Source organism: Lissotriton helveticus, chromosome 4_1, assembly GCF_964261635.1.
Source record: "Lissotriton helveticus chromosome 4_1, aLisHel1.1, whole genome shotgun sequence".
Taxonomy (NCBI): Eukaryota; Metazoa; Chordata; class Amphibia; order Caudata; family Salamandridae; genus Lissotriton; species Lissotriton helveticus.
In genome coordinates this window covers 1,210,591,902-1,210,663,990 of record NC_136063.1, presented here as the reverse complement: position 1 = coordinate 1,210,663,990, position 72,089 = coordinate 1,210,591,902, and positions in this window count along the sequence as shown.

Below are 72,089 nucleotides of genomic sequence, written 5' to 3'. Positions count from 1 at the left end.
TATATTTTACAACTAAACAGGCAGTCACAAGTGCAGTTCTCCCCCAGGCACTAGGTTCATGATTTGAATGGTGCAGCGGGTGCAGCGGCACCAGGCCCAAAAATAGTTGAACTCTTTTTCTTACGTTAAGGCTGCTTACTGATACTTTTTTTTAATTAATTGTTTTATTGAATTTTACAAATCAAAAATACTATACAATCTGTGACCTCCCCCATACCTTCACGCACAGAGCAGAACGACATTGCTATATGTTTCTTGCACCGTTTTCTGTAATTACACACCCATTTAGCCAACAACCCGAAAAGTGGGCAAGCGGCGAGCAGGACAGTCTCTACTACTAAAAACTGATTAATTAAACCTCCCCCGAAGGCAACCAGCGGGCAGAATCTCAAGTGGTCGCCCGTTATTCAACTGTATCATCGTTTGGTACTTCCTCCCCGCCACACAGGACTCACCATCTTCCTCTCCACCCCTTCTCTGTTTACTGTTTACTTATCTTACCCTGGCTGCACGTATTTAAAACATGCTTGTTTAACTCTGCTTTAGTGGGTGGAACTTTTAACCAATATTGTCCCACTAATACCTTTTTTTCTGTCATGTGTTTGTCGCTAATAAAAAAAAAATCTGTGTCACGTGTTTGTTGTTGGCGCATTACGTAGCATAAAACCGAATTAAGAGATTGCAGTACTTTACATGAGCACTCTCCGTAGTGCTCTGTAGGGATGTTTTAACCTCCTTTGTCCATTGGGACAGTTTCTGTTTAAAATTACAGCTTCAGCCAACTACCTAGAGTCTTGGATTGTAAACACAATCATGTGTCTGTTCTAAAAGAATTCCTTGAGTTTTGTGATTGCAGCCTATTCCGTCGACTGGCCGGGAAGGGAGGCTTTGTAGTTTCTATACCAGTGAATTTGAAAATTCCAGCTGCTGGGCATTGTTTTCACATTGCGTCAAAGCTTGTCTTTGTTATCAAGCGTGTTTGGTAACTGTATGGAATTTGTATTGCTGTTCTATTTTCAGAAAATATCTATTATTTTGGAATAATAAAGAAAAAAGTTTTTTCTTCTTTGGTGTTGGTGCTCTACTTTTTTTAACGCTGAGCGTTTAGCTTAGTAAGCAAGTAAGGGGTAAGACTAGCTTTTTTCCGGACAGACCTTTACTGTGCAGATTGTATTGTCCTAGCACTAAAAACATGTTATATCGTTTGCTGGATTATCCGTTGGCCATATCAGTAAGCAACGTGGTAATTGAGCGATACTCTGTAAACGTAAGCAGGAGTTATTTCCTAATAGTTACAATTTTGCCATTTATTTTTCCGTGGAAGTAAATAGCATTCATAATATTTGCATACTTTCAAAGCTTGGTGTTTTGAAGCTTAATAGTTGCTAAAAACGGGTTTGAGTTCTTCAAAGTAATTTAAACAGCCTCCTGTATTGTCATTGTTATGTAATATAAAGAACATCAATTGCACGTTCGAAAAACAGGGAAACACTGTCTAATTTAGCTCACTTTATGCATGGTATTTTTGCTTAATAATTGCTAAAAAGGGTTTGAGTTTCAAGTTATTTAAACAGTCTCCTGTTTTTTCGTTGTTATATATTATAAGCAAAAGAAACAATTGATGGGCAGAATGCTGGACAATGCAAACATTCACCCCCAGTCACAAGTATCTGGGTTTAATCCATCATACTTATATATTATAAAGCACACCAGCTGCACATTCTTAAAACAGGCAAAGTGCAGTTATCTAGCAGCATTAGGGTTATGATTTCAATAGTGCAGCAGATGCAGTGGCACCGGGACTTATTATTACAAAAGCCTTGGAAAAAAATGGCACAACAATTGAAAATGTCACAGTGAAAAATTGTAAACCATAAGTATCATAAAGCCAATGACAATGCAAGTTTATGTTCATGTTTTAAGGTTTTTTGCAATAGTAAAAAATTGTGCAGTGCAAATTAAAAAAAACTTTATAAGAGAAATCTGTAATAAATAAAAAAAACTGGCTCATCTCAATAAAACAATATCACTTTCAGTTTGTTTCTTTCACACATTGAATAACTGCTCAAATGCTCCTTTGAAAAATGTAAAGTTCAATGTCATTTGTTTATCTTAACAATGGACAATAACCAAACAAAACCTTTCATCTAGTTTTCGTATTTTTGGATGTACAATAACTGCGCTTACTCTTTACTTTTATGTTTTTTTATCCACCCTTTACCTACTCTCCCCATAGCTGCACCACTTTCATCCCTACTTATCAGGTGCATGGTTATTTTTATCTTTGTCCTCCACCATTTACTTAATCTCTCGAATTTATGATACTCCTAGTAACAGAACAATATATTGCCTTCTTGTACTAAAACAAGTCTTAACACGTTAGAAGTCTTTTTGTAACTTATATTGTACAAACACTCAGCAAGCTATAATTTGCAACAAAAACAGCTTATTATTAATCACCTAGGCAAAACGTAATGCATTTACTACTGCTTGTTGTTCTTTCATATGGCTTTCTTGGGTGACTGAGAGTTTGCTGACCATTTGGAGGTAGTGTGGGTGGGGCAGCGATGCTTTGGGCATAGTTGTATTCACTAAACTGAACAAGCATTAGCAGATTGCGAAGCATGTCACATGATCGACATGGTATTACAACACTCGTACATGGTATCCATACTCACACGCCAAAGATTGTGCAGTGTAGGAAACAGTTGCTTACAACTCATATAAAGCTCCTCTCATGGAATGTAAAGAGACTTTTCTGGTAGAGACTTCTAGCTGTGTTATATTCCAGGGTTAGGCCCATGTAGCGAGGCAGCTTATTCCGTACATTGTCTTAGAAAATATAATTTCAGCAGTGAACTTTTGCACACAAGCATGCACGACAAGGTTAGACTAGTTTCACCGAAGCTATTTGTTTTACGCATCCAGCTTTGCACAACATTATCATGATGCCTTGAACATCATGTACTAGGCCTCTCTACGCACTAGGTACAAAAGTCATCCTATCATCGCTTTCAGTCGTCGAGTAACTTCACTGATGTCCTGCTCTGAGCCTAAGCCAAGCCCTGCACAGAGGTGACTGTGCAGAGGACAGTTGCCCCTCATCGCCCCACTCCTAGACACTCTACTTTCCCCACACGGCACCCAACCCCAGAAAGTTGGGTTGTCCAGTCCTCCATAACCAAGATCAACCCTGGTACGTTCCCTTCCAAACCTCCAGTTAGGGAATCCAAGAGGATGTTCTCTTCCACCAGCCTTGCACTGTGGTCGATGAACACTGAGTGCCTTTTGGGCTTTTATAACCACATGGTTTGGGATTCAGTTGCAATTGTGTTCCCCTTGGCTTGGAACGAGGCCCAGCCCACACAGGCTATTGCCAATGGCAGAAATGAAGCAAAGTTCACCATTTTGCTGTGAATTGTATACGACTGACTCGCTAGGCAGAGTGATTGTGTCATCATCATCATCATCAAAACGTTTGTTACAATCCCCAAGATCCAAAAGAGTACATAGCCCAGGTATAAAAACAAAGATGTAAAACAGACGAGAATAAATACTTTAAAATAACAATTTAATTTCATAAATGTTGAAAGTGCAAAGTACAGCAGTTCATGGGGGAATATGGTGCTTCATACAAGTAATTTCCCACGCTTGTTCCAAAGTGCAAACCAAAATCTTGAGAGGCCAAAGACCAATGATCTACGGGTATCTGTGCACGCACAATATTCTGATTACCTCAAGATAATGACCCAGATCAATAAGTCTACACAGTGGAAAATCAATTTTTTCTCAGCGTTAAATAATGAGGACATAAGAAAAGTAAATGGAACATTGATTCTGGACAGGTTTTGCATGCAGGGCACAAATCATCGAAAGGAGCATTGGAGCACCACTTGAGGCAAAATAATCTAGTGGGCAGTTTTATAACGGAACTGTAAAAAGAATTTACAAGCCATTATTGGAAAGATTTTATCAATAGTTGGCTCGAACAATGGGCTCATTTTAAAAAGTAAAAAGTCTTTGGTCAACTTAGTCGTTGGTTCTGATAAGTCCAATGCCATACTTTTTACCAAAACAGTTCCTGCAACGTTACTCTCAAGATTTGCACCTTACATTCAGGATCAGTCCAAAAGATCTCCATCCCCAACTTCCCTAGCAATTCTCTAAGGGAGATGAACCACCTAATCAACGTTACGTTTGGGAACTTCAGGAGGTTCTTCAAAGACTCACGACAGGTTTCCAACTCTTCGACTGACCTTAGCCTATCCCAGAACATTAGCAACATACAATTCAATGTATATTTCAGCTGCCTGTGGGCAAGGTCCAGGTACAAAGGTTTCAATGGGGAGCTAACAGGGAGATCGACCAACTATGTTAAAAAGCGATTCTCCACAGTTGTTAGGGAGGATTGGATGCCCATGCCCGATAGCTCAGCACTATAAAGTACACCTTCCAAAACCTTGGTGTTCTAACTTTCAAGTGCTGGGGCAATTTGACGGGACACCGACTTCTTGTGTATTTTACTAATGTGGGCACATTGATAAGTTAATTGTAGCTTTGCTTTTTCCATCTGTGCTCCCCAATCAATCGAAGGAGTCTGACGAATGCCCAAGTAGTCAAAGACTTCTACTTGCTCCAGCTTAACACTACCCTCCCACACAGATCTGGAAGTTTGGTTTATGTACTTTGTTTTTGCCTCATTTAAAATCAGGCCCCTGTCATCACAGAACCTTATAAAATCATTCAAGAGTTGTTGAAGACCCTGCTGTGATTTAGATATTAAGAGAGTGTTGTTTGCAAACAACAGTGCAGTCATTCTTCTTGCACCAATCTTGGGGGCATCACAGCTATCCCTATCTGTGGTCAGTGAACACGGAGTGCCTTTTGGGCTTCTATAACCACATGGTTTATGATTCAGTTGCAATTGTGTTCCCCTGGGATGTGGCCCAGCCCACACAGGCTATTGCCAATAGCAGAAATGAAGCAGCGTTCACCATTTTGCGGTGAACTGTAAATGACTGACGCGCTAGCCAGAGTGATTGTGTTATCAGTGGCACTCAGATACCACTCCCAGCTGAGGTCTACTGGCTTTTCGGTGGGCATACAGGTATCCCTTACAGACATGCCCTTCGATGGTGCCTGCATCTTCGTCAACAAGGTAGATTTAGCACTGGAGCTCATTAAGGACAGCTGGGCCACTGCAAGGTCCTTGGGCCGCTCCATGCCAACCCTATTCTGCCTTTCACCCCATTTGTGGCTATGTTAGGGGTTACCAGCCGCATCCATTCCTGCCCAGTCACCAAGGCCAAGTGGTGTCCCAGTCCTTTTGTGGTCTCCACAGACATACAGCTTGAGGTCCACCCAGTCTGCCACTCCTCTGACCACTCAGCAACCGCACACTCCAAACTACTTTAGTTTGCCCTCAAACTATCATGGGCACCCAGCTGGTGGCAGGAACCAACCTCTCATGCCCCGCTGGCAGTCTATATCATCGAACAAGTGGGTACTTCAGATTGTTCAGCTGGGTTACCACCTGTACTGGCTCCTTCAAGAAGTTCTGACTCTTTTGGGCAAAAGAGCCATCAAGAGGGTGCTGGCACCAGAAGTAGGTTGTGATTTCTATTTCTGCTACTTTCTGGTGCCCAAAAAGGACAGAAACCTCCACTCTATTGTGGACTTGTGCCCTCGCAATTTCTTACTGAGAAGGAATTCAGAATGCACACAATAGCTCAGGTTCCGTCTGCCCTAGACCATGGAGACTGGATGGTAATTCTGGGCTTGCAGGATGCCTACTTCCACATTCCCATCCTACCTGTCCAGGTGCTACCTGTGGTGCATGAGCATTATTATGTAGCTGTGCTCCCTTTTGGCTTTACGAGCACTCCTCGAGTGCTCACCACAGCTTTGGCCCATTCCAAGATAGGGACTTAAGGTTCCCGACCCTATATTGCCATATAGGCTCGGGAACTACCATGCCTCTGCACAGGGGCAGTTTCCATACTACTTGTGCAGCATAGGCCCTCCCCTTACAGGAAGTGGTTGTGGAGTCAGATATGGCCGATCTGACCCCAATACATGTGAGCCTGTGTCAGAAGGGTCCACGGTCCTGGCAGGAAATCAATCTCGTTGTGACACCAGCCAGAGGTGGCACTCCCTGTCAAGCTATTCCGGCTCCCCTCTATCTCCACACCTTCCTCTCATTGACAACCCCCTAATCCCCTTATGTCCCTCACCTATGAATCCAATGCTCAACAGCAATTACATGCAAAGGGTTACAAAACCACTGGGAAAATCTTTAAACAGAGCTTTCTGATCACTATAAGATTTTCTGGGGCTGGATAGGAGAACCTCGTTCAGTATGTTTCTATATAACAGATTAAAAGCTTCACTAAAATAGAAACCGCCCAACTTCTCTCTGGAACCTCTTAAAAAAACTCAACGTTCATAACTTATAGTGGCACCAGGGTCGAAACAAATTGTTTGAAAACTATATCAAATGTCCATGCTTGCCAAGCCAAAACGCCAGTTAAAGTTAAGTAGAGGTGGAACAGGTGTCTTGGTAAAGAGCTGGTAGATGAACAATGTAAGTACTGTTGTCATCAACCACACAACGTTTCAATGAATGGTCACCACAGTGTTTTTTCCCCCCGCATCTGGGATCTGGACGCTTTCTCATTTTTTATTCTTTTGTCTCCAGATTTTGGTTATGTGTTTTCTGGACTGAGAACCCTGGGGATTACTCCTAGATGTATTCCCTTACAGGTATCTTGTTTAATTATATTTTCTTCTTTGTTTATATAAAAAAATTGTGTCCATTTATTGTAGTTTGTTTACGTCTTTTCTCACCTTTCTCACATTCTGTTCTCAGTTTCGTTGGCCCCTAGACTTACTTTGGAAATAGTCCTTGTTCAGCTACATTTAAAGTCTTATTGCCGGAGTAACTTCTATTGGATTCTTCATTAGTGTGAGTATCGGCTCACGCCCTTCGCCATGTTTTTTTCTTTTTTCTTTAGTGTAATCTTACAGCAGGCTTTTCTTATGGTACTTGGTCTCGCTTTATTTTATGTACAGATATTTGTTCTTCCCTGGACTCATATTCCTTGGTCTCCTGCTTTTACAAATGGGTTTCCATCTCTAGCCCTGTTTGGACTTCCTTTAGACCGTAGGTGTTTATCTTTTCTCATGTCTCTTTGTTTCAGAATTTGCCAACCACTGCTGGCTGTGTGTCGTCTTTCATCTTATCTGTTTTATTTTTGTGTTTCTATATTTTTTATTTTTAGATAACTAAGCCATTGGTCACGATTGATTGTAGCTACATGTTGTATTCTTTATTCTTTACCTCATTTTGGATTTCGAGGTTTGTTTATTTATGCTATATTTTCTCTATTTGTATTTCCACTTTTGGGTCTATGCTTTCTATTACATCTTGGGGCTGAAAGGTTGACCTTTGTCCGCCATTATGTACGTTTAGGAGGTGCTTTGTTTCACAAATTGGTGATGGCTTATGTTTTTGATTCTAGCTGAATGTCTTGCTCAGGGGGACTATTTTACACTATATATTGTGTATTGTTTTGATTGAAGACTGCCTTCTGGCCACTAAAAATTAAAACTATTAAGTCTGCGCCCTGATGAAGGAAACTTAAAGCAGTGGCATTTCCGAAACACGCGTCGGCGCTTTTCACCCTCGTTGTCCTATTTGTGATGTGTGTACTGTTCATGTATTTCATTGTTTTCATTGTGCTATGTTGGTGCCTCGTTTTATATTGATGCATTATTGTCATTTGTGCCTGGTCTATTTGTTAGTTAGTTGGTTAGTTGGTCTTCTGTATAGTGTGGTTAAATTGTATTTCTCCTTTGGGCTTTCTCCTGTCTTGTGATTATTGTTTTTTTGCATAATTGACTGTTATTTATTATGTTTTCATTTTGATATATTTAACATATTCAGGTATAAAAAAAATTCTACCTAAAAAAGTAATGAAGATAAACAAATGGTGAATTGAACTGTTCTGTGGGTGATTACGTGCATATTTGGAGCTACTGCCCATTTCATTTAACTCAGTGGGGGTATCCGTTCATGTTCTCCTTTTGCATTTACCCTGGTTTGGATGTTCCCCTCGAACTAGTTTCTCAGGGTCCCTCTTATGTTTCTTTAGGACTATTGTCATCAACCACAAAAAGTTTCACTGAGCTATCCAGTATAAATTATAGCACATGGCGTGCTTTAACCCAGCCAGGGCATCTGAAACTGTGGGCGGAGGCAACTTGTAAGCGATGCGGTCACCCTGAGGAAGGCTTCTTCCACCTGGTATGGTACTGTCTGAATACATTGCAATGCTTAAGGAAAATCTTTTAAGATGTATCCATCATGATAGAGTTGAAGTTGGCACTGGAGCCTGTGTTGGCGCTTCTGGAATATTTTAAAGCTTTATCAAAACCTGTGCGTAAGTTCTCAACCTTAGCACTGCTGTGGTAAATAAATAATTAATTACCGGTTCTATTTTTGACTATAATCAATAAACGGGTAGCTCAATAAATAAGAGTCAGGATTCGAGGTATCTTGAGTTTTGCAGGTTTAATAAAGCATAAGGGACAGGAACAGGACAGCCTGCATGGGAATAGGATGGCAGGGCCCGGCAGCTGCCAGGGGCAGGATCTGGGAGCATAAGGGGTAACTTTTAATAACAGTGCACAATATTTATAGTTAAACAAATACATTGTATTCAGTACAGTAGGCGTAGCAGTAGGCGGAGTTTGTAGCAGTCGCGAAAGATAAGGCATAAAGTGGGTGTAACAAGAGGTGTGTACAGGGCGTATACATAGACATGTGATGCAAACGTAACAGAATATGTCATAAACGGGGCGGAAACATGGAGGGGGCTACCTGAGCAGCTGGGACCTCTAACCTAGTGGTGCGCGCAAACTGGCAATGACGTGTTACTAGAGAGAACTGGGGGCTATGGCTTCTGCGCTAGAAGAGGAGACTAAAGTCTGGAGTGTCAGAGCGACATGTACCTAAAGCCTATCTAGTATCTAGTGTTTAGAGAACATGTTGATAGAATCCAAGAGTTATCAGAGTAAAGGCTAACAGACACTAAGACTGGTGCATGCATTATTCTAAATGTATTGCATGTGCGAGGAATATTCTATGAATATGAATACAGTATTTCTCTTACATGGAGACATAAAGGCTAGACATAAAGGCTAGACCATGACGGAAACTATTGATGCGGTTCAGTAGCTTAGGAATGCAGAGAAGGAGGGCTGGACTGATAACTAGAAACATAACATACTCTTGGCAGACTGGGAGGCAGAGCCAGGCCTAGCCGGGCACTGCGAGGCATGAAAGTAAGCTAAGGGTCAGGGATACAGGTGGGGGCTGTATCGCTCCTCGGAGAGGGTTCAGGAAACAGGAGCTGAATCTGAGTCCGGGCCCTTTTGAGGCCTAGAAACGGGGACAATTCAATGAATTAACGTGCACACTGTAAAATGTGGCAACGTAGGATTACATAGGCCTGATATTCGTTGTATTCACGAGGACTGGAAACTGACATACTAGAGATGGACACATCTGTAATTGCGTCTTTAATCGATCAGAGGGGAATACATGCATATCGATCATGCACATATGGCATAACATGGGGAACACGTAGGCACATATAACATGGCAAAATTTACTTTTCCACATTCCCTCCTTGTGCCCTACGTTTCCATCAGGAAACATCTATATTCATGATACCATCTATCATTTCATACAGCATCATTTGCTCGTCTCGAATTGTCTTGGAGCGGGACTTAGGACTAGGAATACAAGAGGTAGCACAAATGCCGCAAATCGCAGGGCCACATTGTATACAGAGGCAGCAACTGAATAGGATCATTACTGCAATACCTAGAAATGACAATACTTTCCATCCCCAGGCAGATATGATACTCCAGAGCCAACCGGACCATGTCCAGGTGCCTGGATTCTGGTGTAACTGATGGGCAATTTTATGAAGTCTGGTTATAGCTGAATAAACAGACGGCGCGTTATGCTCCTCCTCTATCGGCCAGTATGACGTCAAGAACGAGACGATTTTGGAGCACGACAAATCTCATAGCAGATTGCTCTTCGGTTAAATTACCTAGAGCAGAAGTAGTCTCATTCACTACTGCTTCAAGGGTTCTGGTTAACCTACGTATTAACTTACTATTCTGGACAGGGCCTATAAAAAAGAAGAAACCTTTATTAAAATCTTGATACTGTTCTAGAGTAGTTTCAGTTTGATCGACAATTGGGGACTCAATCTCCCTTCTATGTCTGATGTGTACTAGATGTGTGTTTCTATGATAATCAGATGGGGCTAGAAAAACTGGTGGCAGTAGGAAGGCAATGTAACAGGTTCCATCCCAATCGAGGGGCAGACGAACATATGCGGTCTGACCACAAACAAAATAAGAATGACGTGATGCTTTGAAAATAGATTTCCCACTGTCACTATACTTGACAGTAGTAGTACAATCACTATGTCCTATATGTGCGGAACCATTCTTTCTGACACATAATTCGCCTTTGACTGGTAGTACTGAAATAGCAGGCAAATCTGGAGTAGTATCGGATTGAACATTCAGGACCATAAAATTCGAGGAATAATTACCTAAATCATATACTTCATTTTCTAGATCTAACCCTGTTCTATGGGTGAGACCTTGCTTGTCTGGGAAACATGTACTATTCAGAAGGGACATATCAGTTGAGGATGACGTTAACGTGGACCATGCTCCACATGAACCATTATGTGAAAACGGATAAGGAAAGAGTGGCAGAACTCCCTTCGGTGTCTGGAAAGGGGGGAGTCGACCACACACCCAACAATTTGTGGCATTGCTGGTCTGGTGTGAATAGTGTAACATTCTGATGAATGTGTTATTACGCATAGCAAGACGATAGGATAACTCGTGAGGAGGCAGATCACTAAATGTGTGCTCTACTGTAGCATTAGAAAACATATTTACATGAGAAATTGGAAAACATAAATGTAATGCATAACTTGTGCAGGTAACCATTAAACTCAAAAATAGAAGAAAACTTAGAACAATGATACATTTGATAGAGTTTTGACTAACTCTCTCACTATGGGGGTCTATCTCATACATGTCAGAAACCTGTCTAACCGTTTCACCCGAGAGGGACTTAGACAATTAAACTGGCTGACTTATTTTACTAGACCGGAGCTTTAATTTATACTCCTGCTGCGGAGTTTTCTCTAACAGAGGAACTTTCAGTTCGGGATTGAAATTAATGTCTGATTTAGAGTCTTGTTTCAGGCAGTCTTTAGTAATGGAACAGTCTTTGGAATTGTTCTTGGCAAAAGTTTTGTCACGGAGTCCATGGAATTTCTTGATATGCGACAGATGGACCCATCCCTTGCGGCCTTCCAACTTCACGGCCGTACGGGTGGTCAGAAGGACTAGTCTCGGCTCCTTCCAGCGAGGCTCCAGCGGACTTGAACGATCAAAGTTCCTGACCAGTACTAGGTCACCTGGGATGACCTCATGCGGTTCCACTTCAGTATTGTCTGGAAATGCAGCGGCAACCTGTGAACGACAAGAGCGTAGGGCAGACATCAAGGAAGCTAGGTAATCTGTCAACATATTACTGGAAACATCTGTAATACTGCGGGGTCTAGGTGTACCCCACATGTTTGGGGGGCGGCCGAATACGACCTCGTACGGGGACAGACCTGATCTGGAATGTGCGACCATGCGCATAAAGAATAAAGCAACTGGCAGGGCAACTAGCCAGTCTACACCTTTCTCTTTACAAACTTTCGCAATACGGACTTTCAGGGTCTGATTATGTCTCTCTACGAGACCGGCTGCTTCAGGATGGCGCACACAATGGAACTTCCACTGGTACCCTAACAGAAGGGAAACATGTTTCATCAACTCAGATGAGAATGGCTGGCCGTTATCAGAATACACGACCCTAGGGAGTCCATAACGGGGGAAAAATTCACGAACCAACTGCTTGGCAGTGGTCGCTGCTGTATAATCTGGAACTGGATATGCTTCTGTCCACCTGGACAAAGCGCATACAACTACGAGGACATACTTGAAACCTCGACATCGCTCCATCTGAATATAATCCATCTGGAGGACTTCAAAAGGGTGGTCAGGGGGTTGGAATCCACCTTGTTCCACCGGGACACTTTTACCTGGATTGAACTGGCAACATATCATACAGGTACGGACTTTCTGCTTGGCTGCAGCTCGTAAATGCTTGTTGAACCAAAGGTTCTGAATACTGTCTAACATGGCTTTTTCTCCTAGGTGTGCTGGACTATGTGCGGTATTAATAATGACTTGAACCATAGAGTCGGGGAGAAACCATGTGGCTTTTCCCTTCGTCACCCATCCCTGATCTGTCTGGACCCCTCCTTGTTCGGACCATTTCTTGATTTCTTCGGGAGTGGCATGTAACTGTATGTCTATGACATCTTGTGTAGGGTCCTTAACTGTCATACATGTAGTCTGTTCTGGAATGAATGTCTGTGTCTTGTTAACTGGAATGTCTGGTGTCTGAGCTGTAAGCTTGGCTGTTCGATCTGCTAGATCATTACCTTGGGAAATGATGTCAGTAACTTTCGTATGTGCCTTGCACTTCATGATAGCGATAGCTGTCGGTAAATGTATTGCATCTAACAGAGCTTGAATGAGGAGACCATGCTGAATCTTGGTTCCATGAGAAGTCATGAAACCTCTCTCCTGCCAGAGCACTCCGAAGTCGTGTACAACTCCGAATGCGTAACGTTAATCTGTATATATGTTTACTTTCAGGTTCTTGGCACGTATGCAGGCTTGGGTCAGAGCGACTAGCTCTGCTGCTTGAGCAGACAGGATGTCAATACGGTGTGTTTCTATAACTTCGGTTTCAGTAGTCACTGCATACGCGGCTACTAGTTCTCCTGTACTTGTTCTCATACATGAACCGTCCACATAAAGTGTAAGGTCGGGATTAGGTAATGCAATGTCTGTCAGGTCTTGTCTTGGCTTAGTCATAGTATTAATGACTTCCACACAGTTATGTGTGGCAGGATTTGAAGTAACTGACGGTAACAGTGTAGCTGGATTTAAAACGTTGCAGCGTCTGATTTCTATGTGTGGCTGGAACAGTGTCAGTTCATAACCTGTTAAACGTGCAATGGTCAAGTGCTGTGTCTGTGTTCGGTTTAAAAGAACTTCCACGGAATGTGGGACTTGTACTGTCAGGGAGTGTCCTAACACTATGGAATCACTTTGTCTGATAGCTAGAGCTGTGGCTGCAACTGACTTGAGGCACGCAGGCAGAGCCTGGGCTACTGGATCTAATGTGCTCGAAAAATAAGCACAGGGTTTGTACTGTCCTGCTTGATCTTGTGTGAGAACAGATAATGCTGTACCTTCACGTTCTGTGACAAAAAGTGTAAAAGGCTTACTGTAGTTCGGTGTTGCTAGAACAGGTGCTTGGCATAAGGCTTTCTTTAATTCATTAAAAACAAGTGTATGTTCGGATGTCCAAGAGAGGACAGTCAATACGGCTGCCTCCTGTGTCGTTAACTGTATCAGTGGCTTGGCTAGATATGCATACTGAGGAATCCATTGTCTGCAATAGGAAGTGAGGCCGATAAAAGCTCGTACCTCCTTCTGGGTCTTGGGCTGTGGAAGACTCGCTATTAACTGGATACGGTCTGGTGTCAACTGCCTACCCCACTTGGACAGTAAGTGGCCTAAGTAGATCACTTGCTGGACACAGAACTGGAGCTTCGAAGGGGACACCTTGTGCCCCATCTCGGCTAGGAAATACAGAACTGTAAGTGACGCTCGCTCGCAGTCACGTTCAGAACGGGCTGTGATCAGTAGATCATCGACATACTGGAGCAGGGCAGTGTCTGTTGGCAAGTGAATGTTGTCTAGTTGTCTCTTGAGTGCTTGACTGTAAATACTAGGACTTTCTGTGAAACCTTGAGGAGCTCGTGTGAATTTATAGCTCCTTCCATTTAAACAAAAACCGAAAAGGTACTGGCTGTCTGGATGAATGGGAACACTGAAAAATGCATTCTTGAGGTCTATTACAGTAAAAAATGTAGCTTCAGAATCAATGGCTGTTAATAGGGATGAAATATCTGGGACTACTGGATACTGAGGTATGATACATTTATTAAGTTCTCGAAGGTCAATCACTAATCGATATACTGGAGGTGCATTTGGATCAGTACGTTTCATGACTGGAATGATAGGAGAATTACATACATTGGAGTCAGTTTCTACAACCACTCCTTGAGCAATGAGCTCGTCAATAATTTTGGATAAGGCTGCTACAGCCTCAGGTGGCAATCTGTACTGTCTGATCCGTGGCAGGACTATACCTTGCTTGAGGGTCACACGATGGGGTGTGATTTGCATAAAACCTACATCAGTTGGACCTTGCGCCCATAGATGCTGGGGGACATTCAGTAATCTTGGATCAAAATCACGTAATACATAATGACCTTTATAGTCCCTTAAAAACAAACGAACTCCCTCTGGGGAGCAACAAATTACTGCACCTAATTCTTTTAATGTCTTGATGCCTAACAAATTTTCTGGACATGACTTTGTAAGTAACAAATCAGTAGTTCGGGACAATGGACCAACTTCTAGAGTAACTGGCTTTGAAATCTCGTTTACAATAGGCTTTCCTGAAAATCCAAGGGAAACATTTCTAGAGCCTGAGAGCGGAGCCCCTGGAACCTCGTCATGACTGATAGTAGTCCTACTTGCCCCTGTATCAATCAGAAACTTTCTGTCTTTCCCTAATACTTGACTGTGTACATAGGGACCCTCTTGATCTACAGGTATCTCGATGAGAGGCAAGCCTACCTCCCTCTCTAGGCTGTTTCATGAATACTGTTGATACTCTGGATACTCTGTCTGAGCATACTGGTACATTTGCTGTGTAACATGCTGTGTTGCAGCGATGGGCTGCGATGCTGGAACTGTCTGTTGTGCATTCTGTGGTGACTGAGAAGTCTGTGTAACTTGTTCTGGTCTAGGCGGGCGTGGTCTTTCTTTAGTCTTACCAGTAGCTATGTTGTGTTTCAGAAAGCAACGGACAAGAACAATACGCTTCACTATCATAGTTTTCATCAGGAATCCTTGAAAAGGAATTTACCTACGTCACAAATGATGCGAGCTAAACGTATCACTTCAGACCCTCAGAAAGCCACAATGAACATCAAACTCATGGGAGATAGATTTCTGAATAGGGGTTACCCGGAACCTTTGATATTGCAAGCTACACACAAAGTGGAGACCATGCAAAGAAAAGACCTACTAACAGTCAAACAGAAGTCAGTACAAGACAGAATGACAATTGTTTCGAAATATTCTACCTCAAGTTTCAAATTCAAAAAGATTATCAATAATCATTGGAAAATACTAAAGGCAGAACCGGATTTTCAACAAACTTTCCAAAATCCACCTATCTTTGCATTTACCAGAAATAAAAACTTTGGGGAAATGCTGAAACAGACCACAATGGTTCAAAAACAATATAGAGGCACTCGCCCTTGCTTACAATGTGGGAACTGCAATAGTATCATCAGAGGTAACTATATAACCCATCCCACGAAAGGTCACAAAATTAGGTTGAAAGTAAATGCCACATGTGATAGTATGAATCTGATCTACATGCTGAAGTGCCCCTGTGGCAAAACATATGTCGGAAAAACTGAACGGAAGATCAAAACGAGACTAAATGAGCATAAATCTAATATTCGTACTAAGAGCCTAAAGTCCACCATTGCTACCCATTTTACAGAGGCCAATCACAATATTTCTCAACTGCAATTTGTGGTGCTTGAAACTGTTGAAAAGGTTGAAGGAAGAGACAATAATCGTTTTCTTCTACAAAGAGAAAATCACTGGATCTATTTATTGAACTCGAGCAAGCCCTTTGGGCTTAATGAGCGCATTGAATTTTTATGTTATCTGTGAAATCTAATTTAGTCATATTGGTTATGTTGCCTGAGCCAAGCGTTCCACATTCTTTATTTTTAAATATTTTCATTGTAATATGAGTATGTATGCATATAATACAGGTAAGGTAAGCCTCCGCAAAGATATTTGTAAACAACCCTGGCCAGCCTCTGATTGGCCGGTTAGGAAGCATGTGATAGGAGATCAGAACGTATCGAAATCAGCCATGTTACGAGATTCAGACTGGTCTTTATTAAACCCAGCGTGATTGGCTTATACACTGTTGAACATTTTTGGCGCCAGAACCGAGAGCTAATGGCTGAAAGAACAACATAGAAACGCTCTTTGCGTATTACAAGTAAGATCAATTAAGAAATGACAGTGTAAGATATGTGGCCGATGAAAGGTTTGATAGTAAGGAACAGGGGTTACATGTTTGTTTTAACTTTTGCAGACAAATATCCTGGCGATAGAGCTACACGCACAACAAGTGAGATATAAGTGTTTTTCTTGCTGCATGTATACACGATAAAGGGGAGCACTGCATGCATATGACTTACATTACTGATGAAACTATGGTTTTGTATGGAGTTTTGTTTATTGTATTTAGAAAACTTATAGATTTTATTTTCATCTTGCTTCTAGCGTATGTCCCGGATGAAGGGCACATAGCCCGAAATGCATTGGACTATGATTTGTGCATAATGATACCGTCAAAAACAATGGTTATTTGTGACGAATGGAATGTGAAAATAATGACAAATATATGATGAGAAAACATTAAATCAGAACTGTATTTGGAGATTGATTTCCGGAATTGTGTTTAAACTGATGTTGAGAGTGGAGCGCCTAGGGATGCCTCTGATAGCTATTGGAGGCACTTCTTATGGTTTCATTGAACGGTCGTCCTAGACGAGAGGCGACACCTGGGCTGCAAACCTCACTTACCTAGAAAAGCTGATCACTAACAAACATTGAACTTAAAATTAAAATTTGCTGTGCGACTAGCCAACTACCTTATGGTATACCTTTTTTCTTGTCCACGACCAGTCAGCACGCCACACTGATTAAAAGTATATATCTATTCTTATTTGAAAATACTGACATTAGCTAAAGTCTCATAATGCAGTATGATGAAATAGCCAAAAGCACGGAAGCAAGGGCAGAGACATTCGCTTTCAAAGAAGATGAAGCATCTAAAATCTATTCGTTAATAGGGGAACAAATTGACTCGACATCATCCAATAAGTCTAAAGAACAGAATTTGAAACAACTTCTATATCTATCCAAGAGACATGTGAACCAAAAATTACATGCCAACACGTTGATCAAGTACCACAGACTTCAGCGTATACCGAGGGGACTGCGCATCGCTTTGAAACCTTCTCTGTGCAAAAATTCCCAGAAGTTCAGAGATAAATGGTATGCTATCCTGAATAAATGTTCGTTGGACTTAATCTTACTAATTATCATAGAACTATCGGAAATCTTGAATGAATTACAAAAGGAAATAGATGAAACTACAGAAGAGTTATCATCTATGTTAACAACAGAAGAACTAGATACCCTCTTACAAGATGTGAAAGATCAAATTGAAAGACACACACAAGAGATTAATGAAAGAAAGATCCGAAAATTTAGACGTGATACGCTTGACTACAAGCTTGGAGAGGTGTACACATGGGCAGATGTGTACGCTCAACGAAGAAGAAACCGTCCATATGCGTCACATACAGATACATCCTCATCGGGGAGTGACACATCTAACAGACCAGGTTTTACCAACAGACAAGGGATGAAGAAACAACCGAATCTCCAAACTGAACCCCAGAGAGTGAATGAACCATCAACATCAATCACACCTAATGTTTCGGAAGTCTCTTTTTTAGAACAGGGTCACCAAGATCTCGAAGACTCAGGAGGGGAAAAAGAAGGACCTCTCACCAGAAGCGTGACCTCCAAAGAACAGGGAAAAGCGACCACGAAAGAGAAAGAGAAGAAAAAACAACCGAAAACCAATTAGTCATAAATATCTCCGACTATACCTTGACAGAACAAGAACGCAAGCTACTACAGAAGGGTACTTCCTACGTTCCAACCACCAGAACTAATACTTTAGAATTAGAAATTAGTTTTTTTAAACTAATGCGAAAGTTAAGATTACGACACTTTTTCAGTCAAGTACCTGACAAACAACCAAATGAAGATCAAGATCAACTTAAAGGTTTAAGGCCTAGAAGCACTTTTATGGCACCTACTAGCCACAAAGCACTCGATTTATTCGAGACCCTAGTGAGACAAGACCTATTGAAGATTAATTGCCAGACAAAACAAAGAGAGAACGTGACTAAAAAAGATCTGAATATTTTGAAAAAACTGTCAACGAACAAAGACATTAAGCTTATCAAAGCCGATAAAGGAGGAGGTATCGTGATTATGAATACATCAATGTATAAACAAAAGGTGCAGGAACACATCAATGATTCTAATACTTATGCACGACTTGAACATAATCCTACAAATGAATATCATATGACTCCCACAAAATTGATAGATAAAGCGATTAATGAAGGTGTCATCACTGATAGAACAAGTAAATTTTTGAAAACTCCATATCCAAAAAGTCCTGCGTTTTATATGACGCCAAAAATACACAAGAACCAACATGATCCTCCATTACGCCCGATTGTATCGACCAGACAAAGCTTCCATGAACCTATTGGTAAGTTTATTGACAGATTAATGCAACCAACAGTTCAAAAAATGGCAACATATATTCGAGACACTACGGATTTTTTGTCTAAATTGAATGCTCTAGATCTTGATGAACATGAGTCCCTGATATTATGCACAGCAGATGTTAAATCATTGTATACGTCTATTCCGCACAACCTAGGGATTGAGGCAATGGAAGAGGCTATCTTAACCACGGAATATGATGGGAAACTTCAATCTTTCTTAATGGAGCTTACGATTTTTACGCTCTATCACAGTTACTTTAAATACGAGAATTCTTGGTATCAACAGTTAATTGGAACGAGCATGGGAAATAGCGCAGCTCCGGTCTACGCGAATCTGTTCATGAAAATGTATGAAACCCAACATATCTTAAGCAAAGTAGAATGGCAGGATAATTTGAAGTTATTTGTACGTTATATTGATGACGTGTTCATTCTATGGAAGGCCAGTTCAGAACTATTGGAACGAGCTCTAGACGAGCTAAACAGACAAGAAGAGAGAATTCAATTCACCTGGGAGATTTCATCCAAATCAGTGACCTTTCTGGATGTTCGAATCATTTTGAACAATGGAAAAATTGAAACTGAAATGTTTCGGAAAGCAACGGACAAGAACAATACGCTTCACTATCATAGTTTTCATCAGGAATCCTTGAAAAGGAATTTACCTACGTCACAAATGATGCGAGCTAAACGTATCACTTCAGACCCTCAGAAAGCCACAATGAACATCAAACTCATGGGAGATAGATTTCTGAATAGGGGTTACCCGGAACCTTTGATATTGCAAGCTACACACAAAGTGGAGACCATGCAAAGAAAAGACCTACTAACAGTCAAACAGAAGTCAGTACAAGACAGAATGACAATTGTTTCGAAATATTCTACCTCAAGTTTCAAATTCAAAAAGATTATCAATAATCATTGGAAAATACTAAAGGCAGAACCGGATTTTCAACAAACTTTCCAAAATCCACCTATCTTTGCATTTACCAGAAATAAAAACTTTGGGGAAATGCTGAAACAGACCACAATGGTTCAAAAACAATATAGAGGCACTCGCCCTTGCTTACAATGTGGGAACTGCAATAGTATCATCAGAGGTAACTATATAACCCATCCCACGAAAGGTCACAAAATTAGGTTGAAAGTAAATGCCACATGTGATAGTATGAATCTGATCTACATGCTGAAGTGCCCCTGTGGCAAAACATATGTCGGAAAAACTGAACGGAAGATCAAAACGAGACTAAATGAGCATAAATCTAATATTCGTACTAAGAGCCTAAAGTCCACCATTGCTACCCATTTTACAGAGGCCAATCACAATATTTCTCAACTGCAATTTGTGGTGCTTGAAACTGTTGAAAAGGTTGAAGGAAGAGACAATAATCGTTTTCTTCTACAAAGAGAAAATCACTGGATCTATTTATTGAACTCGAGCAAGCCCTTTGGGCTTAATGAGCGCATTGAATTTTTATGTTATCTGTGAAATCTAATTTAGTCATATTGGTTATGTTGCCTGAGCCAAGCGTTCCACATTCTTTATTTTTAAATATTTTCATTGTAATATGAGTATGTATGCATATAATACAGGTAAGGTAAGCCTTCGCAAAGATATTTGTAAACAACCCTGGCCAGCCTCTGATTGGCCGGTTAGGAAGCATGTGATAGGAGATCAGAACGTATCGAAATCAGCCATGTTACGAGATTCAGACTGGTCTTTATTAAACCCAGCGTGATTGGCTTATACACTGTTGAACATTTTTGGCGCCAGAACCGAGAGCTAATGGCTGAAAGAACAACATAGAAACGCTCTTTGCGTATTACAAGTAAGATCAATTAAGAAATGACAGTGTAAGATATGTGGCCGATGAAAGGTTTGATAGTAAGGAACAGGGGTTACATGTTTGTTTTAACTTTTGCAGACAAATATCCTGGCGATAGAGCTACACGCACAACAAGTGAGATATAAGTGTTTTTCTTGCTGCATGTATACACGATAAAGGGGAGCACTGCATGCATATGACTTACATTACTGATGAAACTATGGTTTTGTATGGAGTTTTGTTTATTGTATTTAGAAAACTTATAGATTTTATTTTCATCTTGCTTCTAGCGTATGTCCCGGATGAAGGGCACATAGCCCGAAATGCATTGAACTATGATTTGTGCATAATGATACCGTCAAAAACAATGGTTATTTGTGACGAATGGAATGTGAAAATAATGACAAATATATGATGAGAAAACATTAAATCAGAACTGTATTTGGAGATTGATTTCCGGAATTGTGTTTAAACTGATGTTGAGAGTGGAGCGCCTAGGGATGCCTCTGATAGCTATTGGAGGCACTTCTTAGTGTTTCAGAACTGCACACTCGTTTATAAAATGACCTGGCTGTTTACAATAATTGCATGTCCCTTTAACGGGAGCTGCAGGATGACTGGCTTGATTCGGACCCCTCTTCTGACTGTCTTGTGGAACAGATTGTGCAACTAGTACTTTCATTTTCGTATCTTTCATACGTTTCCTTTCGTGTTCTTGCTCTTCCCTGATTCTATTCTGGTGATACTGGAGCATCTGGAGCATTTGTGACGGGGTACTAGCTTGCCAGGTACTTTCGACTTTCAAAACTCTAACTTGTGGACTTGAATTCTCGACTAGTTTAGTAACAAAAAGATGAGGGTATGACTCGCTACCTGTCTTCAAACCACTGTTGATAATGAAACATTTCTCGAATCTAGAATAAAAATCACTAGTATCTTCGTCTGGTTTCTGTTTACAGGCTGAGATGGCATCCCAGTCTTCCTTTTTCGTGGCTAGTAATCTTGGCAAAACCTGGATCAATAACTCAGGTAATTCTTTACATTTATCTCCAAGACCGGTACCTGGTACACATGCATTATCTTCAGCTTCTAGAGCTGTCCAATCTATCTTTTTCTCTCCCACCTCCCATTCTTTTTCCTTGAGTTTTTCATATATGCCCGCAGGCAACAGGACTTTTAACATTTTAATGATATCTGGATACGTGTATTCTCCCATACGGAGCATGTCTTTTAATTCACGGTGGAACCCTGCTGGATCTTTGTCGTGACAGGGAATTAACTTCTTCATCTCTAAGAGTTCCATCTTGGTAATCGGGGTGTAAACAAATACTCGTTCTAGATCGCCACCCGTTCCTCTAACTGGGTGGACTTCTCGTAACGGATGCTGTCTGTCTATACAGAATGGTTTACTGTCTGGAGGTGAGACATGAACAAAATGCGGATTCAGAAACGTTCGGTATTTGTGGCGCTGTTCTAGAATGACACTAATTAAATCAGTACCTAAACCTTTCCATTTATACTGGAGTAACTCGTTCAGGACATCATGTAACGGACCTGGATCAGAATGTTGTCCCTCATACAGTGTGATGAGGTGCTGGATCATATACATACCCACCAGTCGCTGCTCGGCTGGGGGCAGTTTCAGAAACATTTGTGCCACTATTTCGTCTGGAAAAGTGGTAGAATCAGTAGTCCATCGAACTGCTGATCGGGCTAATTCTTGTTCATGCATAGTACTAAGTTCACTATAACCGATTCGTGAATTCAGAATGTAATCAGTAGCTTTAAATACTTGCTCAAGAGAACCTTGTTCTGGTGCTGGAGGAGGAAAAACGTTCTTGTGTTCTAGGCGTGAATGTCGGTCGGGAAGTCTAGATTTACCTACATACGCTATTCTGGTGGGATTCTCGTCGTTTACCTCTTCAGTATCAGAGTCGTCTTCTTTCTCGCTTACTTGTGCTGCTTTTCGTTTCTTGTGTAACTTTATTATTTCCTTACGAATTTTCTTGTACATACTTTCTATACTACTGAGTGTGCTGTGTCTACCCTCGGCTATATTATCACTCCACCTTGTCAGGACTTTCATTTCGGTCGGATCTTTAGTCGGACAATCTTGTTCCCTTACTAAACAATTGATTAGAAATTTTAATCGCATGAGCTGGGTCTCAGCTTTCCTTAGAGACATGATTTCGCCAATACTTTCTGGATCGTCTCCTGTACGGATGAAACGATATATTCTGTCTAGATCTTCTTTCATATTCGGTAGGGTGTCCAAATACTCGGTCACCCGTCTTACACGCAATGAATATATAACCATATTATCATCGCCTGGGACTGGATCATAACGGCATTCGGTAAGAGCTCGTCTGATATCTGCAACGGACTGATGTTTGGGCGTTCGCTGTAACGCACGTTCATGTAACTCGACTAATGTTACACGTTTGTGTGGCGGCGGGGTACCAGGAGGACCTCCCCCCGCGGCCCCTAAACTAGAATCGTCGACTGGTACTATTCGTGCTGGGAGAGTGACTGATGTAGCGGGTACTTGTACTGTGGGCTGGACCGGGGGTACCGTAACAGGTGCTGTAACAGGTGCCCCGGTGGCTGGAGGAACAGGAATTACATTATTTACAGGAGCGGGCGGAGCAGGATTTGCATATTCGGGGACCGTGTCGTCCAAATAGGACGAGAGAAAAATATCAGCTGCGGTCGGTTTGTGACGTAGCTTAATCGGAACCAATGTCGGCGGAAAATTACATGGTGCTTCCGGGGTTGCTTTTGGCAAGCCCTCGGCAAGAAGAGGATACATACCCTTAATGAGGGCATTTCTCTGTCTGTCTGACTGTTCGGCTTTAACTCATTCACCTATTTCGATTAATTCCCTTTCTTGGGCTCTTTCTGAGGATTCTCTACTTAATTCTAACTTTCTGATTTCTTTTTCGGTTCTTTTATGAGATTCTTTGCGCCATAACTCGATGGCATCTTTCTGTGACTGTCTGGCTTTCTTTTTCCATAATACTTCTTCTACTCGCATGATGCACTCGGCATCCCATGTGCCTGATACAGGCCATCTATATTTCTCTTCGAGATGTCTGGTATAATCAGACCATAAATCTAGATATATTATGGCACTCAAGCCATGCTTATGATACATAAAATAGCAATTTTGACAGAACGTTTGAAAGTCCTTATGAATCTTGATGTAGTTGACTCGAAGAGCGGACAGCCGACGCATGTTTCGTCGTTTGATACCACTTTTTCAAGGCTCATGAATAATTCTACAAGAGTCGCTGGAAATATTCTTTATAGAGACCCTGCGAAGTTGTCTCGGAATCCTTAGTACACTCAGATAGGTCAAATGTCACCAATGATTCTTCTAGGCAAGGTTCATCCAAAGGAAAAGTTTTCTGGATAACTGGTGGTTCAAAACCCGTATTCTGTTACACTTAGAGTTTAAATTCGATATTAACCGAGCTGTCATAAGTTCAACACTAACAATCAAAGTTTCTGAACGCCAAGACGTCTGGTGCAAATATATGGGAATACATTTTTTAACAAAACAAAATGAACATTAGATCCTACTGCAACAGTCCTCATGGTGGGGTCCAGTGTCAGATTCCACATAGCTAGCGCTACAGCCAACAGACTCAATATCTACAAAGTGATGACATGGAAAATACGTGGCAAGGGCTCTGCGACCAGACTTCATATAATCCTGATGTATCTTTAAAGACGTGGTGTGCATGTTGCCCTGCTTCATGAGTCGCACCTCAGGTTGGTTGAGGCTGATCACCTCCGTAGGCGATGGCATGGTCAACATTATGCTACTACAAACTCAACCTTTGCAGGGGGGGTGCTACTCTGGGTGCAGATGGGAGTTTGTTGTACATAAATTAAGTGGGCAGCAGGACACGTCTTCAGGTTATTAAGTTGGATTTATTAAGTTACAAAGAATAAGATAAGACAGCAGAGCACAAAGCCTCACAGCTGACTAGACCAACTGCCAGGGCTAGAATCCCAACACACAAGCTAGAACACAGCTAGGTAAGAAGATAGAAACACAAAGAAAGGACTAAAGAAACCAAGAAGCCATATAAAGCTAAGTATGAATTTACAACAGAGTTCCTTGTGAAACAACTGCAATCGATAAAGAGCAACGACTTTGCAGGAGACCCCTGGTGCCGGGCAGTATTTAAGCACCAAATCATGATCAGGCCTCATTTCTACATACCCTGTCATAGCGAGTAGCTCACCTGACAGGGAGCTATGCCTCAATGGAGGCGATTTTAATTGTGTTTTAGCCACATCTTTGAACAGTTCGACTGTGCTCCTCTCTGGAGCATCAGCCCATAGAGCAGCTGTTGGTTTGTCCTTTTGGATTATTCACTGGGATATGGAGGGCCCCTGGCATACACAACATCCCACAGACAGGGATTACTCTTTCTTCTTGAGTCTTTATCAAGTTCCCTCGATAATTGATTGCTTTGTTTGCTCTAAGTCCCTTAACAGTTGTGTATTACGCACAGAATACTTGGGTCGTACACTGTCAAATGATAGCCCTCTCCTCTTGATGCTGAAATCAGTGGATGAATGCCCAGTTATACCATCATGGCAGTTATGCTCAACTTTGCTGGAGGATGCTGTCTGTAAAGACTCCTAGACACCAGAATCGCTGAATTCTTCACCACTAACCTGGGTTTGGCGTTGAGTTGAAGCCAAGAATGGGGGACGTTTAAGGTTGTGCTGCAGGAGCACTGCCTGGGGCACTTAGTGGGTACCCGATGTGGCCTGGAGAGATTCCTAATGAGGTTTGAGGCTGATCTGCATCAGCGGGATAATGAGCTGGGTGGTAGCCCGGGTGCCATTCCACAGTTGCTAAAGACACATGAACTGCATAATGTGGCTCTGGGTGGCTGCGATGCCATGACTATGCAAATGATGTAAATAGGTAAATGAAGAGAAGGGGAGGTCGGAATAGCTCCCTGCCTGGTTGATAGTGCAGAGAGTAGGGATAGCCCTATTACTCGCCTAGTACCGACAGGGGGGGGGTCATCTTGATGGACAGAATGCAGAACAATGTCATACATTCACCCCAGTACAGAGATCTGGGTCTAAATCCATTGTTGTCTTGCTCACCATGCCATTCCAGTTTGAACCCAGCATATGCAAATCAGTCTTGACCCTGTGCCCCATGGGAACAGTCCAGCCCGAACTGCCAAGCCACGTCTTCCCTGGACTGGAAACATGCATCCTAGGACTGGTTTCAGGCTTTCAACATGGAGAGCACGGGACTCATGTCTGAGCATAACCGTCCCACTTGGGGTGACAAAAGCAAAAACAACAGTTGATGGACATAATGCAGAACAATGTCATACATTCACCCCAGTACAGAGATCTGGGCCTAAATCCATAGTTTTTTTGCTCACCATGCCATTCCAGTTTGAACCCAGCTGTGAGTTATTGGTTCAGGTTTTTAACCTTTTCATTATTAACAGTGTATTTCCTTTTTGTGAAATCTCTTAATAAAATTTTACGCTCTGAACCTTCACTCACCCTCATGCCAAATCCAACCGGTATGTATGTGTACTTAAGGAATTGTTCTTTTGAAGTAATATTTGTCTTTTCTGTCTTTCTCTGCCAGGGAGTACATTGTCTCTACTTTGTCTGTTGATGTGAGTGTTATAATGTGCTGGGGCCGCAGCTGGTGGTGTGAGCAAGTGTGTCAAGTATGAAAGGTGTGTGAATGGCCTGTAAAGAGGTTGGTACCTTGCCGTGGCTTTACAGCACACAAGCTGTGATTCATTGGTTCAGGTTTTTAACCTTTTCACTATTAACAGTGCATTTCCTTTTTGTGAAATCTCTTGTTAATAAAATACACATTTTGAACCTTTCACCCACCCTTGTGCAAAATCCAACCAGTATGTATGTATACTTGAGGAACAGATGGATATGCAGTCATATTTGTCTTATCTGTTTCTCTAAGGTGTAGTTTGACTCTAAGGAAAATTGATCAACTTTAGATATTTTTGTAAACTTAAAAAAAAAGAAGAGTACCGAGTGGTGTGCCTCACATGGATCTCGACAAGTTTTTTTACTCACAATGCCATGCAAACCTCAAAATGTGACTATAGTCACACATTTTTCTTGCATTACCGTGTCATAATATTCTGTTATCAGAAAAAACACAGTTTTCCTACCATCCAGCCCAGACCCAGGTCTCCTGATAAAAATGGTACCTCACTCAAGTGGGTGGGCCAAGTACCCGCGACAGGCAAGGGCCCAAAATATATTGAGGAGACATCAAAAATACCTAACACAAAACGACCTGGTTTTGCAGGGGGGCACCTGGGTTTTTGGCCCCCGGCTTCGCGGCCATCTAGGGAAACCTACCAAACACACACATTTCTGAAAACAAGATACCCGTAGTCCAGGGAAGTATGGCTTGTGTGGATCCCCCAATGTTTTCTTACCCAGAATCCCCTGCAAACCTCAAATTTAGCTGAAAAAAAATCACATTTTCCACATATTTTTGCGGGGGATTACCGTGCCAGCACAAATGTTCTACCACACAGCATTCCCCTCAGTCTCCTGAGTAAAATGATATAAGTTACAGGTAACACGTTGGCACAAATGCTGTTTTGCACAACTCAATTTCAATATTGTTTATTTTCTACTGTTACTTTCTTTAGGGAAACCTTGAAGGATCTACACAAATGACCCCTTGCTGAATTTAGATTGTTGTCTAGTTTTCAGAAATGTAGAGCTTACTGAGATCCATTATTGGGTTCACACCAATTTCTACGCCTAACTGGAAGGAGGTTAAAAGCACAAAAAATAGGAAAAATAGGTTATGTCCCAGTAAAATTACACAACTGTATGGAAAATGTTGGTTTTCTGACAAAAGTCTGCCTGGCCCTGAAAGCTGAGAAGATGGGGAGTTCAGCACTATAAATCCTTTGTTGAATGCATTTGCTGGGAATGAACTAGACGCTTTCTTCTGCAGCACTTTTTCCCATTTAGAAAAAACAAAAACTAAATTGGCTGTATTTTGGCTAATTTCTGGGTGCCCTCCAGGGGAATCCACAAACCCTCAGTACCGAGTGTTGGAACAAAAGGGCGCAAATTTGACGTTGATACCTTTTTGGACAAAAAGTTACATGGGCCTAAGTGCGAACTAACCCAAATAGCCAAAAAAAGGCATAGCAAATGGGGGAAAAGGCCTAGCGGTAAAGGGGTTAATATTACAGACAGCCAATCGTCGACACCAGGCGCTCTGTGCCGGCTCCAACTGCCACACAGCGTGCTCAACATTCCAACCTGTCAGAAGTAGCAACGTGGAGTGGAGGTGTCACGAGCTGGAAGTGTCACGAGCCAGCTCCCACCAAATAGGCATAACAATATATGTAAATATCCTAACACATAGACAAACGCTTAGATGTAACACACCTCCCCGTTATCCCATTACAAGAATAAATACCATAAGAGTAGAAATAACAGAAAAACCATAGTATAAAAAACAAATTACAGTTCTAAATAAATTACTGTTCTAAGGAGATGTTGCAGTAACATACAACTAAACAAAATAATACAATATCAGATAAAAGGCAATACAATGAGATTTAAAGTCATGACAAAATCTTTGTATCTTCGAGGAAAATTATGGACATGCTTCTCCATTGGAGTTGCACTTTTCATCACTTTGTCCCCAACAGACTCACTGTGAGTCTGGACAGGGCCAGTCTCTTTAACTAATCTCACACAATTCCACCACTGTCCATTTTGTATTCTCACTGCACATCCATCTTTGCTCACTTTTTCAACACGACAGGCAGGACTAAACCTCAAAATCCTTTGATACATTTTCAATCTGGTAATTTTACATGCACATATTCGCCCTACTCGGTTTTATTTTCTTTAATCACATCATACCTCTTTTTACTTTTTGTCTGACTTTCCCAGATTCTATTCCTTGTCACTTCAATGTCATGAGTGGATTTATTGCTGGGTTTGACTTTCGATAGATTGTTAAACCTTGCGCGCCTCAATGAATCCTGAGTGCCCCTGCCCCTCAGGGCACAAACCATTTACACTAAGAGGAGTGTTGCAATATGACCAGAGCATAGCACGCACTGCATACACCACATCAAGACCTTCAATTACAGCCCTCTTGACACAGTCAAAGACCATTCTGTTGTCCCTCTCAATATGACCATTCCGCTGGGGATGATAAAGACCGCACCTCTTGTGCTTGAACCCTTCTCCATCAAAAATTCCTCCATCTCAAACTAAACAAACTGCAAATCGTTGTCTGAATGGAGTTCGGAAGAGAAACCTTCTCTGGCAAAAACATCAGTGAGAAAAGTTATTACACTTCTGGTGTTAGACTCTCGAATTAATTTAACTTCAAGTCACTTGGAAAGGCCCAAGAGCATCTGTTATGTTATGTACTATCTCTTCTATAGCGCGCGGCTACCCGAAAGGGTGTCCCGGCGCTTTGGCAAAGAGACCTGAGACTGAAAAACACAACACGGCAGCTCACAGTGGTCCAAAGAATCATGCAGAAAAAAGCCAAGTCTTCAGTTCCCTTCTAAAAGAAAGGAGACTGTTGGCTTTCCGAAGGGTGACAGGGAGCTCATTCCAGCGGCATGCCGCCAAATACCGGAAGGACCGTCCTCCCATCCGGGCACATCTAATAGGCGGCACATCGGCCTTGGCCAACATGGCCGACCACAGCGTCCTCCGCGCCGCATAGAAAGCCATGCGCTTCCTGATGTAGTTCGGGCCAATTGAATGAAGGGCCTTAAACGCCAGAGTAAGAATCTTAAATGCGATTCTTTTAGAGATGGGCAGCCAATGCAACCTTTTGAGCAAATCCGAGGCTCTTGCTCTCCGTGGAAGGCCAAAGATGGCTCTTGCCGCCGAGTTCTGCACTATTTGCAGCCTGGCAAGCAGGTATTTAGGCAATCCCAAATATAGGGCATTGGCGTAATCGAGTCGCGATCCAATTAACGCCTGAACAATGATTTTTTTGTACTGCAAAGATAGCAGCGGGAGAAATTTTCTAAGCATCCTCAGGATGCCAAAGCATTTTCCCGACAGCCCAATGATCTGAGGTCTGAAAGAAAGGCCATCATCACACAACACACCAAGGTTCTTAGCTTGTGTCAACGCCTTCTCAGGAGGAAACATATCCTGGGGCCACCAAGATTTCCAGCAAGGATCCGGTGCACACCCAAAGAAAAGCAGTTCAGACTTATCTGAGTTGCATTTCAGACTGTGCCGTTGAAACCAAGCAAAGACCGCACTCAGGCAGTCTTTGATCCTGGCGCCATCAAAAGCCTCTCCCTTCCTGCAAGTGAACAGGAGCTGGGTGTCATCATCGTAGGATATAATCTGGGCATCGAACGCCTCCGCTACCTCCGCCAGAGGGGCCATGTAGATATTAAAAAGGGTGGGGCTCAGAATAGACCCTTGAGGAACCCCCACCTCTAGCGGCGGCATTTCAGCGGAGAACGGGGGTGCCCAGATCACCTGTCGACGACCCGAAAGAAAGGATTTAAACCAGTCCAACACTGTCCCACGAAACCCGATCTCCCAGAGTCTTAAAAGGAGACCGTCATGTGGGACGGTGTCGAAGGCCGCCGACAGATCAAGCATGACTAAAATAGCCTTTCCCCCAAGATCAAGAGTTTCCCTGATAGCTTCAGTGACCTCAAGAAGAGCTGTCTCCGTGCTAAAATTAGCACGGAAGCCAGACTGCGAATCATGGAGGATGTTGTTGCTCTCGATGAAGTTGGTGATCGAGAGCTGCACATGTTTCTCAACCACCTTCGCCAGAGCAGGAAGCAGGGAGATCGGCCTATAATTAGCCTGCACCAGGGGATCTAAGGTAGGCTTTTTGAGCAACGGCAGAATCAACACGTGTTTCCATGCCTGAGGAACCGCTCCCGTACTCAGGGAGAGATTAAGCAGAGGGTTCAGCAAGGTGATAACTGCTGAAACCACTCTACCCAGGCATTTCGCTGGACAAGGATCCAGAGGAGAGCTAGACTGAAGCCGGGACAGAAGATCATGAGAGGTGGCACAAGACATCGGCGGAAAGACCGATAGTATGGGCCCTTTCTCTTCCACTAATGAAGGTAGAGAGATCAGTTTATGTGCCGGCACATTGGAATCCACAATGGGAAAAGACTTCTTAACAGCCTTAATCTTGTGTGCGAAAAAATCTGCAAATTGACTGACCCACACTTCTGTATGAGAGTGAGAAGGTGAACAAGCAGCAGGGGAAGCAAACTCCTTTACTATTCTAAATCTATACTCACACTCTCCTTCTCTCCTCCCTTCTGAGGAGTTTCAGGGATTTCCATGGGAGGAATCACACATTTCAGACCTTTATCATTCAACACAAAGTTCAAACATTGACCAATCCAATCCTCCCCATCCCTGCCCATCCTCAGCCACCCGAAAATCATCTCCATCAGTCTCTTCTTAGTCATTGTTTTTTTTTGTAAACATTTTTATTTGCATTTTTTCATATTGCAATGAAACAGACATATCATCAGTGGTCAACCTTCCCCAACCCTCCTCCCTCCTTCCCTCCATCCCTGTCCAGAACAACGATACATCACTGAGCTTCCCACCACTCGTTACAAACATCGTTGGTAGTATTTCGCTCTGGCGTGTCTTATCCAAGTGCCCCCTAAGCCCTCCTATCTCTAAATGTGTCTTTTTCCCACCTCCCTCACAATCCCCCATCCATGCCTCTGTATTTCCCCCACCTACTCCAGACCCTGCCAAATTTCTTGGGGCAACCCTGTGCCTTGTATGTGACCCTTTCAGCTGCCATGTATAGGTCTAGGCCATGTAGCCATTCCTCTGACTGCGGTGGTTCGGCTGCCCCCCAGTACTTTGCCACGTCCCTCTTGACGACCACCAGGGCCAGGACTAGGAAGATCAACAGCGGACGGGCGAGATCTACGTCATTTGTCATGCCCAGCAGGACTAGTTTTGGATCTGTCGGCAAGGGTGTTTCCAGTACTTCGCCTAGTTCTTTCAGGATCCCCAACCAGTAAACCTGAATCCTTGGACATAGCCATACAATATGGTAGAAGTCCCCTCCCTCTTGTCCGCATCGTAGACATTTTGTATCTCCTATCTATGTAGGCGCACTCTATCCAGATAGGTCCTGTGGAGGATGTTGAACTGTATAAGCCTCAGCCTGGATTTAATTGCTACCTCCCTTGGGTGCATAAGCACAGTGTCCCAATCCACCTCCTCCATGTCCCCCACGTCATTCTCCCATTTAATACGCAGGGTATCGATCCCGTCTGGCATGTTGTTCATAAGGGTCCTATATGTAAGGGACACTGCCTTCCCCGGAATTTGTTCCTGTAGGAGGCGGCCCTCCGGTGGTGAGTATTTAGGCTAATCGTCCGCTTTGATCTCTTCTGCCCTCCACGCATTTCTTAGTTGTGTGTACTTTATGTGTTGTGTTGGGAGAAGAGCAAATTCTGCCCTTAGGGCTGTGAACGGCTTCAGCGCCTCTCTCTTAATCACATCTCCCAGGATCGAGATACCTATGTCATCCCATTTTTTGAACCCCTTTAGCTTATTCAATTCGGTCAGCCAGGTGCAGTGCCATTTGGGCGTTTGCCTGGATGGCTTCTTTTCCCATCCAATGGCCTTGTTTGCTTTACTCCAGAGCCCCAGCGTGAGCCTCGTGGCTGGCAGCACCCGCCCTTTCCCTGTGCCCCCGTACAGATAGTAATTATATGGGTGGGGACCCATCGTGTATCTCTCTAATGCATATGTGGGGTGGTTGGCCGGGGTATGGAACCACTCATTTATGGCTACCAGGTGTTCTGCCCAATAGTAGGCCTCTTGGTTGGGAAGTGAGATCCCTCCGCTATATTGGTGTCGCTGTAGAGTTGTCAGCGCCACTCTAGGTCTTTTGCCGAGCCAAAGGTAAGTGCGGACTTCCGAGTTCAATTCCTGAAACACCTTCCGTGGGAGAGGGTAGTATTCGTTTTGAAATGCGTATAGGAGCTTGGGCAACGTCATCATTTTGAACATAGCCGCACGTCCTAGAAGCGTGAGGGGAAGGAGCTTCCACCTGCTCGTATCTTCTATGAAATTACGCATAATTCGTCCGACATTCTTATCATAGGAGGTGGTTCTCTCTAGCGTCATAAAGATGCCAAGGTAGGTGAAGCCTACCGCCGTCGTCTGTAGCCTCTCCGGGAGAGCCGTCCATTCGTCCCGTCCTCTGGGATCATAGAGCACTGATTTATGCCAGTCGATTCTATAGCCTGCATGTGCTCCATAGCCCTCCAGTTCTGCGAATGGCACCGGAATTGTCGTGTCTGGATGCGTAATATACAGTAGAACATCGTCCGCATGTAGGGATATCTTTTCTTCCGCGGCGTCTAGTGGGCCCATCCTGAAACCCCGGATGTCCTGGTGTTGCCGGACTGTCGCTGCCAGCCCCTCTATTGTCAGTGTGAAGAGCAGAGGAGACAGGGGGCATCCCTGTCTTGTCCCTCGTCTAATTGGGAAGTCCCAGGACAGGATCCCGTTTACTTTGACTCTGGCTCTGGGGTCCGTGTACAACAGCTTCACCCATTTCCTAAAATTTGGTCCGAAACCCATCCTCCTCAGAACCCCTTCCAAAAAGGGCCAATGGACTGCGTCAAACGCCTTTTCCGCGTCCAGCGACAGGAACCAGTGGGGATCCTGTCTCCTGCACACCTCCTGCAACCAGTTATGTGATTGTCTAAGATTAAATCTAGTCGCCCTACCAGGGAGGAACCCCGTCTGGTCCAAATGGACCAGGTCTGGGATCACCTTCCGTAATCTGAGCGCCAGTATCGTCGCCAGGAGTTTCACTTCAATGTTCAGTAGGGAGATTGGGCGGTAAGAGGAGCATTCCTCCGGCAGCTTACCTTCTTTAAATATTGGAATGATCGTGGCCATGCGTAGGTCAGGGGGTAGTTCCCCCTCCTCCATTGCCCCTTCAAAGAGCCCCAGTAGGTGACGAGCCAAGAGGTCTGCCGTCTTCTTAAAGAATTCAGCCGGGAACACATTTGGGCTGGGGGATTTCCCTGTGCGTAGCATAGTCAGGGCCTTTCTAAGTTCTTCCAGCGTCAGGGGCGCCTCCAGGTCTTTAATGTCGGCGTCCGTCAATATTGGGAGTTCCAAATGCTCCATATACTGTATGGCCTCTGTCTGTGTGCTCAGATCCCGTGCCTCATAGAAAGACTGATAGTGCTGAGCGAAGACGTCCGCAATCTGGGCGTCTGAGCTTGTTTGATTCCCCTGGGTGTCCCGCACTCTTTCTATCCACCTGGCATCTCTCTCCCTCCTGCTCAGCCACGCCATCAGTTTGCCTGACTTGTCCCCTACGTCATATAGACTATGTAGAGTCGCCATTGCCTGCGTTTTGGCCTCTCCAGTTACTAGGTCTCTGTACTGACTTTGGGTATCTATCAAGTTCCATAAGGCCCCTTCCTCTTTAGTGCTCTGATATGTCTTTTCTAGTTCTAGTATCCGTATCTCTAGTGTCTCCACCTCTCTTCTATTGGCTCGGGTCACCTAGGCCTGTCTATTTTGAGCCCTGTCCCTCATGACCGCTTTGAAGGCCTCCCAAAGGACCACCTTGGATCTGACCGTGCCTTCGTTTTCTGCTATACAGACTTTGACATCTGCCCTAATACCTTTCAGTAGTTTCAAGTCCTGTAGGTCCCATGCCGACAGTCTCCAGGTCCCTTGTCTGGGAGTCCGTCTCCCTACCGTGACCAGAAGTGGGGAGTGGTCTGATATCCCCCTGGCTTTATACTCGGCCGTGTCCTCCCTTGACAGAACGTGTCTGGCCAGGAACACATAATCTATTCTTGAGTGGGCCCTATGTGCGCTCGAGAAAAAGGAATAGGCTCTATCCTCTGGGTGCAACCTCCTCCAAGTATCTAGTAGCCCTACAGCATTGATTGCGTTGGCTAAGGGTGTCGGGGTCAGATCCCTGGACCTGTCACCTGTTCTGTCCAAGGTCGGTGTCATTACGTCATTAAAGTCTCCCCCCAATATCTGTATCGTGTCAGCTGAATCAAGAAGGACCTCCAGTACCCCGGACATTGCAGCTGTTTGTAGTTTAGGGGGTGCGTATGCCGATATTATCGTGTATTCCTTCCTTTTCCAGGTGCCCCTCACCCCCACGTATGTCCCCATTGTATCTACCCACGTCTGTGCCACCCTGAATAGTTGGTTCTGCCTAATCCAAATCGCCACCCCTCTCGAGCCTTTGGTAAACCCTGCGTGTGCCAGAACCTTGTATTGTCCTCTCGCTAGGAAACTACAGTTACTACCCATGAGATGTGTCTCCTGTAGCAGGACGATGTCTGGGCTCACCCTTTTAATGTATGTGTTCACTAGTCCCCTTTTAATCTTGCTGCCCAAGCCATTGACATTCCACGTTAATATGTATAGCCCCTCTAGGCCCTTAGTCCGTTCCCTGTGGCTATCCATGATCTTGCCATTTTCTGCTATGGAGGTATCCTGTTCTCCCTCTGATGGAGTGTCTCGTGCCTCTGCAAAGGTGACCATTCTGACATGTCCGATATCTCCCCCCTCTCCAATCAGCCCCCCTCCCCATCTCCGTACCCAAAAACCCACAACTATAAAACTGCAAAAACTCCCCCTCTCTCCACCCTCCACCCCACCTCTCCCTCCCGCCAGCCCCTTATCTGCTACTAGCATTGTCCGGGACTCTTGGGTAGAGAAGGCCTGTCGCCCACCCCAACAATCCCTCAACCCTTTATTACCTGGACTGAAATCCGAGAGCAATCAAATACAATGTGTACCAAAAAAGGTTTTGTAAAGGGGGGTGTAGCAACTTGCGTGTTTTCCGTCCAAGCCAGAAACTGTGTGTCCAGTTTGTCCCCTAATAACGAATGAGAGTCTTGGGTAGCATCTGGTGAGGTCTCGTTCCCTCCGGCCGGATCTCGTTCCATCTCATGGATCTCTGCAACTAACGGATGTATAGATTGGTGGCCATTATCGTCTTCCTCGGAGGTGTGACCCACATTTCCCTCTTCACCCTCTGAGCGGGCGGATTTTTCCAGGCAGCGAAATCTGGAGCCATCATTTCCCCTCTCTACTGGAGGAGGCGTTTGTCCCCGCAGGTGAGTGGTCTGGGATAGCGTCTTGTACGGGGTCACCTTTATCTTCTTGCGTCCCCTCGCTCCCCTCGCCCTCTGAGATTTCGGTAATTCCCATGTGTTCTCCACGGGTCGAGGCTCCTCCGTCACCTCCCTCCTTTCTGCCAATCGCCCTTGTCTCGGGGGCCGCTCCTCCAGCCATTGCCACGCATCATCGGGGTGTGTGAAGAAGTACGATTTGTCCTTATATATGACCTTGAGCTTCGCGGGGAAAAGCAACATATATTGTATATGTAGGTCCCTCAGTTTCGCCTTCACCATGTCGAAGGATCGCCGTTGTTTCTGGACTTCTTGGCTATAGTCCGGGAAGATCATAATTGTCGTGTTCTCAAACCTTATTTCACCCATCTTCCGTGCTTCTCGCAGGATGAGATCGCGATCTGCAAAATTCAGGAATCGGGCTATGACCGGTCGCGGTCTCGCTCCTTCCGGAGGCTTCGCTAATAGGGCCCTTTGTGCCCTTTCCACGATAAAACAGTTGGAGAAGCGTGCTGTCGGGAAGGTCTCTTGCAGCCATGTGTGGAGGAAGGCCGGCATGTTATTCCCTTCGATTCCTTCCCTAAATCCCACAAAGTGTAGGTTGTTTCGGCGTGCCCTGTTTTCTGCATCGTCCACCTTCCATTGTAGCTGCTTGTGGGATGCCTGGAGGTCCGCCATGTCTCTTTTTAATGTGGTAAGCAAATCTTCCGCCTCTCCCAGCCGCGTCTCCGCCGTGGTCACCCTCTCCGTTAAGTTACAGAAGTCCTGTCTCAGGAGTGTAACTTCTGAACCCACTTCGCCGATTTTAACTTCTAGGGCAGCCCTGGATGCCTGTATGCCGTTTCGCGATGCCTGGATGGCGTTCATCAGAAGTTCTGTATCCGAGCATTGTCCCTGGGCCTCCGACTCTACAGCCGGGGGGGCCGTAGCATACCGGTCCAGGGTACCTTGTCTAGGGGTTCGGGCGACTGTCTCTTTCTTCCCCATGGTTAATCCTCCCGTCTGCCATCAGGTCCTGTCGTGTTCTAGGTCGCTGTGAGGGGCGGAGGGCCAGATCCCCTGCCCGGATGTATCTGTGCGCTGGCTGGGAGCGATGAACAGCTCTCCTGTCTGCCGTTTCCCGGATGGGAGTCCCCGTGCCCGGCCGCTGCAGTGACGCTGCAAGGAAAGCTCTGCATGTCTCTCAGATTGATCTTCACCCTACGGCTAGGATAGGCGTAGAGGGGTCCTCCGGCGCCGTTATGGGGTCACACAGTCCACATCAGGCTCTTGTTGGTGAACCAGAGGGCCGGCGCTGAGATGGGAGGGGGGGGTCCCTTGTTAGGGGGGGCGACCTGTTGGCCTGATGTCTTCGCCGCAGCCCCCACCACCTGTGATGCCTGGTTCAAGGGATCTCCCAGGCCACTGAACCCCTAGTCTGAGGTACCAGTGCCTTCGGGCCGGTGGCTCCTCCCACGTCGATATGGGCCACCTGGCCTGCTCCCCCCTATCTCCTGGCTTCGTGTATCCCCTGTGGTGTTGACTCACTGTGTATCGCAGCCCGTTGTTTGCAGTCCGGGGGTCACATCCAGGGGGAGGAGAGGCGTCTCGCAGGCCCGGCGGAGCAGTCACAGCGCCCAACCCCCGCTGTCTCAGGGTCAGGCGGTGTTCCCTTGCATGCCGGACCTCTAAACGCACGCCCCCGGCTCTGCCGGGCCGGCGTCTCGCCGCAAGGTACCAGGTGAGCGGCACAGTGAGGCGGGGCTCCCCAGGTCCGCCCCGCCGAGCTCTATTTCCGAAGTCCTGATTCCGGCGCCCACCAATACCTAGGGCCCGCGGAGCGCATCGGGGCTGGCGGCTCCACTCTCGCGTCCTCGCTGGCCTGCTCCTCCTCACCACCGTGCCCGTGCCTGTCTCTCAACCCTAGTGGACGGGCTCCTCCGGTCGCCACGGTGTCTCAGCAGCCCGTCTCGGGGGATCGCGGCATGCGTGCAGGGGGGTGGGGGGGATGGCGGATGGCCTCGATGCCTCCCCACTTACCGGGTCTCCCCTCAGCAGGGTTCCTCCAGGTTCTCACTTGGCGTCGGGTCTCAGGGCGCCGCCATCTTGTGCCTCGGACCGCTGGCAGCGTCACCCCGGGCAGTGACCAGGATCCTCTCGATCTGCGCCTCTGTTCCGCTCCAATCTCGTCCCGATCAGTGCTCTGGGTGTTGAGGGACCCCGGGGATGTCTCTGGCTTCCAAATTCGGGGCTACTAGCGGATTTTTACGTCGGATTTAGACTGGCTCATCAGAGCTCCGGAAAGACACTACCTAGTCGGCCATTTGCTGGCACCGCCCCCTCTTCTTAGTCATTGTTATGCCTAGATTACCCTCATGACTTATGCTCAATAGTCTCTCACTGACTTCTCTTTGAGAAATGAATTTGTCTGTTCTGTATAGCAACCCATCCTCCAATGAGACTTCTGACGGCACCTTACTATAAGTCTGGAGTTCCACAGAAAGATTACCTTGCCTTGGCCAACCCTTTCCTCTATATTCCACCACTTTGTTTAGCACAGGATCATGGACAAGAGCAGATCTCCATTCCCTTTCACTGACACATTTGGTACTTAACCAAAGTACACTGGCCACCAAACCCTCAGTCCTGCTAATCATCCACTTCCTCGCCTTCTCCTGGAATGGGTAATCTGGATAGACAGTCTGCTTCTTATTTTTTCCATCCAGTATAAGTTCAACAAAAAAGTCATATTCAAGCAACTTCACACTCTGCCTCACCAATCTAGCAGTGGCTTTAGTGGAATGTACTTTACTCCCACTCAGAATAGTTATTAGGGGCTTATGAGCTGACCTTAGCCTAAACCTAGTACCTGACGCATAAGCTCTAAAATGCTCCACCGCCCTGACACACACAAGCATCTCACGCTCAATGACCGAGTACTTTCTCTCAAGCGGTCTGAGCTTACAAGATGCAAACGCACCTGTGTGCTCATCATCCCCTCTGCCTTGGGAAGCACCACCTCAAGCCTTGGGAAGCACCACCCCAAGCCCAACTCTACTCGCATCCACTGTTATTGTTCGCGTCTCACCAGGTGTGAGCCAGGTAGTAAAGGTACATTTGCCAAACCATTCTTGATCTCCTTGAAAGCAAGTATCTGTGACTCACCCCACACAAATCGGATATTCAACGCAACAACGCAAGCAGAGGTTCAGCTTTGATGGAAAAGTTACGCACAAACTTGGCGTGATATTCGCACATTCTCAGAAAAGCCTTTAGTTGCTCCTTTACCAAAGGAATCTGTACTTCTTCAATGGCTTTCAATAGACTTGGGCACAGGCCAAATAACTTGCCAGCGACCACATGCCCTAAATATTACACTTTGCATGCCGCAAAATCACATTTGTCTCTCCTCAGCCTCTACCTCCACTCATTCAATGCAGTAAAAACAGCATCCAATATAACTTGGTGTTTAAAATGATCTTTTCCAAAAACACAAACATTGTCTTGGAAAGGAAGCATGCATTTGTAGAAACTGCCCCTCAGAATTTCCTATCCATCTGTTAATGTCTGAAAGTCTATGAGGGTACCGTCTTGAAATAATTGTCCCATAGTGTCAATCCCTCCTGTGTCCAACTGGTGTAAGTGTGCAGGAGTGAGGTGTCCCTGTGTGGTTGGCAGCACCTTCAAGGGTATCACTATTGACTTTGTCTAAATAATGCTCTGTCTCAAAAATATGTGTGCTATTTTACCCAATAGTGGAAGGTTCCTCTTGGGTTTATTGTGCACCGTAGTAGCTCCTCTAGTGCTCTCTCGCAAAGCTGCGTATTCTTGATTCCTGTTTTCTTGAAGTGGTGGTCTGCTAGCCAGAGCACAACCCACTGCAACTGTTCACAAAGTAGTACCCTTTGAAGTCTGGCAGATTCTCGAATTCTTTCAAGAGCTTCTTTTTAAGAGTATGCATGCTCTTCTTTTAAAGCAGCATATATTAGGGTATATATTGAAATATTGATTTTTTTTACAGGATGTACGCCACAATAAAGCACTTAAATCCATATCTTCAGTAAGCTTTTTTTTATTTATTTTAACCGGAAAACACAACAGTGCACAAGGTGAGTTACAGTAAAACTACCTGTGAGGTCACATAGCAAGCCGAAGTACAATGACATTAATCAGTTGATAACATGGAGTTTGTAGGAAGTAGGATCTGCTTCCTATGGTTACCCCCACTTGTTGCATATTGCACCACTGTTTTTGACTAGTCTGGCTGGGATCCTGCTAATGCGGACCCCAGATTATCTGCTTTCTCCCTAAAATGTTATGCCATGTACTTTGGTACACTCTAGATTGGATATTGGGGTACCCTTATTAGTCCCTCTTATATGGTACACATGTACCCAGGGCATAGGTACCCCAGAGGTCTCTTACAGGCTGCAGCGTGTATTATGCCACCCATGAGAGACCATGCAAAATGGAACTACAGGTCTGCTACTGCAGCCTGAGTAAGCTGGTGCTTTCACCACTTACAAAAGATATAGGTTTACTATATCTACAGGTCACTACACTTAAAACTTATGTCACCCCTGTAGCTGGCCTTGACAGTCCTGAAGGCAGGGTGCTGAGCTTTAAGTGAGAGGGTGCCCCTGCATGAGCAGTGCCCCTCTGCAGCCTTCGGAAACCATTATCCCGGGATGTCTGTGATGCAACCAGACATATAGGTAGAGGTGCATTATAACCCTGCGGTAAATGCTATCTCGAAAACGGCTGCAACAAACCATGTCGTGTTTGGTATCAAACACCTTGGAATCATACCTCCACACAGAGGTATGATTACACCCTTCTGAAGCAAGCTTGGTGGGGTGCCTGGTCTCCCGGTACTAGCCTTCTCAAGCCAGACAGCACAAATTGGTTGCTGCCAACCAGAGACACTTTTCTGCCCTCCTGCTGCTGAGCCAAGCTCGAGCAGGGGAAGGCAGCACAATCGGCATCCTGTCACAGGGAGGTGTGACCAGCTTCCAGACAGGATTTAGTGTATTGTGGCTGGGTGGATGCACTTCCAAAGTGCCTGAAAGTCTGCATGAGGGGCACATTTGGTGTCCCTGTGCATAGTGGAGCTCAAACCAGTTCTGGGAGCCATTGGCCGTTTTGGTGCAAAACTGGATAAAGAACATGGTAGTATCCTCCCCACTGTCCAAACCCTCCCCTAGGACTGTCCCCGGAATCTGTCCAACCCTCTACCGTGGGTACAAAAGGGCTTACCTGGCTGTAGGACCCTAGATTCGACGTGGACAATATTCTGAAACAAGAAACCACCGACCTTCCACCGTCTGGACACTCTGGACTTCGACTGGGCACGACTTTGTCTCCCTCTCCATCCAAAGCATTGCCTGTGCCTGTGTTCCATACAGGCTCCGTGCAGGACCTGTGGGGCATCAAGTACAACTGAAGTATCTCCCTTGTGATGAAGAAGTCACTCCCCTGCATTTGCAGGCACCATAGTGCAACTGACTGGTCTGCTGTTTCTGAGCTCCAGCATACTACAAAGGCTCCTGCAACACAGGAGGTGGGTTCCTACGTTCCATGTGGTCGAGTTGCCCTCTCACAAAGTTTGAGGTCAGTATCCCTCGTGGGGACTGCATAACCCGAACCCCTGTGGACCGCATACTTTTGCATTTGCATATGCTTGCTGGTGTTTCCCAACTTTGTGCATTGGCCTGTCCATAGCCCCAACCTCTGCACACATTTTGTACCAAGGACTTTGGCCTGCTTGCACTCTGTGCCCCGCAAGCTGTGGCATGGTGAAACTGCTAGAGGTCCCCTTGTGACTCCCGTGCCTTCAGCCTGTGGGTCCATTTGAGGGCCAATCCTGATTTTCTTGGGCTCCCCTGGTTGCTCCAGGCCTGCCCTGGCTCCCCTTGTTGTGGAGACTCCCCTGGTCCTTGCACGGCCAGACAGTAACCTTTCTTGACCTTTGTCGTGGGTTGCCGCAGCCAAGGTTTGTTGGTCCTCTCGCCGGACACCGACCCCATAGCACTCAACATCCTTTGTGGGACAGCTCGTACCCGGCTCCTGGTAGTCCTCGATGTCTCCTGGTCTCTGCAGCTGTAGAGTCAAGGTCCCCTTCTTCACACCTGAAGCACCCGATATCGGTGGGCATTCCTCTACCGAGCCCCTGGTCACTCTTGAGTGACCCAGACTCTGTCCCATCTACTATCAGGTTCCTTCCATCAAGAATCCACCAGCGGATTCCACCAGACACTTTTCTTCTTTCCAGCAGTGGCATCTCTTTGAAGACTCCCATTGAGAACAACATCGTTTTCCGATGCCACTTCAGACCTATGCACCCGACTTCCCTGGTATAGGTAACTCTGGTACTTCAGTATCCATGGGTGGGGTAGCTCTCCATCCTTCTATGTTCCAAAGGGTTTCCTGGTAATCTAACAGGAAGGTCCTTTAACTTAACATTTGCAACCGGGACTCTCGTATTGAATTGCACGTAGTCTGCAGTTGTGTTCTCACACTGCACCTATTCTCGTGGGGTCCCTACTTACTCACCTTGGGTGGTTCCCAGGGATTCTGTACTCTCTAGACTCTGTCTTGACCGAAGTAGTGGTTCTTATACCACTATTTTAGTAAATGGTTTTGTCTCCCCTGGAGCCCACTGTGTATTTGTGCTACTTTCAATTGTTTCTGTGCTACAGTATTGTGTGCTTTGTGCTTATCTGCGTCTAGCAGATACTGTGATGTATTTAGGGTGTTATAATAATAAATATGTATTCTTATAACTACTGTGTGGTTCTCCTTTCATTTAACCAATACAATAAGAGTGCATTCTGGTAAAACAAGCTGCTTAACATTCCTTCAAGACTAAGCCCGAAGTCTGCTCTACACAGCTACCACTAGGATAGCTTTCTAAAGGTTATATTTGACCTCTTAATCACCATAAGGGTTGTTTTGACTGGTGCAAGGTGCCCACTTTAGTTAGTAGAATCATTTACTAGGCAAACTTCTCAGTTATATCCTTATAACACTGTATATGTCTCTGCAACATGGAGTGTTCACGCAAATGGACCCACTCATCAGACCTGACTGAAATATATTCCTGTATCCAAGTGAGCCAGGGTCAGAGCTCGGTGGCAACTCACCGGTCAGTATTATTGACCTCTTGAAGTGTGGGTGAGGTAGGCAAAGGAACATCTGTATGGGGCCTGTCTGTCTCTGTGGTGAGAACACCCCCTTGCCCCTATCGCCAGGAAAGTCACCAAAAGGGCCCAGATGTCTCGATGTCTCGATTTTACAGGCATGAATTTCCAGTAATGCTCTAGCTGTTCTTAACAACAGTCCTCAGCCTGCAGCTGGTGGTTAAGCCTGGGTGTGGTACGCTTAAACCAGTTAATTGCAACCCTGCATTTATCCAAGAGTAGCAAAAATTATGGAATACTCATTGATCAATCTCAATTGTATCAAAGACCCCACGCGAGAAGACCACAACCGCAGGACATTCCCAAGCCAAATGCAGCAAGGTGACGGTAGGTGCACCACAGTGCAGACAGCATGCCTCTTCCACCTAGCCTATCCTACGCATTTGGACGGTTGTACGGTATACTCTATGCAAATATTTGAAATGTATTAACCTGAGTCCATAGTAGAGAGGCCAGTGCACTGGGTGCAGCTGTAGCGCCACTGCCTTTTGCTGATGAGGGCTTCCAAGTCTGCAGCCCAAGCGGATTGGGCAGCAGGGACACAAATCAGAGCCTTCTCCTGTACTGCGGTATATACGCGAATTTACAAGCTTATGAGGAGAGGTGATAGCGAGCATCATCTCTAAAGCTTGAACTGTTGGTGGTGCTACAGGAAAAGTGCTGCCCACGGCGCAAAGCGGTACAAAAGGGGGTGGTGATGGACCCAAGCGGCAGCAGAAAACTGATGGTAAGTAAGCACATTAAGGGGCCTGTGGGACAGGTCCAGGGCCGGACTGACTACCGGGCAGTTTTAATGCTGCCGAGCTGGGGGCTGATTTCACTGCGGTGGGGGTTGATTTCGTTCATGGAGACCTGCGTGTGCTTCAAAATAATTAAAGCAAAACACATTTCGTTTAGCACACGCAGGTCTCAATGAATAAAATCACCCCCCAGCTCAGTAGCATTCCAACCTGCCCGGTAGCCAGTCCGGCCCTGGACAGGTCGCCATGAATATGTTGTTGTGAGAGGAGATGGCCTTCCGAGTAGAGATGTACAAACCTGTGGTGCTGTGGCAAATGTCAACAGCCTCCGTGTCATCCAGCATGTACAGCGATGGGTGCCTAGCAAGTGGCACGGTCAGACCATACATTCCAGTTTCTCATGCTGTCTCAGTCTATTCCAGCCCATTTAGTAAATGCTGCAGTATCCACTTCAGTTTGAGGTTGATTGGGGGGTAGATTGAATGCTGTGTTTAGAGGGCTGGGTGCATGCAATCGTGCTTGAGGGCTGTATGCAGATGGGATTGGGTGGAGTGCAGCCAGTAATGAGCAAACTTCAACAGTGCACAATAAATGTATAGATCCATGTCTGGGGCGCTCAAGCCACCCTGCTCAAAGGGGAGAGTAAGGCCTTCCCATGCAAGCCGGAGTTGTCTGCCTGTCCACACCAACATGATCATGTTGAAACGGAGGTGGCGACGGAAGGCGGCAGTGAGTGGTGGTTGAAGATTAATGGAGAAGTACAAGAATTTAGGGAGTACCACTATTGTGGCAACTACGACTCTCCCTGCTAGGGACAGACGCAATCACTTCAACGCCTGCACACAGTTCTCCAGCCACGTCATGAGCCTGTCATAATTTGTACCCCAAAGTTCACTCAGATCTCCTCTAAGCCGCACTCCCAGGTAGCAAACCGGTGCCTGGCCCATTGTAGGAGGTATTCAGTGACAAAGTCTTGCATGTTCAGGGTATGTGGGAATATCACAGACTTGGACAAGTTTCTGGATAATCCGTCACATCCACTAAAATGGATACTTTCCTGAATGACAGGACCAAGTTTAATTTCCAGGTTGCAGATGAATAGTGTGATGTCGTCTGCATACATGGATACTAGAATTCTCTGGGAGGAGAATGCAAGCCCGCAGGAATGGTGCCGCCGCAACCTGGTAGAAAGGTGGTCCATCCTGATAGTAAATAGGGCATCCTTATCTGGTTCCCCTAGACAACACAAAGGGAGAAGTGACTCACAGGCAGGCGGTAGGATGTGTACACAGTAGTTTAATCAGGCGTTAGAAGTTATCACTAAGGCCTATGCAGGTAAAGAGAATGTAAGAGATAAGGCCGCTCTAAAGTTTCAAATGCATTGGTGGCGTCAAACAAAACCGCCAACATGTCGAACCGGGGATCAACGGTATAGAGAAGAGCAGAGGTTGTGAGTTGTTGATCCGTTAGGGATGAAGCCGGATTGATCTTGGTGAACAATATGCCGAAAGAGAGGGAGAAGGCAGAATGCAATTAGTTTGGCCAAGATCTTATTATCCACATTGATCATGGATACAGGTATGTAGGAGTCACAGAGCTTGTGAGGTTTCTAGACACTGACAATAAGCACCTCTCGAAGTGAGGGAGGTAGTACACCCCGTTTAAGGGATTCCTCATACAAAGACAGAAGATGGTGGTCGAGGATTTGGACATATTCTTTATAAAAGACTATTGTAAAGCCATCCAGGCCCGGTGCTTTGTCCCCAGGTATGCTTCGAATCACCTGCACAATGTCCTCAGCTGTGAAATGTGCATCCACAAACATTGGTGTCATCCAACCAGAGCAGTTAAATAGTATTAAAGTATCAGGTCAGGGTGGTAAAGTCAGACGACAATGAGGTGGAGTGCAGGTCAATAAAGAACGCAGCCATTACTCGTCGGATAGTGGCAGTGCGAGCATGGACTGAATGCTGGTCATTCAATATCTCTGTAATATCCACAAGCTCAAGGCTTGTGAAGTAGCCTGGCAAGTGTCTTGCCCGCCTTATCCCTCTCCCTAAATGCCAGGTCACAGCCACCTGGGCAAGATAATGCATCTCCCTGGTCGCAGCCTCTTCCTATTCCAATAATTTGTTTTTGAACAATGCAGATGTAGTCACATCATTGGTTTCAACTAATCAGACCTCTAGCGGTTGAATAACAGTCTCTACTGTGTGAGGGCCTTACGTAGTGCCCTGGGTACTACAGCCTGCTTAGTACGCTACATCCTATGGATGACCACCTTAAAAGCCTGCCACAGTGTGGAAGGAGAATCTACTGAACATGCATTGAGGTAAAAAAAAAGAAAATCGAGAATGACTGCATCAAGCTTAGTTTTAAATCCTGAGTCCCGAAGGGCATTGGGGGATGCCTCAGGAGAAAGCCCTCTCACTAATGCCTGAAGGGGTAATCTCCAACAATACAGGGGCATGATCCAACAGTGGGTAAGTGTAAAACATTAGTAGTGCAATTACCGAAATCCTTGGTAAATCAACGAGTAGTCTACCTGGACAATGTAGTCTGAGTTGCGGTAACGCATGTGCCTTCGGTGCTTGTGGGGTGTATGAGTCGCCAAATATCTGTGAGTACATAGTCTGTCAAGAGTATATGTAATTGAGTAGCATCCCCTGGGTGTGGGTGGCATGTGGCGCTGTATCTATCCGCATGATCTATTCTGACCATAGACTGAAGTTAGGATTATGGGAAGGCCGTGTAAGTGTCCTGCTGAAATGACAAACCTGCCTTGTGTTTCACATATCACCTAAGCCGTATGCTACGGTACCAATTTCTGGAGGCGTATAGCGAGTTCCTGTGCATAATTAGAGAAGATGGAGATTAGGGTCTCCGCAAGCCATCCAGCGCAAAATCTGCCTCAGCCTGATTCCGTCTGGTTGAGTGCCTGCAACAGCCATACATCGATGCAACAGCGGTACAAGTATGCAAGTACCAGCCATGTTTTGCGCCAGTCAGTGAGCCCCTCAATATTGCAGGTAAGACATCTAATGGTGGTCATCGACATTCATGGAGGGCATGCAGTTCCTTGGCTAAATATTGCAGTGAAGAGGAAAATGAACCGGCCGTAGTGAAGAGCAATGTGACTAGAAAATGAAAAAACAGAGTTCTAGAAGCCCACCCACCTCCCAGAAATACACAAGCATAATCTAGTAAAATGTAGGGAATCATCCCAGGGAGGCGCCAAGAGATTCCACCATACTCCCCAGCCAGTGTACTGCTGGGTGGACAAGGAGAGAGAAGAAGGAAAGGTTGAGGAGAAGCTGATTAGCCATAAGCTGATTAGCCATGTTCGCCCTGTCCAGAAAACAATAGTGCGTGCCTTGACTAAGGGGGCAACGGCATTGCTGCTGGCACAATCCGCACCCACAGCGAGCATCAGACTGGAGGCAAGAGTTCCCTGGATTGTGCAGCCCCCCCTCCCCCCACACCAGGCTGCAGCAGAGTCCAACAATTAGTCTACTTTTTCACTGATATGACCAGCATTTGAATTAATGGGGGAGGCAGCATGTCCTTCCACTGGGGTGCCCCAACCATGAGCGATTTCCCAATGTGGTTGATAAAGTAGTAAGTAGGTAGTGCCTGTTTTCTGTAGTGTGCGCCTAGTAGGCAAGAATGTTCGGCATGCAGCCTGCACCCTTGTCCATGCCCTAAAGATTCCTTTAAACAGTGCTAGGTCTCTCCAGGACTTGTACATCCGCCTAAGGTTTTAACACTAGTGAAGGGGGCAATAAAGGTTATTATGTTTGATGCTAGGGCAAGAGCAATTGGTGATGAGAAGAAAATGACATCTCCGTCCCCCGACAAACACAGGGGTGAGTGTTGGGGGACTTAGGACATACACACGTCTCCTTTCCCTGACATACACAGGGGTGAGTGTTGGGGGGCTCAGGACAGACACACATCTCCTTCCCCCTGACATACACAGGGGTGAGTGTTGGGGGCTTAGGACAGACACACATCTCCTTCCCCTGACATACACAGGGGTGAGTGTTGGGGGCTTAGGACAGACACACATCTCCTTCCCTTGACATACACAGGGGTGAGTGTTGGGGGGCTCAGGTCAGACCCACATCTCCTTCCCTTGACATACTCAGGGGTGAGTGTTGGGGGGCATAGGACAGACACGCATCTCCTTTCCCCTGACATACACAGGGGTGAGTGTTGGGGGCTCAGGACAGACACGCATCTCCTTTCTCCTGACATACACAGGGGTGAGTGTTGGGGGCTCAGGACAGACACACATCTCCCTCCCCCTGAGATACACAAGGGTGAGTGTTGGGGGGCTTAGGACAGACACACATCTCCTCCCCCTGACATACACAGGGGTGAGTGTTGGGGGGCTCAGGACAGACACACATCTCCTTCCCCCTGACAAACCCAGGGGTGAGTGTTGGGGGGCTTAGGACAGGCACACATCTCCTTTCCCCTGACATACACAGGGGTGAGTGTTGGGGGCTTAGGACAGACACACATCTCCCTCCCCTGACATACACAGGGGTGAGTGTTGGGGGGCTTAGGACAGGTGCACATCTCCCTCCCCCTGACATACACAGGGGTGAGTGTGGGGGGATTAGGACACACACACGTCTCCTTCCCCCTGACATACACAGGGGTGAGTGTTGGGGGCTCAGGACAGACACACGTCTCCTTCCCCTGACATACACAGGGGTGAGTGTTGGGGGCTTAGGACAGACACACGTCTCCTTCCCCTGACATACACAGGGGTGAGTGTTGGGGGCTCAGGACATACACACATCTCCTTCCCCCTGACATACACAGGGGTGAGTGTTGGGGGCTCAGGACAGACACACATCTCCTTCCCCCTGACATACACAGGAGTGAGTGTTGGGGGCTCAACACAGACACAAATCTCCCTCCCCCTGAGATACACAGGGGTGAGTGTTGGGGGGCTCAGGACAGACATACATCTCCTTCCCCCTGACAAACACAGGGATTAGTGTTGGGGGGCTTAGGGCAGGCACACATCTCCCTCCCCCTGACATACACAGGGGTGAGTGTGGGGGGCTTAGGACAGACACACGTCTCCTTCCCCCTGACATACACAGGGGTGAGTGTTGGGGGCTCAAGACAGACACACGTCTCCTTCCCCTGACATACACAGGGGTGAGTGTTGGGGGCTCAGGACAGACACACATCTCCCTCCCTGACATACACAGGGGGGAGTGTTGGGGGTGTTAACCTCGCCCCCCCCTCATCCTCTCCTCGGGGAGGGTTCGGTCTCTTCTCCTCCTTCGGCCGCAGCTGGTTTCAGCCTCAAGGCTGCTCAGGGTCACTGCAGTCGGTGCCACTGCTTAGTCCGTTGTCTCTTTCAGTTACTCTCAGTCCTGCAGGCTTGTGATTTCCTCTTCCGGGTCAGTGGGGCAGAGACAGCACCAACAGTGAATGCAGTCAATCAATCAATCAATCATAGACATTTATAGAGCGCTCTACTTACCCGGAGGGTCTCAAGGCGCTAGGGGGGGGGGGGGGTGCTGCTACTGCCCGAACAGCCAGGTCTTGAGCTTCTTCCTGAAGGCGAGGTGGTCTTGGGTCAGGCGCAGGTCGGTCGGGAGGGAGTTCCACTGCTATCTGTGTTATTTCTCAGTCCGTTCTCTCTTTCAGTCATTCTCAGGCCGGCAAACACGTGTTTCTTCTTCCGGGTCAGCGAGGGCAGAGACAGCACCAGCAGTGAATGCCGTCACTTCCGGTGTTCTAACTATATCCCCACCCCCGTCGTTTTCTACACCCCCTACGTCAGAGGGGTTACGATTCATGCAGGTTCTGCCTGTATATTCGTGATCCCCCGTCTGGCTGTACACTCCCTCGCGTGTCACTCACTTTGCGCATGCGCAGGACTGCTATGTTTTGTAAAAGGAGAACAACACAGGGTCTTGAGTCCTAACCAGCAAGGCTAAGTCAAATATATGTGAACAACAACACAACTGCCAATACTGGACTTGGCTTAAATCCTTTTAACAAAACAACCTGTTATGAATGAAACATACCGGTCCGTTTTTACTAACGTCACTAGTTTATTAAGTCATTTTTTCTGACTGCTCTAATTCTTTTTCATTTTTCTCCAAGACATTTTTTGGTGCATATACAAAATATATACAAATCAATACAATTTTTAGAAAAACATCAATATCTGTACAAATTTACACCACATCCACAACACACCTTGCTCACTCCATACAATCTACTCACATTCACAACCATACAACATATACTTCTGAGGTCTGGCCCTTTGTCAACACGAATACTTAATTGTACATATACATGAACCCTAGTTATTTCTTCATAGAGATTATGTAGTAAAACGGAGTCAGTTGGAATAACTCCTGTATTTTCCTAATACAGTCCTTCTAATGTTTGGTAGTGACAATACGCCAGGAGAGGCCGACGCGTTTCGAACCCCCTATTGCGGGGTTCTCCTCAGGACCAACATGTATTCTACAAAACAAAAAACACATCAACCGAATTAAGATCCCTATTCAATCAGTAAACGTGTTATCTAACACATAGCCACCATCCGGCTTTACATCGCCTACCTTCAAAATCCTGTAAAGGTGTCTCAAGGGCGGGGTTTTGTGGTGTTGTCCCAATCTTCTACACACAAAGACACAATCAAGCAGACTCGTTACAAACAGCGCCTATGACTCCTTAACTACCTGTCTAGAGCTAGGAAAGAGAGCTCAAACTGACCTGATCTGGGTTGGGCGTGAGCCGGAAGTGCCTGGAAAATAAGCATTAGAAAGAGATGGTTGGTTGCCATAGGCTCAAAGGGATGCTGCGTCTACAAAGTTAAACCCACTGTAGTCAGCTTACCCGGTCTGTATTTTGTTGATGCCCACCGGGGCTGAAAGTTCCTGCCGGCGTATCCTTTCGTCTGGAAACCAAGTCCGGTAACTTTTGTATTGCGATCAGAGTTCTTTGAAGATTAAAAACAACGGGGTCTTAAAGTCGATCGGCAACGCGTTATAAAGCTTTCCTTGGCAGTCCATCAACTTAAGCTGCAGCCTTACGTTTTCAAGCAGCGTCTTTAGAGCACATTGAAACCGCAAGTTTGGTTATCTTGCAGCCTTCCTCACTTTCTGCATCTCGTTGCGATCACGTGACCGCAAGGTTATTAAAGGGATAGGAACACTTGTCAATCTCCCAACTTTAATGGTTACAATGTGTGAATGCTATTCAAACAGTGACATTGGCCACCGGGATCTGTACCTTAGCCCCAGTTGCAAGCCTATTTGTAGTTAGATAGAAAGCCGGCTTCTGACCGAGTCATGAAGTGGATTGTGGTAACGCTAGTTCTCCAAGGCATCAAGCAGTTAGAATATCTCCCACTTGGGCTGTCGCCGATAGCGCTTGCGGTATAGATTATCGATCAATAAAAATGGCTCCAAATAATGCTGTTTATATTAAAACCATAGCTGAAAGCCTCTAAGCTGGTCACATCGGTCAGCATCAGAGGGTGCCTTTAAAGATTTCAGAAAGTTCATTTAAACCAGTCATGGCAGTGTTGTATTTCATTATGAGCAAAGCTTCCCGTTGGCTCAATTTCCACTCAATATCACCCCCTCGTGGATCCTGTTCCATTTTAGAGATAATAGTCCAGCATAAATCCTCTTCTTTATGTTTGTGTGATATCCAGTGCTGTACTAATGGTGCATTGGGTACTTGTCTCCTTATCCTAGACTTGTGCTGCGTGATCCTCTGCCGTGCTTCCTGTGTAGTTTTGCCAATATATAATTTAGCGGTACAAAGGGGGGTGGTGATGGACGGAGCATCTGAACCAATCAAACACTCACACCCAGTCAAAAGATCTGGGTTTAATCCATCACCGTTCTTTAGCCCACTCTGCCACCCCAGTTCAGACATGGCTATATGCAAATCAGTCTGACCCTGTGCCTCATGGGAACAGTCCAGCCCGAACTGCCAAGCCATGCCTTCCCTGGACCGGAAACAAGCTTCCGAGGACCGGTTTCTGGCATTACAGCCTTCTTCAGCCCGGCTTGCTTGAATCCAGTGGCAAAGTGAGCAAGGGACTCACGTCTGAGCATACACTGCCACACTTATGGTGGCCAAAAGCGGTACAAAAGGGGGTGGTGATGGACGGAGCATCTGAACCAATCAAACACTCACACCCAGTCAAAAGATCTGGGTTCAATCCATCACCGTTCTTTAGCCCACTCTGCCACCCCAGTTCAGACATGGCTATATGCAAATCAGTCTGACCCTGTGCCTCATGGGAACAGTCCAGCCCGAACTGCCAAGCCATGCCTTCCCTGGACCGGAAACAAGCTTCCGAGGACCGGTTTCTGGCATTACAGCCTTCTTCAGCCCGGCTTGCTTGAATCCAGTGGCAAAGTGAGCAAGGGACTCACGTCTGAGCATACCCTGCCACACTTATGGCGGCCAAAAGTGGTACAAAAGGGGGTGGTGATGGACGGAGCATCTGAACCAATCAAACACTCACACCCAGTCGAAAGATCTGGGTTTAATCCATCACCGTTCTTTAGCCCACTCTGCCACCCCAGTTCAGACATGGCTATATACAAATCTGTCTGACCCTGTGCCTCATGGGAACAGTCCAGCCCGAACTGCCAAGCCATGCCTTCCCTGGACCGGAAACAAGCTTCCGAGGACCGGGTTCTGGCATTATAGCCTTCTTCAGCCCGGCTTGCTTGAATCCAGTGGCAAAGTGAGCAAGGGACTCACGTCTGAGCATACCCTGCCACACTTATGGCGGCCAAAAGCGGTACAAAAGGGGGTGGTGATGGACGGAGCATCTGAACCAATCAAACGCTCACACCCAGTCAAAAGATCTGGGTTTAATCCATCACCGTTCTTTAGCTCACTCTGCCACCCCAGTTCAGACATGGCTATATGCAAATCAGTCTGACCCTGTGCCTCATGGGAACAGTCCAGCCCGTACTTCCAAGCCATGCCTTCCCTGGACCGGAAACAAGCTTCCGAGGACCGGTTTCAGGCATTACAGCCTTCTTCAGCCCGGCTTGCTTGAATCCAGTGGCAAAGTGAGCAAGGGACTCACGTCTGAGCATACCCTACCACACTTATGGCGGCCAAAAGCGGTACAAAAGGGGGTGGTGATGGACGGAGCATCTGAACCAAACAAACACTCACACCCAGTCAAAAGATCTGGGTTTAATCCATCACCGTTCTTTAGCCGCCATAAGTGTGGCAGGGTATGCTCAGACGTGAGTCCCTTGCTCACTTTGCCACTGGATTCAAGCAAGCCAGGCTGAAGACGGCTGGAATGCCAGCAACTTCATTGTTTGAAGTAAAATTGTAGTAGTCCTTCTATTTTTGTGAAATGTCCCGGTTTTTGGCTTTAAAATTCTGGGCACCCTACTGCAGGCACCCTACAGGGAACACTGTTTGCAAGTGAGGAATTTCGAATTAATATTGTTTTTCGGTGTGCCATGACTATACCAGTTTCTTATTTCACAGAATTACTTATTGATATTTGACTTTCCAGGTCAGACATATGATGGACCCACAGGTATGAGACTTGCGGTTTTCTATACATTAATTGTTACTTTAGGTACGACTGCACATAGGAGATTGCATTGAGTTAGTTTTTGGGGACTTAATATGCATGCAAATTATGGATAATTGGATTAGTGACATACTATTTGATCCCCTTCTTTTCCCATCTTCCCATCTGCCCTACTATTATGCACTTTTTTGGGGGGGTCGATTCTTTTTCCTCACACGGATTTACGCTTTTCAGTCTTGTGGTCTATGTGAGCAGTCCTGTCACTACTTTTGGTACCTAATCTCACATTCAGTTTGTTATTTGTATTTTTGTCCAATAGTAATAATTTTCCAAAATGCGTTTATATTTCATCTATGTACTCTATGTGCAACTTTGAAGAAGTCAAGTTGACAAACCACGTGTTGGCTGCCTGTGACTTTTATTTTAGTTCTCAATCGTTTTATGAAATTGATGCGCTCCAAGAAGATGTTAATAAACACTGGAAATATTTTCCATTCCGATGGATACATCTGCCTGTGGATTCCTCACCTTTTGAATTCTCCCCGGCGGCAGCATTCAGCAGAATTTTTTTTCCTAGCTATCTCACGTCGATGAGGACACCACAATTGCGCGCCTCCATCTGACTTCATCGGAGCCACAAATGGACCTCGTCGGCGTGCTGACGTCAGTTTACTTTTTTCCGTGCAGACGACACATAACGTTTTTTTGGGACTCTCCATTTACTTCTTAGGTTACTTTGTTTCTGCTATTGCCCTTAGAGTTGCAGTGCGATGGCATCGAAGAAGTCTGCGTTTAAACCTTATAGAGTATGCAGGGGCCATATGTCGATCACAGACCCCCACGAAGTCTGTTTTTGGTGCCTCTCCTCGGACCATGATGTCGATGGTTGCACCCGCTGCCGGAAGATGAACCCGAAAGCTTTGTAGGAGCGTGAGGCCAAGTTGTTCACGGCGAAGGCTAGGAAGGAGAAAAGAGGACGAAAAAGATTGAAGTCGAGGTAGTCGACATCGTATGCTTCGAAGTCGAAGAAGCACAAGAAGAAGAGAAGGCATGGTTTTCAACGTCACTCGTCGAAAGGTAGGTCTTCGAGATCACCCTCTCCGACTCCGAGGCATCCTTCTAGAGATGTAATCTCTCCATCGATGTTTCCTTTTCAAGCGACTCCGGCTTACTCTGCAACGCCGGGAGGTTCTCCGGTGCGTTCACCGTACACCGCTGATTCAGTGGCAAGAGTGATGGGCTCTTCTATTGCTACAAGAAGACATGCCTGGCTTAGGTCTTCAGGTTTCTCTCCTGATGTAGAAAATACTCTTTTTGATCTTCCATTGGATGGTTCCAAGCTTTTTGGGGGAAGGCTGATTCTGTGCTGCAGAGGTTTAAGGACAGTAGAGCCACGGCTAAATCTTTAGGTCTCCATTCCCAAACTAGAGGGTTTGGTTTTAAAACGTATTGTGGTTTTGGCAGGATGTCTTCCTTTTGAGGCTGCCAACAACTTCAGCAGCAGAGCCTACAGTACAAATCTTACAGAGGGAGGAACAGAGGTAGTTTGCGTGGTGCAGCCCGTCAACTTGCCTCCTCCTCCTCTTCCTCCTCAGCCCCTGGTGTCTCTGGAAAGCAGCCCTAGATCCCTCATCTTGGAGCCATGCTGGTCCTGCAGGGGTCAGGTGTCCCATTTTCTACAAGATTGGAAATCTAGAACATCAGACCTTTCCGTTTTGAATCTTGTGGAAAATGGGTACGCCCTTCCCTTCCGGGAGTTTCCTCCTCCTTACCCTCCTCAACACTGCAGGTGTTCAGAGGACCATTTGCTGCTTCTACAGCAGGAGGTTCTTGTATTCTAGTATTATTGCAAAAAGTTGCGATAGAGGTGGTCCTGGAGCAGGAAATCCCCAAGAAGGATTGCAGGTTAAGGCCTTTTCTGGACCTCAGGGTCTTGAATTTTTACCTCAGGCAGGAGGTCCAGGAGGCGTCGACGATGACCAGGAGCTGGTTTCGAGCTGTCCCACAAAGGATCTAGTTGACTGCGGTGTCGGTATCCGGTTTGGAGCCAACAAGCCTTGGCAAACGCAATCCAAGCAGGGTGGGAAGATTGGCTTCCATTCAGACCAGCAAGGTCTGGGGTGCTTCTCCTTTGCAGGGAAGCTGGAGCAAGCCCGGAGCAACCAGGCAAGCAGTGTAGTTTCACAAAGAAATCTTCGGAGGGCTCACTAGCCAACAAGCTAGCAACCGGGAAGACACGGTGCGCTGAAATGCAGGCGCAGGCCCCACGCAGCACTCGTGGAGTGTGGAGGGCTGTGCTTCGGTGCAAATGCTGCTCGGGTCTGGGGCTTCTCAAACCCCATTGCACAACTTTGAGGATGCCTCAGAAGCTGCACAAGTAGCAAAAAGCAGGTAGTCCAGGATGTCCGATCCCACGTCTCTCGTGTCCACCACAGATCTCAGCTTTGCTGTGGATGTGGATCTGAGTCGGAGAAGTCTGGAAGTCCAGTTCCTGAGTCGCTGAGTCTTCGGGTTCTGGCAGGAGCGTCGACAAAGCAAACCGGCAAGTTACTGGTGGTGCCTGTTTGCACAGGGTAGTCACTCCTTGACAACAAGGGAGATGTCTTCAGGCTTCCAGTCGATATGGAACATCAAAGGTCCAAGAGTTTCATTTCAGAGTTTCTTTCCAGGATAATCTAATGTCTCTAGACACAGCTCCTATCGTTATACTAAACTAATGGGCTGGATTACCTGCTAGGACCCTCCTATGGGTGGAACCTGAGAAGGGGGTGGTTAGACCCCATTCTCTTTGTCCAGTTTCACACCAGAGCTGGGGCTGCAGTGCCAAGCAACTGGTTTGAACCGAGCTATGCATGGAGCACCTTGTGTGCCCCAGGCAGTGTCTGGAAAAGCATCTTTCCATTGAACCCACCCTGCCCCAATCCACTACAGGCTGTCTGGGGAGGTGCTAGCACCTCCCTTGACAGGAAACCTATTGTCCAGGCATCCCCTGCTGGAGTTTCGTCCAGTAGCAGGAGGTCTGACTCGTGTCTGTGGCAGCTGCATCCATTTTGTGATGCTGAGGCTCTGTTTAACTTTAACCGGGTAAAGCAATAACTACATGTCTTCTCCCTCTAGAAGGGTGGAATGCTACCACCGCCGCCAGGACTGGCCGGGGGGGTAGTATTCCAATGTGTTTTACACCTTACACGACATGTTTTGATAAAGCCAAACCAAAGTTAGCACTAACCGCGAGGATTATAATGCACTTAAGAGTATATGGTATGGCTATATCATAGAGCAGCTATAAGGACATGGTTCCGAAAGCTGCAGAGGGACTCAGCTCATTCTAGAGCACCATCTCACATAAAACCAAGCACTCTGCCTTCAGGATTGTCAAGGCCTGCCATAGGAGTGACTTATAGGTATATATGTGTCTATATATAAGGGTAGATATAGGAATACTATATCTAAGCAAGGGGTGATTACACCACCTTGCCCAAGCTGAGTGTTCAGCATGTGGTGTCAGTTTGGGGGCCAGCCAAGGGTTGCACAATTCATGCTGCAGCCCCTGGTAGGCCTTGGATGCACCTATGCCCTGGGTACCTATAGTACACTATACAGAGGCTCACAAAGGTGACCCAAATCCCAATTAGGTATGTACCTAAAGTACATGGTATCAATTTAGAGGGAGAACAGCTGGGCTGTGGGTCTGATTAGCAGGCCCACAGCCACACTAAAGTCGAAAAACCAGAGTATCACAGCAAAACGTAGGGGTGACCATAGGAACCAGACCCTACTCTCCTACAATGTGTGTGACTTCCCGCAAAGCTAGGGTGGCATGCGGTGGTGGAATTATCCAGTGGAGGCTACACTGTTAACCGAACATGACGGGGCAAATGTGGAGTTCTTATTTGGGCAGTGACTACGCTATTCTTAACAAGAGAATTTCGTAATGATGAGAGAAATGGTCTTGGCATGTATGGGGTTCTTGTTTGAACAAGCGACGCTATGCTAAACATGAGATTTGGTACTAACGTGAGAAATGGTTCTACCGGCATCTCAAAACCTATTGGGACTAACTTGAATCTGTAAGCTTGCACTATTAGTGAAAACCAGGATCTCTTGAAGGTGGGTTAGGTAAAGGTGTCTGGTGGGAGGGAGGAAGGGTGTTCTGTAGTGAGGGTCAGCGGTGGGCATGTCTAGGTAGTTGCACTGTAACCGGAGGTGAATGGGCAGGCATGGGAAAAGCCCTAACAGAGTGCAAACGGGAGAGAGACATGTGGGATGTAATTTACACTGTACAATCCCCCAAAATGGTCCTATAGTTTGTTATGTCTTGTATTATTCCTCTCCAGCCATTAATGCATTTCTGCATCTTTATTTAGACCCAGTGCCACTGTCTTGAATTTTAGGATAAGTTCGCTTTCTCGTCTCCTGAGTTTCAGTTCATTGTCTCCCCCTCTTCTGGCTGGATGGACAACTTCCAGGCCAAAGAAGATGAAGTTTTTCTTGTGTGGGTGCATGCAGTGGAAATGTTCTGTCAGTGTATAGCCGGTGTTGTGATTGTGTATGTTACAATAGTGTTCTTGAATCCAGGTGCGTAGTGGTCGTATTGTGCTCCCAATGTACGGAAGGCTGCAGGGACAGATGATTACATAGATAGTAAATTTGCTGGTGTAGTCAATCCATTCTTTGATGGTAAATTATTTTCTTTGTGTCAGTGGTACCTGCGGCATTTTACTTTTGCTCAGCTTGCAAATACTGCAGTTTTTACAGGTTACAGGTGTGAAACCCTGGTGGTTGGTTCAGGAATGTGGTGATGGATTTCCTTTTGTCCTCTAATTCAGATTTACATAGTAGGCTCTTGAGGTTCGGTGCTCGTCTGAAAGTCATTTCTGGATAGTTTTTCAGATGATGAGTTAGGCTGGGTGTTTGTTGTAAAACATGCCAGTGACGTTTCAGAGTTTGTCTAATTTGGTGGTGGCCGTTATGGTAGTCTGTAATGAAACGGATCATGGTGTTGCTCTCTCGCTTCCGTTTGGGTTGGAACATTTTTTTACGTTCCATTTAAGCCACTGAGGTAAGGCTGTTGGTGAGTGTGTTGTGGTCATATCCTCGTTGACTTAATCTTTATACAATTTCTTGCCCTTTTTCCTTGAAGACTTGGTCTTTGCTGCAGTTTATGCATGTTCTCAACAGTTCCCCCTTTGGTATAGAGACTGACTATATCAATGCACACCAATACGAAATTCAGTTCCCACATGATGTCTTGTAGTTTTAGGAGGATATCTTTGGTGTCCTGGATGAAAGATGGGATGTCTCTCATCAGTACCTGTAATGTCTTTTCTATGTATTCTCGCACCTTCGAGCATGCTGAGTTGATCCCTGCTATGATTGGTCTTCCGGGTGGCAGGTATGTACCTTTACGTATTTTGGGGAGAAGGTAGAGGGTCGGCATGGTGGGATGTGTTATATATAGGAAGGCTTTTTCTGCCAGCGATATGAAGCCTAGTGTGTACCACTTGTCGATCTTGACTTTGATCGATTTGAGAATATCCTGTGTGGGGTCTCGTGCTAGGAGATCATAGCATGTTTTGGCTCCAAGTTGACAATTGGCTTCGAGAATGTAGTCCTCTATGTGTAGTGCTACTGGATTTCTTCCTTTGTTCGCTTCTTTTACGGTGAGATCCTTCCTTTCGCCCCTTTCGCGCCATCCCACTACTTTCCCCTCTCTTCTCTTCTTTCCTCCACACCTATCCCATCCTCTGTACAGCTCTACACTAAAGACTCCCATCACCGCTCCCCCCTCCCCACTACCCCCTTTTGACTCTTATCCTCCCTACTTTTTTATAATTAAAACTCTTTATTAGTTTCAGATTTAACATACCAAATTGCATTTCATTCTGTAGATACTGCTGTGTGCCCCATCAAGCGGGCAGGCTTGGATAAAGAAAAAACATGAAACATAAAACACAATCCCCCACCCAACCCCTCCCCCAACCTCCCTTTGAGGCATAAGGCTTTTACAGTAGGTGCCCTCGGGCTCGCCCCCTGGTCTGGGGTTTCAATCTCTACGTAGCCTATGCCCATTGGTGCTTCGTATCGTCCAGTGGAGACATGATCTGAACAGATCCTCCTTGTTCGCCCCGTAAGTCAGGCAGAGGGGAGGAGTCAAGGAATGCTGCGCGAGGCTGAAAAACCAGAAGACGATGCTCTAGCAAAAACATCTGGAACGCATAATGAAAAGCCGGAAGACGCAAAAAGCACAGCGGGAGGACTAAAGCGACCTATGACCCTGCTCGCAGGCAGGTCACTCACCATGTGCCTAAGGCAAGCCCGTCTGTGCCCGTCAGTGCCTGGACCATGCCCAGTGCCAGGACCCCTGGATCCCACGAACGCCATGACGCCCGACACCGCTATGATGCCAGAATCCTCCACGCATTCAACATGGGACAATTACACACCTTCTTCCTGGCCGCCCGAAGCGCACCCACGGAGCTTCCACCTGCCAGAAGTGCAGCTTCACAAGCATCCGCCCCACCATGCTGCCGACCAGGAAAGAACCCAACCACCTCAGATGCATCCTTCTCAACACCCGCTCCACCCGCAAACATGCTGTTGAACTCTGGGACCTACTCGACTCAACCTCCCCAGATGTCGCCTTCCTGACGGAGACCTGGCTGAACCCCGCCTCGGCACCCTCCCGCCCCCACATCAGAGCCATGGCATCCCTGGAATGCCAGTCCCTGCTTTGTGTGAGCAGCGGTGATGCGAGGGGCCAATTGTCATTACTCTTAGAACAGGCGTCTGTACTTTTTTAGGTCTCATTTTAGACAACGCGCATGCGTTGTCTGCGAGACTTATGTAAAAGGACTTTCAGAAATGTACCCAGAGGCATTTCCAAGCGGATTCTCTGCAGTGCATATGTGGGAGCGCGTGCACATCGCACACCAAATGTCCGCCTGGGAGCCGCCTCTCTCCACACTCATGCTGGTTTATTTACACTTCAAAGGAATCGCTCCCCCACCCCCCTCCGTGCAATGCCAGAGCTTGTTCTAATGGCTCCTTTGCTCACACTCCCCCTCCCTTCTCCTCCGCTTTAATCAGGCTCCTTTGTTTGTACTCACTCCCCCTGCCCCTTCTCGTCACCTCTATCAGCATTACTTATTCACTCGTGCACAGCTCTTTATTGCAACTAGACATTTTGTTCACTTTGGAGATACCTAACACAACGGTGAGAGCTTAATATAGTGTCTTTTTTAATGAGTTTCGATTTGTTTTAAGTAAACCTTTGTTGAGCCCTATGGCTTCTGGTCCTACTAGCGTCAGTATAATTAGCAGGCAAATGTACAACTGTAGGAAGCCTCTAACTAGTATAAAATGTCAGCCACATTTGATTCAAATGTACCATACATTCCGGGATGTATGTGGAGTTATTAGAGTACATTAGCATAGTACAAACAAGTTCTTAATTTTTTTTCACATTTGCTTACTTTAAACAAGTAGAAAGAGCTGCATGCAACACTGTGTTAAATGCAGCCAATAAAATGCAACAAGAAGAGGTCAGCAACTCTCTCTAATCCTGTACCATCTGCAGCTGATTCATAAATGCATATCAAAAGAGGGAGTTTGGAAATGTTTTTTGATGAGAACCTGAAGCCTCCTCGTATCTATTTCCAATAATAAGCTGGCAGAGGTCTGTTCTTTTCATTTTAGTACCACCTTCTCAGTCACAGATGTGTTGGTTTATCTCCCACCTCAGACAGCTACTAATTTCTACTATCAATTTGTTCAGCAGGCATCTACATTGGAAATGAAAGCACCCTAATTATTAATATTAGGTGATTTTAATTTTAAAGTTGTAGAAATAGAACCATTGCTTACATATCCCATATTCTGACAGACTGCTTTCATTATTTTTTACTGTCCTCACACACAGACTCATGCTCTCTTGCCCCACCCCTCCCTGCGTCCCTCCTTTCCCTGCTAACCCCTCGCACCTTTCCTCCTAATCATTTACTGAGCACTTTGTTTCTAGTTCATACTCACTGCTGCCTTGTCTGTCTGCACGCCCGGTGCGTGTGCTCACTAATTCCACTTTAGCCACTGAGAAACAATTATTCACGGTACATCTCTGTACAAGGAACGCTTCCGCACTTGGAATCATATGCTGCTATCAGTTTATTTATACTCTTAGTCAAATTATAATGAAACCTCTCCACTTTTACTTATACACGTTGTCTCTGTTTTTTTCTTTCTCTGTTGCGTCACTCTACATGTCTTTCTCCCAAATCCCTCTCTCTTTGGTTTCTCATTCCTCCACCTTCTCTCACCCTTTTTACGCCTTTTTCTTTTTTTGCTGACACATTTTCCCTTACTCCTTCTCCATCACTCAGTTTCACTCCATCTCACCGACTCTTTCTTTACCCACTCTTCTCTCTCTACCACATCCTATCCACTCCAATTAGTTTCTGTGACCTTCCCTCTTAGTTTTCCACTCTCCTTTAGTCTCTCCCCGTTTAACCTGTTCTCTTCCTCTTCTTTTAGTACTCTCTTTATTTTCTCTAGACCTTTCACTTACTTCTTTGCTCAAAATTCCCTCTCTCTAGTTCCATTGGCCTCTCCATGATGGGGATGCTCTCCCCTTCTCCCTTTCCCTCTGTCAACTGTCTGCCCATCTCTATAAGCGGTCCTCTCTCTCACTCAGCCCACACCTCCCTCTGTATTTTACACTCTCCTTTTCCTTCTTTTGGTCTCTTTCTTTCGAAACTAACTCCACCTGAGAAAAAACCTTCTTTTATTCTTTTGCCTCCACAATCTCTCTCCCTTCTGTATATTATTCATTATCTCGCACTCTATAATCTCTCAGTCCTTATCCATGTATTTCTTCCTGCCTCAGTCCCCACTCCCTCTTCTACTACTCCCTCCTCCATTCTTTACCTGTTTCTCCTTCCCATCTCTTCTTTCACTATCTTTTTCTTCCACCCAACTCCAGGTTTCCTATTTCTCTATCCCTCCCCACCGATCTCTCCTTCTCCTACTACTTCCATATCTCCTTATTCCTCTCTAGCGACACCTCTCTCCAAGCTCTACATTCCTATCACATACTTTTCTCTCTTACTTCCCTCGTTTGAGATCTCCCCTTCTAACTCTCCCACCTCACTATCCCTTCCTTTCTATCCAACTCGCCATTTATAGGTCTCGCTACAGCAATGTGTAAGCATTGTTTTCGGCGAGATTCGAGTAAAGCTGCTTTCAAAAGTATACCCAGTGCGGATCGCATACAGTTCATGTGAGGTAGGCGCATGCACAGGAATTCGCTCCCCCTACCCCTCCCACAAAGCAAGGCAAGACAAGAACATCTCTCTTCCACCCGCCTCCTTCTTTATCTCCCTGTTCTGTTCTCCGTGCTGATCTGCTGCTCTCTTCCACCCGCCCCCTTCTCTACCTCCCTGTTCTCTTCTCCCTTGCTGTTCTGCTGCTCTCTTTCACCCCACCTCCTTCTTTAACTCCCTGTTCTCTTCTGCTGTGCTAATCTGCTGCTCTCTTCCAACTCACCTCCTTCTGTAACTCCCTGTTCTCTTCTCTTCTCCTGTGCTGATCTGTTGCTCTCTTCCACCCACCTCCCTCTTTAACTCCCTGTCAACTTCAGCTGATCTGCTGCTCTCTTCCACCCCACCTCCTTCTTTAACTCCCTGTTCTCTTCTGCTGTGCTGATCTGTTACTCTCTTCCACCCACCTCCTTATCTAACTCTCTGTTCTCTTCTCTTCTCTCGTGCTGATCTGCTGCTCTCTTCCACCCTGCCTCCTTCTCTAACTCCCTGTTCTCTTCTCCTATGCTGATATGCTGTTCTCTTCCACCCGCCTCCGTCTTTAACTCCCTGTTCTCTTCTCATGTGCTGATCTGCTGCTCTCATCCACCCACCTCCTTCTTTAACTACCTGTTCTCTTCTCTCGTGCTGATCTGCTGTTCTCTTCCACCCCACCTCCTTCTCTACCTCACTGTTCTCCTCTCCCGTGCTGTTCTGCTGCTCTCTTCCACCCCACCTCCTTCTTTTAACTCCCTGTTCTCTTCTGCTGTGCTGATCTGCTGCTCTCTTCCACCTCACCTCCTTCTGTAACTACCTGTTCTCTTTTCTTCTCCTGTGCTGATCTGTTGCTCTCTTCCACCCCGCATCCTTCTTTAACTCCCTGTCAACTTCTGCTGATCTGCTGCTCTATTCCACCCCACCTCCTTCATTAACTCCCTGTTCTCTTCTGCTGTGTTGATCTGTTCCTCACTTCCACCCACCTCCTTATCTAACTCCCTGTTCTCTTCTCTTCTCTCGTGCTGATCTGCTGCTCTCTTCCACCCTGCCTCCTTCTCTAACTCCCTGTTCTCTTCTCCTATGCTGATATGCTGTTCTCTTCCACCCGCCTCCGTCTTTAACTCCCTGTTCTCTTCTCATGTGCTGATCTGCTGCTCTCATCCACCCACCTCCTTCTTTAACTACCTGTTCTCTTCTCTCGTGCTGATCTGCTGTTCTCTGCCACCCCACCTCCTTCTCTACCTCACTGTTCTCCTCTCCCGTGCTGTTCTGCTGCTCTCTTCCACCCCACCTCCTTCTTTTAACTCCCTGTTCTCTTCTGCTGTGCTGATCTGCTGCTCTCTTCCACCTCACCTCCTTCTGTAACTACCTGTTCTCTTTTCTTCTCCTGTGCTGATCTGTTGCTCTCTTCCACCCCGCATCCTTCTTTAACTCCCTGTCAACTTCTGCTGATCTGCTGCTCTATTCCACCCCACCTCCTTCATTAACTCCCTGTTCTCTTCTGCTGTGTTGATCTGTTCCTCACTTCCACCCACCTCCTTATCTAACTCTCTGTTCTCTTCTCTTCTCTCGTGCTGATCTGCTGCTCTCTTCCACCCTGCCTCCTTCTCTAACTCCCTGTTCTCTTCTCCTGTGCCGATATGCTGTTCTCTTCCACCCGCCTCCTTCTTTAACTCCCTGTTCTCTTCTGCTGTGCTGATCTGCTCCTCTCTTCTCTAACTCCCTGTTCTCTTCTCTTCTACTGTGCTGATCTGCTGCTCTCTTCCACTCTGCCTCCTTCTCTAACTCCCTGTTCTCTTCTCTTCTCCTGTGCTGATCTGCTGCTCTCTTCCACCCCACCTCCTTCTTTAACTGCCTGCTTTCTTCTCCTGTGCTAATCTGCTGTTCTCTTCTACCCGCCTCTTTCTCTAACTCCCTGTTCTCTTCTCCTGTGCCGATCTGCTGTTCTCTTCCACCCGCCTCCTTTTTAACTCCCTGTTCTCTTCTGCTGTGCTGATCTGTTCCTCTCTTCCACCCACCTCCTTCTCTAACTCCCTGTTCTCTTCTCTTCTCTCGTGCTGATCTTCTGCTCTCTTCCACCCTGCCTCCTTCTCTAACTCCCTATTCTCTTCTCCTGTACTGATCTGCTGTTCTTTTCCACCGCCTCCTTCTGTGACTCCCGGTTCTCTTCTCCTGTGACGATCTACTGTTCTCTTCCACTCCACCTCCTTCTTTAACTCCCTGTTCTCTTCTCATGTGCTGATATGCTGCTCTCATCCACCCACCTCCTTCTTTAACTACCTGTTCTCTACTCTCGTGCTGATCTGCTGTTCTCTTCCACCCCACCCCCTTCTCTACCTCCCTGTTCTCTTCTCCCGTGATGATCTTCTGTTCCCTTCCACCGCCTCCTTCTCTAACTCCCTGTTTTCTTCTCACGTGTTGATCTGATGCTCTCTTCCACCCACCTCTTTCTCTAACTCCCTGTTCTCTTCTCCTGTGCTGATCTGCTGCTCTCTTCCACCCGCCTCCTTCTTTAACTCACTGTTCTATTCTGCTGTGCTTATCTGCTGCTCTCTTCCACATGCATCCTAACCGCACCCACACATACATACAACCACGCGCACACACACATACAACCACCCACACACCCACACGAACACACACAACCACACCACACAAACAATCGCACACACAACCACACACACAACCACACACACAACCACACACACAACCACACGAACACACACAACCACACCACACACACAATCGCACACACAACCACACACACAACCACACACACAATCACACCCAACCAAACACACAATCACACCCAACCACACACACAACCAAACATACAACCACACACATACAACCACACACATACAATCACACGCACAACCACACGCACAACCACACACACACAAACACACACATCTATCTATCGCCCTCACTTTATCTACCTATCGCCCTTACTCTATCTATCTATCTGTCGCCCTCACTCTATCTATCTGTCACCCTCACTCTATCTATCTGTCGCCCTCACTCTATCTGTCGCCCTCACTCTGGGGAACAGCTGGGGAACCAGGTTCAAGTCTCAGCAGGGACGCTCAGCATTCTGTGATTCTGGGAAAATCACTTAATCTCCCTGTGCCTAATAAAAATGAATGTGCGTCCATATGTAACGTAAGTGGTGCTCATGTAAAGCGCTCTGATACCTCCATGTCTAGTTAGCGCAATATAAAACAAAAAAAATCCAAATCAACATCTCATATACAATTGAAGTCGCCTCCTAATAGTACAGACTCCGTTAACAGTGAAGGCAGTTTCCCAGAGTGCAGTGAAAAAAAGGCTGGCTGGTCCGAGTTAGGGGCATATAGGCTCCCCCACACTATATCCCTGCCATCTAGTCTCCTAACTACTACAATATACCTCCCTTCCGGGTCTGTAATTTGTTTTGTGCACTGAAAGGAAACCCCTGCCATCACCCCTCTGGCAAATGCTGAATAGTTGGTGTAGAACACTTGTCCTCTCCAACGGCGGTTTAGTGCCGCCTACCCTTTTGCCATTATGTGGGTCTTTTGGAGTAGTACAATCTGAACCCCCCTTCTGACCAAATATGCATGTATTTTATGACACCGCAACATTAAATTCATCCCCCGTACATTCCAAGAAATAAATTTTAAATCTAGTGAGGGTCCCATTGCATTTTGCATTTTGCAGACAACGTCCTCGCTAAATGCCCCTAATGTGACACGCCTACCCCCTAGTAACACCCTGTGAACCAAACTTAACCCCCAACTCCCCCTCCCCAGGTCAGGTACTGGAGAACTAGTTCCCATTCAAACTTTGTCTAAATTCACAACGGCCTGCTAGTGATTACAGGGGTATTCAGCTTCCGCTGTTGGACCAGAGTTCCCAACCCGCCGTCACCTCCAATACTTGAATCAGAAACATAGCCCTGGAACGATCTTCCGAGTCTGTTCAGTACAGAGGTATAAACGGCATTTTCTAATGACCGCCCCTCCAGGTCAAGGCTTCATCCTACTTCAGTAGCTTGTGGGCCTATAGTCCGGGGTGAGGTTTTCAGACAATATCGTCTGGCGTCTAGGGTGTTACTTCCGGTAACTCAGTTTCCAAAGTATCATTCTCGAATGCTGGTGAACCCTCTGACCTTTCAGGGCCTGTTCCACTTTTACTCGAGATGGGGCCGGTTGCCACTGGCTATGTTTCGCAACTGCCTGCAGTCGTTTTTGGCAATCTTGACTGACGGAGCTCTGGACCCAGCTTTGCTGCTATGAGGACTCTGTTGAGGTGGCGCTGGAAACAAGTGGCATTGCTCTTGTGGTCGTCGAGCGTCCAACATTCCCATGCCTCCTAAGGTGTGGAGAAAATCGTGTGTCCCCCTTGATCGGCCACTCAAAGTCGCGCTGGGAATAGCATGTGGCATATGGCAGTTGAAGTTGGCGAAGCTTCTTTTGAACAGCTAAGAAGGATGCTCTGTTGTGTTGGACTTCCCTGGTAGAGTCCGGAAAGATCAGTATTATACTATTATCAATCTGCAGATCGTGTTTTTGGAGGGCTTGTTGCAGTATATAGTCTCTGTCCCTGAAATGCAGAAGGCGGGCCACTATCGGTCTGGGAGGGTCTCTAGGTCTAGGCGGTCTTGCTGGGACCCTATGGGCGCTTTCCAGAGCATAGAAGGGTGACAGTCCCTCAGGGGCCACTTTTATTCTGAGCCAATCCTCCAAGAAGCTCACCATATTCGTGCCCTCTGTCTTCACCGGCACTCCGATAATTTGTATATTATTTCTGCGGAACCTTCCCTCACTATCGTCAGCTCGCACTTCAAGCACCATTACTTTAGTCTCCAATTCCGTTTTCTGCAGCGTAGTCACCGCCTCTGGTAGCTCATCCAGTACGTTCTCATTGGTTGCGACTCGTTCCTTAAGTTTCCGGTGATCCTCTTTTAAGAGGATCAAGTCTGTACCTATTGCATCAATTTTCACCTCCAGTACTTCCCTGGAGGCCGTGATCGTCTGCATGATATTAGCCAGCGTAGGTTTCGGGGGAGCCGAGTTCTTTCCAGCTTCCAGCACTTCTTTGTCGTCGTCAGACTGGTTACCAGGGGTGTCAGTTTGAGGACAGCATATCCCCTTTTACCTGGATTCCCCCCATCTTCCTGGCCAGTGTCGGATCTGCCACTTCCGACACTAGGTAATCCTCTAAAGAAAGAAGGCAATTCTGCTGCTCTGTGGTTGATTGTCATGTTAAGTGTGCCTTATTAACTTCACAGGTCAGTACTGTGTAAGGTATCAGGGTGCCCTGGGTTATATAACTTAATAATACATCAAAAAAAATTAGGAGGCCCCTCTCTCCTCTCTGACACATCAGAAACACCATCTGGGTCCAGCACTTCCCTAGCAGATGACCTAGAGAAACTGAAGAAAAAGGAGGTACGGCTACTTTTAATGATCAGACTCCTAACTGACTACCTCAAATCCAACACAATCCCAGTAGGGCTACAAGTGCGCAATGTACCAGGGTTTTTTACCAATAATCCAAAATACCTGAATGGTTTCAGCTACATAAGCACCACATGCTCCCGGCACTGGATGGTGCTCGGGATTGACATTGCTACTGAAGAGCTGCAAAAACTAAATACAGAAATAACAGAACTCGAGAAACAGATTAAGGACAATAATACCAGCTCAGAAACCAGTAAACTTCTTGAAAAAATCAATAAAACTATTGAAGATTTTCATAAAATTGAATTAAACAAAAAAACAAACAAAGTACGCAAAGATATCAAAAACTTTAACCAAGAGAGAACGTACCCCTATCTTGCCAAAGATTACTACACCACTCGCCCTTACAACGGCCCACAAAATGAAAGACCCTGGGGAAGATTCAACAGGAGGCAACAGTTTGTTGGCTTCACTGACAGCTCAGCTGATTCTTCAGGACAGTCAGACCAAAGCGATAGCCCAGGCCACTCTAACCGTACTTTTTTAGAGGGTGGTCGAGGTCAACCAAGGGGCAGAGGAAAGCAGCCTCCGACATGGCAAAAACCAGCGAATCCTCCAGGCAAACGTTTCACACGCAGACAGCATTACCGCTGGTAACCACGTCAGATCATACTGCCAATGACAACACCACTGACTTAGAGACCAGTCTCTTACCCATCTTCAACCTCACTGAACACATTCTGTCCAGTAATGAAGTCTCACTATTGAGCAGAGGCCTGTCATTTGTTCCCACAGTACGCCCTAATTTTCAAGATGTACAGGTGGAACTGTTGCGGTTCTTTAGGAAAATTCGCCTTCACAGTTTTTTCCTTCTGAATCCCTCCCCTTCCAAACCTGGCAACACTCCCTTCAAACCACCGTCCAAATTCTCCCCTACCACTGGCATGATCCCACCAGAGATTCCCACTTTTGAAAAACTAGTTCTTAAGGACCTTACTGACCTAGAAAATAAGAGGTCTTTTATACCTTATAACATCACGTTAGATGAAAAAAATGCCATTGCCTCCTTGAAAAACAACCAGTCATTGATAATAAAACCTGCTGACAAAGGCGGGGGCATTGTGATCCAAGATGTCAACCTGTATAAAGAGGAGATAATGCGTCAGTTGAGCAACCATGAGCATTATTGTAGACTCCCTCGCAATCCCACTGCTGAGATTCAGGACATGATTACTAGAGTTACTTCAGAGGCACTTGACCTAGGCTTCCTGTCTAAAAAGGAATTTGATTTCCTTAACATTAAATCTCCCCGCATCCCTGTGATCTACTGCCTCCCGAAAGTCCACAAGAACCCACAATCTCCACCAGTCCGCCCCTTAGTATCTGGGTGCGGCTCAATTCTTGAACCATTGGGCCACTATATAGATTTCTTTATCAAGCCATTTGTACCGGATACCACATGCTATATCAAAGACAGTATGGCTATGATTAACATGATCGAAGACTATCCATTTGATCCCACATCCAGCACCATGTGCACGCTGGATGTGGAATCACTATATACTAACATCCCCCAATATGAATCCCTTTGTGTGATTGAAGGGGTGTTAGAGACACTGACACGCCCACATAATGTTCCATCTAACTTTATCCTCCAGTTACTGGAAATTTGCCTGACGAAGAACTTTTTCCTTTTCGAAGGACAGTTTTATGACCAGGTTAGGGGTACCTCCATGGGAGCAATTTTTGCCCCTAACCTGGCTATTCTGTACATGGACTACCTGGAGACCAACAACATTCTGAATGTGTCCAATCCTTTCCACAATGGCATCACAATGTGGAAACGCTACATTGACAACTTTTTTTACTATGGACTGAATCACTTGATAACTTCACATCTTTCCAACACTGGCTTAACAACAATAGTGGAGGCCTCAAATATACCTTATCGACCAGTAAGGATTCTATCCCATTTTTAGACCTAGAAATAAGACACACTGAAGGTCGGCTCACCACCACCCTACACCGAAAACCCACTGAACGCAACACTCTCTTAGAATACACTAGCCATCGCCCGAGAGCTTTGCGTGATTCCCTGCCTTTCTCCCAGTTTCTACGCATTAGGCGCAACTGCTATTTCAGAGAGGATTATTTCACTGAAGCAAAAACCCTCAGCCGCAAACTCAGAAATAGAGGCTACCCTCGCAAGTTAGTGCGCCGCTCTCTGAAAAGGGCCTGGTATTGCCCAAGGGAAACCCTTCTGGAACCAAAGGAGAAAAAGGATCAAAATAAACTCATATGTGTCACCACATTTTCCCCAGCTTCCAATGCAATCAGAAAGAGTGTGCTCAAACATTGGCCAGGTGTTAACGCAGGGCAATTGACAATAGAACGTCCAATGTTTGCTTTTAAACGGGCAAAGAACAATAAAGATCACTTAGTAAGAGCATCTCTGCCTATACAACCCCTAAAAACTACTATAAATGATGCATGGGGTCTCCCACCGTTAACAGGCCATTCAAAATGTGGGAATTGCATTTATTGTGACTCTACCATTGAAGGAAAGTCTTTTGAATATGGCACTATTATATTTGACCGCAGATACTTTTCCAACTGTAACTCTGCAAATTTGGTATATGCAATTCTCTGTCCCTGCATGCTTATCTATATAGGGCAGACGAGTCAAAAAGTAAAACTAAGAATCGGCCAACATCGAAGCAGGATCCGGTGTAACACAGCCAATGCACCACTTGTGGAACATTTCTATGAAAAAAAGGCCACAGCGAGGAAGAATTACTTTGGACAGTTGTCTCTATCATCAAACCACCTCCCAGAGGAGCGGACCTTTCCCAATTGCTCAATAAAGAGGAACTGCATTGGATTTTAAAAACTGACAGTATCAGAAAAGGCCTCAACCGCCTTGAAGACTGGACCTCCTTATTGTAATCTCTGTTATATGTCATTATGTTAATGAAAACCGTTTTTAGAAAGTCACCTGTTGCCCTCAGTGCATGCTGCACTATTAGCCTCACACAATCACAATGATCTTTTCACCACTCCAAAATGGCCGCCTCACTGCTGCACATTCTCCACCAGATACCAAGTCACAGTAAGTCCCTCATCGGTTTCCACAGACCATGCGGCTTGAATAGCCTGCTCCTCTGGCTGACCGGGAGATCGATCCCATCGGACTGCCGCATTCGCCATAGCGCTCCGGCCCTCACAAGTAAGTGACTCTCGCCCTTCGGTAATTAAGCAAGGAGCAATCTGATACACTGCATTGCAGGTATCTAACTCTCCTACCCCGCTCTGTTTTTTTAGATTGAGCCATCACGCTCCTTTCCTGGCAACTCCACACAATCCTGATGGAAGCCCTGGACTTGATGTGAAAGGTAAATATGTCCTACCCCCTCACTCCGGCACTCCGCCTAAGACAGATGACAGGAATCACTAACCCCACGGCTTTTTCTTTCCTCAGAAAGCACATCTATCCGCGTTTACTCATCAGTATTCCTGAACCCACGAGGAAACCAACATGTAGGTTACTCGGTTCTTTCTCCTGCCACCGCCCGCGATTATTGTCACATCCAGAGACCTAGTCACATTATTTCTTCACGTCATTCACGACCCAGCCATGCAACTGCCTTAGACACTCAGCTAGACTCGATCACTTGAACGACCGCTTAGCCAGAAAGCCATTATTGATTAAATCATTTCCATCTCACATCCCATTGATCTCAATAGAGACCTTGAACCCGTGTTTTTATCACTATCCCCTTCACCCGCTCCGTCCAACGACACGCATGCCTTAACACCTCCTAGGTCACAATCTTCACCTCTTCACTCGCCGCAATTCTCAAGTCACTCGTTTTTTTAAAAAACTGTCTCCAACATGCCTAAACTTATATTTAATTCCTGTTTTTCCTTCCCCCTTGCCTCCCATTTCCTTCATGTAAAGTAATGCGATAATAGGCATTGTGTTAATAACTGTTGTACAAAACAATAATGTTGATAATTCTTGTCCTGATGATGATGTCACAAATGTAAAAAGGCATCGAAACGTCGTCGACTAAAAAAACCCATATGCAATATGATAATGCTACATTATTTGATGAAATGATATGGTTATG